Source organism: Oryctolagus cuniculus, chromosome 8, assembly GCF_964237555.1.
Source record: "Oryctolagus cuniculus chromosome 8, mOryCun1.1, whole genome shotgun sequence".
NCBI lineage: Eukaryota > Metazoa > Chordata > Mammalia > Lagomorpha > Leporidae > Oryctolagus > Oryctolagus cuniculus.
This window is the reverse complement of record NC_091439.1, coordinates 28,981,265-29,053,353: the sequence shown is the minus strand read 5'-3', so window position 1 is coordinate 29,053,353 and position 72,089 is coordinate 28,981,265.

The following is a 72,089-nucleotide window of genomic DNA, read 5'->3' as shown; positions in this document are numbered from 1 at the left end:
CACCAGGAACTGCCTCGACCATCTCTCAGGACAGACACAGGTGGTGAGGCCTGATAAGAACTGGGGGACATTGCATCATAAGAAGCCAACCAGCTGGCTACTGCATTACTTCACCCTCATTACTGCACCCCGATTGGTCACACCCAGAAGACCCTTAAAACACCATTGGTCACACCCAGACACCAACATCTGGTTGGTGACACCCCAAAAGATGAGTTTGTGATTGATGACACCCCAGGGCACCTTGACCGCCCACCTTACCCAAGAGGGGATGAAAAGGCAAGCTTCATAACTGCTCTTCATCCCCGGGGACCATGGCTCAGTGCATGTGGAACTCTGCCCGAGTCTCCACTGACTGAAGCTCTGCTCGCCACCCTGCTAGAGTCCACCTTATCTGGACATTCCAGCTGCTGCCAGAGCTGACATTGGAGCCAGACTGGACCTCTCATCAGGTGACCTCTCCAACCCTTCATCTTGATGTCCATCTGGGAACTTCAAGCCTACTGCCCAGAGTGCCAGTCATCCCACGACTCCTGCCTTTCAATGACTGTTCTAAGATCCATAGCTCTGAGTGGTAATGGAGAATTTGGACTCTGGACTTTGGACTTCGGCTTTTTCATGACCATGATATGAACCTTGAAAACGCAGCATTCATATTACATCCTTAGCCGTGAGTGTTTAGATTGGTTATGCTTTTATGCTTTATATCTGTTATACTATTGCTGGATATTTCTGGAAGTTGCCATATTCCTAGATGTGTGTTATGAGCTGCGGACTAATGACATATTGAGTGATACTGACCTTTAGATGTGTGCCTTGTATATATATATATATATAGAGAGAGAGAGAGAGAGAGAGAGAGATCTATATCTATATCTTTCTCTCTCTCTATATATATATATATCTATATAGGTCTATATAGATCTCTCTCTATATATATATATATCTATATATATAGATCTCTCTCTCTCTCTCTCTCTCTCTATATATATATATATAGAGAGAGAGAGAGAGAGAGTGGTATTGATCACTGAATAATAAATTATATTGAAAAGACTATCACAACTTTGTGTGATTCTTCCCCGTGCTCTGACATGTTGCATTAGCCTTGTCGAGCTGCATGACAAGTGGCGCTCGCGACACCAACTCTGAAGGCTTTTGTACAGTACATCTGATCAGTTAAAGTCTGCTGAGCTAGGAAAGTTTATAATATGGGATAAAATGGTGAAGCAAATTATAAAAACTATCAGCACACTTCATGTCACAACGTGTGCTGTAATATTTCACTGTGGTGAAATATTTATATACCTGTTAAATACTGTAAGGGAGTCAACTAAACAAAGGCACAACATAATGCAAAATACAATTCAATTTGCCACAGTTCGATAACATTCATTGAGTATTAAACTTTTTACTTGTCTAAAAATATTTGGAGTATCTTTTAAGAACATTATTATGTGTGATCTTTGTTTTCTTTTTTTTTTTTTTGTAACTTTCAGTTTTTTAGGGGCCAGTGATATAGAAAAATAATTCTTATCTATTAACAAATAAGGTTTGGAGAATTACTTGGAGTACCAGAAGCATAAAAACATTGACTCGCCTAGGGTTTTGGACAGGTGTCCATACAGAGCATATAAGCACTAAGCGAGGTAAATATAGTGACAGAGAGGATGCTGAGAAGATTGCATTTTCCCCTTGCTCTAAGCTTAAGGCCAATATCACACACCACCAAACAATAGATCCTTTATCCTTCATAGACTGTTTTACGGGAACTTTCTTGACTTGTGATTTTTCAGAGCCAATTATGTTCAGAACCATGAGAGAGAAAGTGAACTACTAATTTAATAAAACGTACAACAAAACAAAATTTTGTAATAATAATCAAGCCATCTATTTAACTATCAGAACAGTGCAAAACATGCTGTGTATTTGCATAAATGTGTATTAACACATGCAACATGTTGAGACTCAAGATTAACATAAACCGACAATTGAGATACTGAAATATTATTTTTTGTCTCCCAGGCTATCTGTCTGAACATGTGGAAATATCTCATTTATTTCATATCTTGCTTTTAAAAAGTCAAGGAACATTAACTTAGGACTGAAAGATTTGTTAAGAATATTCTGCAAAATAGTTTATTAAGTTTATGATTCCACAAAATTTATTTACAAGTGTTAAAAATGAAGTAGATTTTGATTAAATATAAAAAATTCAAATAATTACTGGTTTACACTAATGAAACACATCTAGGATCATAGAATTACCCTTTTTCCCTATCCAAAATGAAATTTCAATATTTAAAGATAAATAGCTTTAGTTACACAGTGGCAGTTGTTTGGAGAGTTTGCATGTTATTCAAGAATATTTTAATGCTAAGCATATACTTTTGGTCAAATTCTGAGAAGAAATGTTTGACTTAAGACAAATGATAGTGTCAAAAGTAGACATACTTAAAATTGATGTGTGCTGTATCTAACCGCATGGTAAAAATCTGGAACTTGAAATCTGTAAGTCAAATTCTGTTCTTTGATACACAAAGTCAACAGTTTGCAAAATTAAATTGGGATCATTATTTACATTCATAAGAGAAGACAAATCTTTATTTGAAAATCATATTCTTTTGGGAGATGGCTGATTTATCAATATGTGACATCATCATTATATAAAAGTATGTTTACCTTTTGCTTATATTAAATGAGTCTAGCACAGTACTTAAATGAAATACAAAAATACTTACCTTAAATTATACATATGCACAAAAAGAATTCTGTAAAAATCAGTAACACTTACATGTCAACATATGTGGCACAGGACAGGGAAAGGAGCTGTTGCTGTTGAATTTAGAAAATAATATGACTGAATAGATTGGTTGAGAAAACAACAGTATTATTAAAAATTGAATCTCTATATAAAAAGGATAATAGTGTAATTATGATGTGCATTTCAGCATTATTAAAAATTGAATCTATATACAAAGAGGATAATAGTGTAATTATGATGGCATTTCAGATAAGAAATTGTTTTGATAGCTTTTTAATAAATAGTAACTTTAAAAATATAGTGAGATTGAGTTTGTCATGTGTGCAAGTTTCCTCATGCTGCCATAGCAAATTACCAATGTAGGGGGCTTAAAATGGCAGAAGTCTAGTCTCTCTCTTAGCTTTGCAGATTGAGAGTCTGTAATCATGCATGCAAGAGTGATTCCTACCAGAGAGCTGTGAAGGATAGTCTGCTACTTGCTTTCCTCTCAGAGTCACGCCACACCTTTGGACTTTCCTTGACTTTGGATGTATAATGGTCCTTTCTGTCTCATCACATGACAGCATTCTCTCAGTGAGTCTCTTTATCCCATATTCTCTTTTTATAATGACACCAGATAGATTGGGTTAGGCTTACTCTACTGCTATTTATTCTCATCTTCACTAATTACACTTGCAAATACTCCATGTCCAAATAAAGTCATGGAGTGATACTGAGGGTTAACATTTCATCTTTTGGGGAAAAACTCTTATATCTAAAATAGAAAATAAATATTTTAAATAGTTGTGCTGAATAATATGAACATGAGGTTGAAACAGGAACCCATATAACAAACATATTAAAGGAAGACAATTTTGAAGGAGGTGCTTTGAAATGATTTTGTTGGCTGAGAAAATTCTTTGGAAATACTAATATGATAAAATTAAAACATCATCAACTTCAAATACAGTGATAATGGAAAGAAATGTTGAGCTAGAGATTGTTAAAGAATGAAACTGCTACAAAATAATTTAGAATGCCATGAAACTACAGACAAGTAAAAGCAAATGTTTACAGGTATCAATTGAAGTCAGAGAAGACCCCCTAAAATATACACTGAAATGTGGCCCTTTGAAGTTCCCTAGAAATGCTATCCGGGATGCCACATGTGCTACCGGAATTTGGGGTGCCTTACAATTTCACCACGGGCTTATTACTAAATCCCCGATATTAATAAGCCCAAGAGGGTTCTTGCCTAATATTTAGAGAAGAATTCTAAATACTGACACAGTTAAATGAGGCAGCATGGTATGTTTTAAGCTTTTATTTAGTGAGAAAGATGCATAGGAGAATGAGAGCTTTATTTAAGAGAGGTAAATAGGGGTTCATACCAAACACCAGGAACTAGCCACGTGTAAGAGCATCTAGGACTGTATCTGGGCCAGGAAGCCTAGAGCACATGGCCCGAAGGCCATGCGCCCTGGAGGCATGGGGCTACAGCAAGCCCTTTCCTAGCAAGAGGCCAGGGAAAAAGAACATGCAGGGCCACACCGTGGCCCAGCTTTTAACTCACTTCCAAAGGGGAGTGGTTAATTAACCTGAGTGGCTGGTGGCCACCCAGGTTTGGCCAGGTAGGGGAATGAGGCCACACAGGGGCGTGACAAAGGCATCAGGTAGAGGCATGAGGTCACAAGGGGCATGGCAAAGGCATGGTCTTCCAGTCACAAATCTGATCAATTTTAACCTGTATGCCTGCCTACTTCATCAATGATATGAAGAATAATTTAAAAATTCTCAGAGGACAACATCAAGTAAAAGAAAGCTAGTAAGTTGACATGGATCATCTGTCAAATCTTATTGGTTTTAACCTTTATTATCTGTTTCCATGTAGCAGAAGAAATGTCTAGGTCCTTTTTTTGTGGGAAATCTTATAGAACAGTCAACAAATGAAGCTGAGATCTCTTATGACTTTTCTGGTGATTATAAAAGAGATATGAAGAATGCATGGAAGAACACGGAAGTTTTACCACTTGGTCAATAAGAAGACAAGAAGCAAAGCAGAGAGAAAATGATGCAGTCAACATTCAAAGTGACAATGATGGATGATGCATCAAACTTTGTGAATGACCCTTGTAGTCAAATCTTGGAATTTCAATGAATATCACACATGATAAACCAAGAATAATCTAAGCCTGGATACTGATCCAAGAAAAAAACAAACAAACAACAAAATTGCAAAAAAAGATCTCAACAGCAAATGAAGAAAAAAGATGCATTTATACAAAATGAGTAACTTTAGACAAACAGCTATATTTTCTGCAGTATAGTGGAAACTAAAAATTCCACAACAATATTTTAGTTAATCTTTGATAAACCGATATTCACAAAGGGAAAGATTTATGGATATGCTTCAAGAAGAAGACAAGATCCCAGGTGGATGTTTTGTCTAATAAAGAACAGAAGTTGAGACAAGGAATAAATAAAAATGTAGGAAAAATTATAATAATAATAATAAATGATATTAATGATATATTTTGTGGGATCGAAGAAAGCCAATAATTGTGATAGCAGGCATCCTTGCTTGGTTCTGGATCTTACGGGGAAAAATTCCAGCTCTTCCTAATTCAATAGGATGCTGGCCGTGGGTTTGCAATAAATTGCCTGGATTGTGTTGAAGAATGTTCCTTCTATACCCAATTTGCTTAATATTTTCATCATGAAAGAATGTTGTATTTTATCAAATGCTTTCTCTGCATCCATTGAGATATCCATATGATTTTTGTTTTCAGTTTGTTAATGTGATGTATCATATTTACTTGATTTATGAATGTTGAACCATCAAGAATCTATAAAGAGATCAAGAAACTCAGCAACAACACAACAAACAGTCCAGTAAAGAGATGGGTGAAGGACTTGAATAGGCGTTTTTTTTTTTTTTTTTTTTTTTTTTTTATCTTTTATTTAATGAATATAAATTTCCAAAGTACAACTCATGGGTTACAATGGCTTTCCCCCCCATACCGTCCCTCCCACCCACAACCCTCCCTTTTCCCACTCCCTCTCCCCTTCCATTCACATCAAGATTCATTTTCGATTATCTTAATATACAGAAGATCAGCTTAGTATACCTTAAGTAAGGATTTCAACAGTTTGTTCCCACACAGAAACATAAAGTGAAAAGTAATAGATGATTTTTTTTTAAATCATGATGAAATCAGATCAGACCTATTGTCATGTTTAATCCCAGTGAGAGTCAAGTTGGGAATTGATAATTTCTTCTTTTTTTTTTTTTTTTTTTTTTTACAGAAGATCAGTTTAGTGTACATTAAGTAAAGATTTCAATCGTTTGCACCCCCATAGAAACACAAAGTGAAATATACTGTTTGAGTACTCGTTATAGCATTAAGCCTCAGTGTACAGCACATTAAGGACAGAGATCCTACATGAGGAGTAAGTGCACAGTGACTCCTGTTGTTGACTTTACAAATTGACGCTCCTGTTTATGGCATCAATAATCTCCCTATGCACCAGTCATGAGTTTCCAAGGCTATGGAAGCCCCTTGAGTTCTCCGACTCTTATCTTGTTTAGACAAGGTCATAGTCAAAGTGGAGGTTCTCTCCTCCCTTCAGAGAAAGGCACCTCCCTCTTTGAAGACCTCTTCTTTCCACTGGGATCTCACTCACAGAGATCTTTTGCCAGAGTGCCTTGGCTTTCCATGCCTGAAATACTCTCATGGGATTTTCAGCCAGATCCGAGTGCCTTTAGGGCTGATTCTGAGGCCAGAGTGCTATTTAGGACATCCGCCATTCTATGAGTCTGCTGAGTATCTCACTTCCCATGTTGGATCACTCTCCCCTTTATTTATTCTCTTGGTTAGTGTTAGCAGGTACTAGACTTGCTTATGTGCTCCCTTTGACTCTTAGTCCTTTCATTATGATCAATTGTGCACTGAAATTGATCACTTGGAATAGTGAGATGGCATTGGCACATGCCACCTTGATGGGATTGAATTGGAATCCCCTGGTATATTTCTAATTCTACTGTTTGAGGTAAGTCAGCCCGAGCATGTCCCAAATTATACATCTCTTCCCTCTCTTATTCCCACTTTTATGTTTAACAGGGATCACATTTCAGTTAATTTTCAACACTTAAGAATAACTGTGTGATAATTACAGAATTAAACCAGTCATATTAAGTAGAACAGACAAAAAAAAATACTATGAGGGATAATATATTAAGTTGTCCATTAGCAGTCAGGGCTATGCTGATCAAGTCACCATTTCCCATAGTGTCCATTTCACTTCAGGAGGTTTCCTTTTTGGTGTTCAGTCAGTTGTCACCGATCAGGGAGAACATATGGTATTTGTCCCTTTGGGACTGGCTTACTTCACTCAGCATGATGTGTTCCAGATTCCTCCATTTTGTTGCAAATGACTGGATTTCGTTGTTTCTTACTGCGGTATAGTATTCTAAAGAATACATATCCCATAATTTCTTTATCCAGTCTACCATTGATGGGCATTTAGGTTGGTTCCAGGTCTTGGCTATTGTGAATTGTGCTGCAATAAACATTAATGTGCAGACCGCTTTTTTCTTTATCAATTTAGACTCCTTTGGGTAAATTCCAAGGAGTGGGATGGCTGGGTCGAATGGTAGGGTTATATTCAGGTTTCTGAGGAATCTCCAGACTGATTTCCATAGTGGCTTGACCAGTTTGCATTCCCACCAACAGTGGGTTAGTGTCCCTTTTTCACCACATCCTCGCCAGCATCTGTTGTTGGTACATTTCTGTATGTGAGCCATTCTAACCGGGGTGAGGTGAAACCTCATTGTGCTTTTGATTTGCATTTCCCTGATTGCTAGTGACCTTGAACATTTTTTCATGTGCCTGTTGGCCATTTGGATTTCCTCTTTTGAAAAATGTCTATTGAAGTCCTTGGCCCATCTCTTAAGTGGGTTGTTGGTTTTGTTTTTGTGGAGTTTCTTGATCTCTTTGTAGATTCTGGTTATTAACCCTTTATCTGTTGCATAGTTTGCAAATATTTTTTCCCATTCTGTCGGTTGTCTCTTCACTCTCCTGACTGTTTCTTTTGCAGTACAGAAACTTCTCAATTTGATGCAATCCCAATAGTTGATTTTGGCTTTGACTGCCTGTGCCTCCCGGGTCTTTTCCAGAAATTCTTTGCCTGTGCCAATATCTTGAAGGGTTTCTCCAATGTTCTCTAATAACTTAATGGTGTCAGGACGTAGATTTAGGTCTTTAATCCACGTTGAGTGGATTTTTGTGTAAGGTGTAAGGTAGGGGTCTTGCTTCATGATTCTGCACGTGGAAATCCAGTTTTCCCAGCACCATTTATTGAATAGACTGTCCTTGCTCCAGGAATTAGTTTTAGATCCTTGATCAAATATAAGTTGGCTGTAGATGTTTGGGTTGATTTCTGGTGTTTCAATTCTGTTCCATTGGTCTATCCATCTGTTTCTGTACCAGTACCATGCTGTTTTCATTACAACTGCCCTGTAGTATGTCCTGAAGTCTGGTATTGTGATGCCCCCGGCTTTGTTTTTGTTGTACAAGATTGCTTTAGCTATTCGAGGTCTCTTGTGCCTCCATATGAATTTCAGCATCATTTTTTCTAGATCTGCGAAGAATGTCTTTGGTATCTTGATTGGGATTGCATTGAATCTATAAATTGCTTTTGGGAGAATGGACATTTTGATGATGTTGATTCTTCCAATCCATGAGCATGGAAGATTTTTCCATTTTTTGGTATCCTCTTCTATTTCTTTCTTTAAGGTTTTGTAGTTTTCATCGTAGAGATCTTTAACGTCCTTGGTTAAGTTTATTCCAAGGTATTTGATTGTTTTTGTAGCTATTGTGAATGGGATTGATCTTAGCAGTTCTTTCTCAGTCATGGCATTGCTTGTGTATACAAAGGCTGTTGATTTTTGTGCATTGATTTTATATCCTGCCACTTTGCCAAACTCCTCTATGAGTTCCAACAGTCTCTTAGTAGAGTTCTTTGGGTCCTCTAAGTACAGAATCATATCGTCTGCAAAGAGGGATAGTTTGACTTCTTCCTTCTTGATTTGTATTCCTTTGATTTCTTTTTCTTGTCTGATGGCTCTGGCTAAAACTTCCAGAACTATGTTAAATAGCAGTGGTGAGAGTGGGCATCCCTGTCTGGTGCCAGATTTCAGTGGAAATGATTCCAACTTTTCCCCATTCAATAGGATGCTGGCTGTGGGTTTTTTATAAATTGCTTTGATTATATTGAGGAATGTTCCTTCTATACCCAATTTGCTTAGAGTTTTCATCATGAAAGGGTGTTGAATTTTATCAAATGCTTTCTCTGCATCAATTGAGATAACCATATGGTTTTTCTTCTGCAGTCTGTTAATGTGGTGAATCACATTGATTGATTTGCGAATGTTGAACCATCCCTGCATACCAGGGATGAATCCCACTTGGTCTGGGTGGATGATTTTCCTGATGTGTTGTTGTATTCTATTGGCCAGAATTTTATTGAGGATTTTTGCATCTATGTTCATCAGGGATATTGGTCTGTAATTTTCTTTCAGTGCTGCATCTTTCTCTGGCTTAGGGATTAAGGTGATGCTGGCTTCATTGAAAGAATTTGGGAGGATTCCCTCTTCTTCGATTGTTCTGAATAGTTTGAGAAGAAATGGGATTAGTTCTTCTTTAAATGTCTGGTAGAATTCAGCAGTGAATCCATCTGGTCCTGGGCTTTTCTTTGTTGGGAGGGCCTTTATTACTGTTTCAATTTCTGTTTCAGTTATGGGTCTATTTAGGTTTTCGATGTCTTCCTGGTTCAATATAGGTAGGTTGCATGTGTCCAGGAATCTATCCATTTCTGATAGGTTTTCCTGTCTGCTGGCATACAGGTCCTTGTAGTAATTTCTGATGATTCTTTTTATTTCTGTGGTGTCTGTTGTTACGTTTCCTTTTTCATCTCTGATTTTATTGATTTGGGTCTTTTCTCTTCTTTTTTTAGTTAGTTGGGCCAATGGGGTGTCAATTTTGTTTATTTTTTCAAAAAACCAGCTTCTCGCTTGGCTGATTTTTTGTAATGTTTTTTTGGATTCAATCCTGCTAATTTCTTCTCTGGTTTTAATTATTTCTCTTCTCCTACTAGATTTGGGTTTGGTTTGCTGCAGTTTTTCTAGGTCCTTGAGGTGCGCTGAAAGCTCATTTATTTGGTACCTTTCCAATTTCTTGGTATAGGCACCTATTGCTATAAATTTGCCTCTCAATACTGCTTTTGCTGTATCCTATAAGTTTTGATATGTTGTGTTGTTGTCTTCATTTACTTCCAGAAAGTTTTTGATTTCTCTTTTGATTTCTTGAATGACCCAGTGTTCGTTCAGGAGCATGTTGTTCAATCTCCATGTGTTTGCATACTTTCTGGGGTTTCCTGAGTTGCTAATTTCCAGCTTCATCCCGCTGTGGTCTGAGAAGCTGCATGGTATGATTCTAATTCTTTTAAATTTGCTGAGACTTGCTTTATGGCCTAGTATGTGATCAATCCTAGAGAAGGTTCCATGCGCTGCTGAGAAGAATGTGAAGTCTGTAGATGTAGGGTTGAAAGTTCTGTAGATATCTGTTAGATCCATTTGGGCAATAGTGTCAATTAAATCTGCTGTTTCCTTGTTGATCTTCTGTCCGGATGATCTGTCTATTTCTTTTCTTTTTTTTTTTTTTTTGACAGGCAGAGTGGACAGTGAGAGAGAGAGACAGAGAGAAAGGTCTTCCTTTTGCCGTTGGTTCACCCTCCAATGGCCGCCGCGGCCGGCGCGCTGCGGCCGGCGCACCGCGCTGATCCGATGGCAGGAGCCAGGAGCCAGGTGCTTTTCCTGGTCTCCCATGGGGTGCAGGGCCCAAGCACCCGGGCCATCCTCCACTGCACTCCCTGGCCACAGCAGAGGGCTGGCCTGGAAGAGGGGCAACCAGGACAGAATCCGGCGCCCCGACCGGGACTAGAACCCTGTGTGCCGGCGCCGCTAGGTGGAGGATTAGCCTAGTGAGCCGCGGCGCCGGCTGATCTGTCTATTTCTGAGAGTGGAGTATTGAAGTCCCCCAGTACTATTGTATTGGAATCTAAATCTCCCTTTAAGTCCCTTAACATATCTTTTAAATAGACCGGTGCCCTGTAATTAGGTGCATATACATTTATAATAGTTACATCTTCCTGTTGAATTGAACCCTTAATCATTATATAGTGTCCCTCTTTGTCTCTCTTAACAGTTTTTGCATTAAAGTTTATTTTGTCTGATATTAATATGGCTACACCTGCTTTTTTTTGGTTTCTGTTGGCATGGAATATCTTTTTCCAACCTTTCACTTTCAGTCTGCATGCCTCTTTGTTAGAGAGATGTGTTTCTTGTAGGCAACAAATAGTTGGGTTGTGTTCTGTGAGCCAGTCAGCCAAACGGTGTCTTTTAACTGAAGAATTCAGACCATTAATGTTCAATGTGACAATTGATACGTAGTGACTTTGCCCTGCCATTTTCCCGGAAATATTTGCTAGTATATGCTTTGAGCTTCCCATGCTCTTTTACTGGTAGGTGTTCTTCCTTTCCCTTCTTTCATATTGATGGCCGTGTTTCTGTGTTTCTGAGTGTAGCACATCTTTAAGTATCTTTTGCAGGGCCGGACGAGTGGCCACAAAGTCCTTCAATTTCTGTTTGCTATGAAAGGTCTTTATTTCACCTTCATTCACAAATGAGAGCTTGGCAGGATATAATATTCTGGGCTGGCAATTTTTCTCTCTTAGCACCTGTGCTATGTCTCGCCATTCCCTCCTAGCTTGTAGGGTTTCTGATGAGAAGTCAGCTGTGAGTCTGATTGGAGATCCTCTGAGAGTAATCTGACGTTTCTCTCTTGCACATTTTAGGATCTTTTCTTTATGTTTCACTGTGGTAAGTTTAATTACCACGTGTCGTGGTGAGGATCTCTTTTGGTCATGTTTATTGGGGGTTCTATGAGCTTCCTGTACTAGGATATCTCTGTCCTTCTCCAAACCTGGAAAGTTCTCTGCTAGTATCTCACTAAAAAGGCCTTCCAATCCTTTCTCTCTCTCTCCATGCCTTCAGGAACTCCTAGAACTCAAATGTTGGTTTTTTTAATAGTATCCTGTAGATTCCCAACAATTTTTTTTAGGTTTCTAATTTCCTCTTCTTTTCTTTGGTTTGACTGTATGTTTTCCTGTGCTCTATCTTCTAAGTCCGATATTCTCTCTTCTGCTTCACCCATTCTGTTTTTAAGGCTTTCTAATGTGTTTGTCATTTGATCTATTGAGCTCTTCATTTCATTTTGATTTCTCTTGACTATTACACTTTCCTGTTCTACTAGTTTCTGAGTTTCATTTTGACTCTTCCTTAAAATTTCATTTTCACGAGAGAAATTTTCAATCTTGTCCATTAAGGATTTCTGTAGTTCAAGGATTTGCTTTTGAAAACTTCTAAATGTTCTTATCATAAATTTTTTGAAATCCGTATCTTGCATTTCTTCTATCTCATCATCTTCATACTCTTTGCTTGGGGTGTTTTGCTTATTTGGAGGCATCATAGTGTCATCGTTGATCTTGCTCCCTCTATTTCTGTGTTTGTTACTCGGCATAGTTAATTCTTCTTGCTTCACTGTGCGTTTTTTTTTTTTTTTTCTTTCTTTTTTTTTTTTTTTTATACTGTGTCCCTGTTAAGTGGACTGCCTGCTGTTGGAGGAGCCTTGGAGGCTTGAGATAGGTGCGGCCTGAGAGCTCTGCCTGGTTCTTCCTGGTTAAGGGTGTGCAAAGGTGACACCCTCAGGTTAAGCGTGGTAAATCTCTCTCTTTTTATTTATTTATTTATTTTATTTATTCAGGGGGTAAGTAACACCGCAGGGCAGGGCTGTGCAGCATTGATGGTATTTAGCTTCCAGTCTTTGGCTCCTCTGGACTCCCACTGGGTTGCCTAGGCTACTGAATTGTAGTGACTCAGTTCCTTAACTCTCCCCCATTGATATGTAAATCCAAAGAGGAGGCCTGCTCTTTGTCTCTTGGGAACTCTTCAAGCTTGCAGCCTTGTAACCTTTGCAAGGTTAGGGGGAAGAGAAACCCCGAAGCGTTTTTTTTTCCTTCTTTCCAGTAGTGAGTTTGCTGCACTTTCCGGCCCCCCTCTAGATTCTGACCCCCATTTCCCCACCAATGTCTCGGGTTATTGAGCTCACCTCCCCTTCCAGCGCCAATGTGTGGACTCGGAGCCCTGAGCGTCCCAAGTCTCCCCGCTGTTGTCTGTGTGGCATGCACTCCCCTTGGAGCACTGTCGCGTAGACCCTGGGGCTTCTGCGGCTGGGTCCTGCAACTTGGCTTCCGCGCAGTGGGCGACCTTGTTCTCCCAGTAGGTCCTCCAATTCACGCCTGCTCCATCCAGAAAGGTTTCCCCTGCAATTTTTTGGTTCTATTTTCTGCGGCTACCGTAACTCCCCTTTTATTAAACTAAATTTTCCCGGACTATCGGTGCGCGCCCTCACTATTCCGCCATCTTGGCTCCGCCCCCTGAATAGGCGTTTTTCAAGAGAGGAAATTCAAATGGCCAAAAGGCACTTCTCAGGATAACTAGCCATCAAGGAAATGCAAATCAAAACCACAAGGAGGTTTCACCTCACTCCAGTTTGAATGGTTCACATACAGAAATCAGCAAACAACAAACGTCAGTGAGGATGGGGGGAAAAGGGTACCCTAATCCACAGTTGATGGGAATTTACACAGGTGCAGGCACTGTGAGAAACATCAGAAATCTGAATATAGACCTACCATATGATCCAGCCAGCCCACTCCTTGGAATTTACCCAACCAAAAGAAATCAGCATCTGAAAGAATTATCTGTATCCCATGTTCATTGCAGCACAATTCACAATAGCTGAGATATGGAATCAACCTACATGCCCATCAACTGTTGACTGGATAAAGAAATTATGGCTACACTATGGAGTACTGCTTAGCTGTAAAAAATGAAATCCTGTCTTTTGCAACAAATTGGACACAATTGGAAACCATTATATTAGTGAAATAAGCCAGTGCCAAAAACACAGATATCATATGTTTTCTCTGATCAGAGGTAACTATCAGAGTACCTAAAATGTAATGTTTTAGGATATGGACATTTTGAGATTCAACGATTGTTTGCAGCCTTTGTTTCTTCTGTTGAGGAACAGTGTTTTTTTTTTTTTTTTCTTCTTCATACTATTTGTTGAACTCTTTTACTGAGTGTATGGTTAACTATATGATCATTAAGTAAACTGAAAATAGATCTTTGAAAAATTAAGAATGGGAATATGAGAAAGAAGAGAAAGAAGGATTGGAGCTTGGGTGTGAGGGATGGTAGGGAGGAAGTGTCAGTATGTTCCTAAATCTGTATATATGAAATACATGAGGGTTGTATAATGTAAATAAAATTAAAACAAAAAAGAAATAAAAAATCTAGATATCTCTTATCTGTGACAAAAGAATAATTTATTGTACAAATTATCTATTATACACATTTAGTAGTGATTTAGAAGAGAATGTAAATATGGAAAAATATATGAAAATTATTATATTTATCAATGGTTGCTAAAATATGTAAGTTTCTTCTCTTGTTAGAAGAATACTAAGGGGGTTCCTATGAATGAAAAGCCTTTCTGAGTTTGTATGGGTGTGGGTGTGAGGTGGGCTATTTGCTACAATTGCTTTTGTTTCTTTTTCTCTTCCTTTTAATTCATATTCTATTGCTATTTCTTTTTTCTTCATTTTATCAGAAATTTCATACTATAATCACATCAATGTTCATATATTCATATAATGATGTTATTTCTAATGATAATGCTTTGGAACTTTTTTATTATGTGACTCAAAACTTTTTATAATGAAAAGCATGTGCATTTTTTAGTATATTTAAGCCAATATTCTAAAACAAATTCAGCATCTAAAAATATTCAGTGACATAACAAACTAATAATTATTAAAACTATTCATTAACAAAATATCATTATTTAAGGAGTCATGGTGTTATATTTAGTTTATAATTACTCACTATAATATACCTACATTCTGTTTATCTGTTATTGCCTCTATATGACTAATGGTTTATCCTGCATGACTTAAACATACCTTCACTGTTAATTTTCTTCCAAATCCTGCTGGCCACCTGTGTCTTCTTTGTCATCCCTTAGAGTACATTTTCTAAAATTCTTGTCCTTGGCAGTCTTCTCTAGCCACTCGTAGAATTTTTAGCTATCTGAAAATGATGTCTTCAAATATCACCAAATACTTCCTGCATGCAGATGCCTAGTCAAGATGCTATTTCTAGCCAGCAGCATCTTTGCAAAGTCACCAATGATCACCAAACAGCTTCATCAAATTACAAAAATAATCCCATAGGAATAAAATCATCATTGTACCACAACCATCTCTACTTGTCTAGATGCCAACCAACCCTTAAAATATTGTTTCTTCTCAGGATTCTTTTCCTAAATCATCCAACTCATATATCTTAAAGGATTCTTACCTTCCTTTTTGTCTTTGCTCTAGCATCCATCCTTACTAAATCCTATAGATTTCATCTGCTTTATCAATCATATACCTGATCTTTTCCCTCCATTAGTTTAGGCAAATATTTTTTCCTCATGTATCATTTTAATCTTCCATATATTCTACATGCCTGGATCCCCACATCACTCACAAACTTTTTATACCTGTGTCAGAGTGATTTTGTGCATTTATATATATATATATATTTATATATATATTTACAAAATTATATCACACCATTACTTCAATATTTTCACATCATTACTTCAATATTTTCTTCAACACAGATTGGCAAACTATGATCTGAAGACAAAAACCAGCTTCATCTTTCTTTTTGCGTCTTTATTGGAATCAAACATACTCTCCTTTTTAATTATGTATGATTGCTTTCAGTCTTATAATTGTGAAGTTGACTAGCTTGATGGAGAAGATGTGGACAGCAAACCTTAAATAATTACACCTTTAGAGAAAGTATTGAGGCCCTGATTGAAATCCTAAATTCTTAACTGCTAATGTTACCCCTAATTTTTAATGTATTTCGAATTTTTTCATATATTATGATATAGTTATCAGTATATATCATTGTATCAGTTTCATTTTATGAAGTTTCATAAAGTTCTTGGAAAATGTGTGCAATGAAAAATATATGAATGAAGACTGGCATTACAGTGTTGCAAGTAAAGCTGCTGCCTTCAGTGCCAGCATCCCATATAGGAAATGGATAGTGTCTGACAGCTCCATGACAGATGCAGCTACCTGATAATGACATGGGAAAAGCAGTGGAAGATGGGTGAAATGTTTGGGTCCCTGCTACCCAACTGGGCTACCTGGAAGACCCTCCTGTCTCCTGACTTCAGCCCAGCCCAGTCCAGGCAATTACAGCCAAGAGGGGAGTGAACCAGTGGATGGAAGATCTCTCTCACCTCCCACTCCAATATATCTCTGAGTTTCAAACAAATAAATCTTAAAAAAAAAGGAAAAGAAATAGATATACATGAATTTCACAGCAAAATAGGACTATCTTTTAATTCCATTCTTCCATAATCTACCTGTATATCTTCTTACACTGAAAGTTTTTAACAAATGAGACACATATTTTCCCAAATTTCTCATGAGCCTACTTTTCATGGAAATGCATGCAACATCTTTCATGTATTTCCTGATTACTGTGCAAAATTTTTTAAAAGCTTTATTTACTTGACAGTCAGAGTTACACAGAGAGAGAAGGAGAGGCAAAGAGACAAAGAGAGGTCTTCCATCTGCAGGTTCACTCTCCAATTGGCTGCAACGGTCCTGGTGCTCAAGGACCTGGGCCATCCTCCACTGTTTTACCAGACCATAGCACAGAGCTAGATTGCAAGTGGAGCAGCTGGGTCTCGAACCCGGCACCCATATGGGATGGCGGCACTGCAGGCAGCAGCTTTACCCGCTAGGCCACAGAGCTGGCCCCCACTGTGCAATATTTTCAGATTCAAATCAAGGTCTTACCTTGTCTATGAAGCCTAATCCCATGGTAAACTAAGGTCTCTTTGCCCTCTTCCATTCTGGCCTCACTATTCCCTGCACAGAGTATTTATCATGCAGGGATTGTTTTCCCAGTGCTCATTCAAATGGTTCTCTTTGGAGCCAGCCATAATGGTACAGTGGGTTAAGCCACCATATGCAATGCTGCAATCAAATATGCATGCCAGTTTGTGTCCCAGCTGCTCCACTTATGAATCAACTTCCTGCTAATGCAACTGGAAAAGTTACGGGAGGTGGCACACGTCCTTAATCCTCTGCACTCCTGCAGGAGACCTGGACAGAGTTCCATGTTTCTGATTTCGTCCTGGTCCAGCCCCAGCCATTGTGGCCATCTGAAGAGTAAACCAGTGGACAGAAGATCTCTCTCTCTCTCTCTCTCTCTCTGTAATTGTTTCAAATAAATAAATAACCCAGTGTCTCTGCCTGTCATATAGTTAATGCTCCACAAACACTGCACTGCATATGCATATACAAGTGAAAAAAGTGTTGCATATATTTGAGAAAAATCTTTATTTGGATGAAAAAGTCATTTGCATCCATGTTATATGGAAATAATTTTTCTTTTATTTTCCCTGTACAAGTTTATCTTCTGAAAGTAAAAAAAAAAACAACATTCCTTGGCCAGCGCCATGGCTCAATAGGCTAATCCTCCGCCTTGCGGCACTGGCCAGCACACTGGGTTCTAGTCTCGATTGGGGCGCCGGATTCTGTCCCGGTTGCCCCTCTTCCAGGCCAGCTCTCTGCTATGGCCCAGGAGTGCAGTGGAGGATGGCCCAAGTACTTGGGCCCTGCACCCCATGGGAGACCAGGAGAAGCACCTGGCTTCTGGCTTCGGATCAGTGTGGCAGCGCGCTGGCTGCAGCGGCCATTGGAGGGTGAACCAACGGCAAAAGGAAGACCTTTCTCTCTGTCTCTCTCTCTCTCACTGTCCACACTGCCTGTCAAAAATAAAAAATTCCTAAATCAATTTCTTTTCCAGATTCCATTTGGTCCTATGCTGTATTGTTTTCTTTTTCTTACTAGCAGGTTACATTAACTTGTTGAAATAAAACTCTAGTCCTCCAATTTCTCTTAAATATATATATATATATATATATATTTTTGCAATTGCTTTTTTATCAGTTTTTCTTTGAACAACTCTCATTCCAAGAACCTAACGTTATTCAAGTCTAATTATAGCCCTGGTAATCTGGGTTCTCAGAGAACACATTACTGAATTTGCTACTGAAAACAAATAAACAACAAATCTGCAGAAATTATGGAGTTGTAGAACAATGCTTTAGTAGCTCACAATTGATTTTGATTTCATTGTGCATGTCTCTGTAGGAAATATAGAAAAATGCTCTATTGCATTCTCAGTTAATAACTTTTTCTTTCCAGTATTGTTAGTGAGATATTTTTCCTCCATGATAAAATGAGAAAAAATAGCTTGAGGATGGAAGTAAAGATATTGTTTGAAACAATAAAATTTTAATGGAATATTGTACAGGCAAAGGGATTCCATCATATAACTGCTCTGGTTCTTGCCAGTTCAGTTATATATCTGAATTGAACAATAGGATGGTCTCTATTTCCTAGTAGAAATAATCTTAGATGAAAGTAAATTTGATCATATTTTTAATATTATTTAATTCACAGTATCCAATTTCAGAAAGGAAAAATTTACTGAATAGATTCTATTCATGAACTATTTTGTATTAATCAAGGGCAGGCATACAGACACATGTGCACATTTTATTTCCCAAATTATATCCCAGAATATATCTAAGGGATCAGTCTTAGGAGACTTAGTTCAAATTCACATGTGGTGAAATACAAATTTAAGGAACCAGTATAAATGCTAGTTCATCCTGGATTCCACATGCACATGCACACATGCACACACAACACACACTCACAGTGATTTTGAGCAAATTATTTAAGATACACAGATATATATTTGATAGCAATCTTTAGATTAAAAATTTTAAAAATACAAGGCTACCAAGAGATTGATTTGGTTTTTAGTTTGTTATTCAGAATATCATGTAGTTACATTCTGTCCATTATGTAATGAAAAATAAAAAAGTACATATGATGACACTGGTTTAAAAGTGTGATCCTGCTAGACTGAAAACACTTCTTTTTAAAGAGGGTATGAATTATTAATAAATATTTGTAGGAATATCGTTGAGAGTTGGTTTGGAATATCTAGCAGGGGAGTGCATCTACTTGTAAACCTTTGACCAAAAACTGATCCTCCTCTAGCACGGAAAGATTTTCCTCTTCGAACAAGCACCCAAGATCTGGAAGGACACATGCGGAGCAGTGAGGGATGAAGGGGACACCTGCCTAGCCCGTCGCACCAGTGGAATCAAACCTGGTGATCAATGGAGTGACAGATGTCATGGCCTGATCATCCTCAGATCCAACAGGTATATTTTTGCTACAAAATGTTCATGTCTTCTGTGTATATACCCAGTATCAAACCAATGGTTAAGAATGTTATACTAGTATAGTTTTAATGATCTGTGATTATCTTAAAATTTACTATATATGAGTGAGTTGGTCATCTTTCCATTTGATTATTATGTATAGCCCTTGCTTATATTACCACTGAACTGGGATCTTTTTATTTTGTACTCATTGGTATCTTATTTAGAGGAGGATTAAGCCCTTGATGCTAATGTTAACTAAAAATATACCATCTCAAAAACTAAAAAAAGAATGAAGGAAGGAAGAAGGAGAGAGGGAAGGAAGGCAGAGGAGGGGTAGGAGTTAGAGAGAGAATATACTCTTTTTTTTTTTTTCTTTTTGAGAGGCAGAGTTTAGACAGTGAGAGAGAGAGACAGAGAGAAAGGTCTTCCTTCTGTTGGTTCACCCCCAAAATGGCCGCTACGGCTGGAGCGCTGAGGCCAGCGCACTGCACCAATCCGAAGCCAGGAGCCAGGTGCCTCCTCCTGGTCTCCCATGCGAGTGCAAGCCCCAAGGACTTGAGCCATTCTCCACTGCCCTCCCGGGCCACAGCAGAGAGCTGGACTGGAAGAGGAGCAACCGGGACAGAATCTGGTGCCCCAACCGGGACTAGAACCCGGGTGCTGGTGCCGCAGACTGAGGATTAGCCTACTGAGCCGCAGCGCCGGCTGAAAATATACTCTTATATTTGTATCTATGAACTACATTGAATCTATTCTCTTTGTATTAATATGATATTAGCATGAAAATATAAAGTATCAGAAAAATAAATGCTTACATGCTATGTAAAAAAATAAGCAGATAGCAGTTAAATACGAAAATTAAACAATTTGCAAATATCTATGAATATACAATAGTCAGTATTCAGTAACAAATATAAAATATTGCTAAAAACAATTTTAATTCTTTAGGACATTGAGTTTCACTCCACACTACTATGCATTAATTTATAGCTCCAGGTATATAAGGAAATCTGGTTATACTTTATTTCTGCTACTTTATTCATACCACTAAAGCAAAGTGGCTAAGGAAATGTAATCACAATTCCTGTTTACATAGAAAAAGAAATATTTATGGAAGTAATTTTTGAGGTATTCTTGTTATTTTTTAATTAAATTTTGTAGACTGTAAAGTCATAAATCCTTCAACAAAAAGAAATGTTACCTAATATGTCCTAGTCCCACTCATAGAGGTTAGAGTAAGAATTAAAAAAAACAAAATCATTCTTTTCATAATTTAATGAGTATAGAAAGATACAAGCCACTAGAAAAGATAAGTTAGTAGGGGTCGGCGCTGTGGCACAGTGGGTTAAAGCCCTGGCCTGTGTAAGATGGACCCTTGCTAAAAGGACCCAAATGAGATGTACGTATCAGTCACAAGGCTTAAGACAGTGCTTGGGATACTGACAACCTAATATGGCAGTGCCTGGATTTGAGTTCTGTCTCCACTTTCAAATCCACTAACCTGTTAATGTGTACCTAAAGAGGTAGCAAACAATGGCTATAGTAGGAGGGTCGCTGCCTCTCACAAGATACCTAGATTGAGTTCCAGGCTCCGACCTTCAGTCTTGCCCAGCCACAGTTGTGTGAATTATGGGATGAGATGATAGAGGATCTCTATGTATCTATCTTTCAGACAGAAAGGAAAATAATCCCATTTTGTTTTGTTTTGTTTTTTAAACACCAAAGGAAATGAAGCAAGAACTTGTAGGCATCTAATATAAGAGTGTTCCCACTGAAAGAAAATGTTCAGTGCGAGAGTGACAGACAGGAACAGCAAAGGGATCAGTCTAAATAAAGTGAGATTAAATGAGTGGGGAAATAGAGTGGAGGTTCATGAAGTGGTTAGGATGGAGAAAGTGATAACGTCTAAAATTTTGCTATGGGTCATTCTTTTGTAGAATAAAACACAGTTTGTGTTTTAATGAAATATGATTGATTTCCTTGTGAATGAATTCTTTTCATAGGGACTCTGTATTTGTTACATGCCTTCCTCCCTTACAAAGTTTATTATTTCACCTTCACTAGAGTAGATGTGTGTGATGCACTGCTTTCCTTTCATCCAATGAAGAAATATTCTGCATGTCATTTCCTATTGTGAGGCACAAGAAGTATCCTTTTGTGATATTTCAAGGCTGAGAGTGAACCTGCAGCTTTTTTGAAGTCCACATGCCTTGTTGTCTACTTGCTCTCTGCTTAGTGGTTTCTTTCTTTTTTTCCAAAGATTTTATTTATTTATTTGACATGTAGAGTTACAGACAGTGAGAGAAAGTGAGAGACAGAGAGAAAGGTCTTCCATCCGATGGTTCACCCACAAAATGCCTGCAGCAGCCACAGTTATGCCAATCCAAAGCCAGAAGCCAGGTGCCTCCTCCTGGTCTCCCATGCAGGTGCAGGTGCCCAAGCACTTGGGCCATCCTCCACTGCTTTCCAGTGCCACAGCAGAGAGCTGGACTGGAACAGGAGCAACTGGGACTAGAACCTGGTGCCCATATGAGATGCTGGCTCCACAGGTGGAGGATTAACCTAGTGTGCCACGGTGCCGGCCCCTGCTTATTGGTTTCTGACACAGGCCAGCCCAGCTTCTGCTCCACCAGCCCCTAGATCCACCTGTCACTTCTTTGAAACCTGTGCAGAGTGTTTTTGGATATAGCTCTGAGATGAAGACCACTGCCTTCCTTAGGAAAACCATATCATAAATAGATGACATGAGCTGCTACGGAGTTCAGTGTGTCTTTCTGAAAAAAAAAAAAAAAAAAAAAAAAAAAAACAACAACAACAACAAAAAACTTAATGTCAATGTATTTCAGCTTGTTTGTGCTCCCCACCTTTTATCTACTGAGCCCTCTTAACTACCAGCCCCGTGGGCTCCTGGCTCCATCATCACTCATTCAAAAATATAGCTTTATCCACTACCATGATCGCTTATGGCCCAAAGCTAGATCGACACACTAAATAAAGTCATAGAATGATACATATTGATAGATTGAAATATAATGTTTACCTTATAAAGTAGAGGGATAATTGATGGATTACTTTTTTTAATATGTAATGGGTAAAACTCTCAAAAACAAAAAAGTTTTTTGTATAAATTCTTTTAGAGTGGAGAAAAACATAAATATTGTTAATCCATTAGTAAATATAATTTATTTCTTAACTCTAATCCCTAATTTTTAAGGTAGTATATAAAGGAATACAAGAAGGTAGAAAGGCAGGAAAGATAAAGAAAGTCACATGATTATACATATTGATATATAAAACTTATAAATTAAATGTTTAAAGAAATTAAGTTACAAATTAAATGTTTAAAAAAATCAAATACAATACTGAAGCTATATAGGTTTTATTCCATGAATACAAGCATATGCCATCTATTAGTATAACACTCACATGTTAACATTAAAAAAATAGATGTTAACCAATATATGTTTAAAAGACGTATGTTAAATTGCAATATGAGGGGCACAGCTGGTTAAACCAGTATTTAGAACGCAAGCATCCCATATCAGAGTGCCAGTTTGAGTTCTAGCTGCTGAGCTTCCAATGTAGCTTCCTGTTGATGTACTTGGAAGGACAGAGAATAATGGCCCAAATGCTTGGAGCGCTGCCACTCATGTAGGAGTCCTTGATGAAGTTTTGCGTTTTGTGTCTGGCGCTAGCGTAGCAGGTAAAGCCGCCGCCTGCAGTGCCGGCACCCTATATGGGCACCGGTTCGAATCCCGGCTGCTCCACTCCCCATCCAGCTCTCTGCTATGGCCTGAAAAATCAGTAGAAGATGGCTCAAGTCCTTGGGCCTCTGCACCCACATGGAAGACCCGGAAGAAGCTCCTGGCTCCTGGCTTTGGATAGGCACAGCTCTGGCTGTTACGGCTAATTGGGTAGTGAACTAGCAGATGAAAGACCTCTCTCTCTCTCTCTCTCCCTCTCTTTCTCTCTCCTTTCTTTGACTTCAAATAAATAAATAAATCTTTTCAAAAAAAAAAAAAAAAAAGTTTTGGGCTCTTCCTTTGGCCTGGCCCAGCCTCGTGCTGTTGTGGTCAATTGGGGTGTGAGCCAAAAGATGGAAGATATTTTTCTCTCTTTGACTCTCTTTCTCTATGTCATGTTAAATTTCAAATAAATAAATCTTTCAAAAATATTACAGTATGTGAAATACAGTCAAAAGTTTTAATAAAATCGGACAGCTTCATAGGTGAGGATGATGGTCTGCTACTACAGACAGGAATGTTCAGGTAAAATATCTGACAAATGTTAGAATGCTTCCTTGTCCATTTATAAAGACAATCACATCTTTACTCTTAATCCAACTATATGGTTTCAGAAATCAGAAAAGCATCACAATGTCAAATAATTTTACTTTCTGGCTTTGATCCTGAATCTAGAGATTCTGCTGTGACTGTTTTACTTATTTCAACAGTCTGGTGTTTTCTCCAGATTCAACATCTTTGTGAGGGAAGGGAAACTGCCATGTCAAGTTGAAAGAAAAATATTCTGTAAATCCTTGAAAGGATGCCCAAGGGGAAAATTTGACTTGGTTTACATTGTCTCTGGAGAATGTGTGGGAGTTTATGTTGGCAGAGAAATGCCTGCATCACAACTTACTCCTAATGATTTGTGATTTTGAAAAAGAAAAAAAAAAAAAAAACACCTCCATTCAATATCAAGGTGTTAGAGAGAAGATCCAACCTTTGACCTCATTGTTTTGTCTTTAAAATGTGAATCCTATGGGCGGATCCAAGGTTATCTAATAGTGAAAAGCCACAATGATTTCAGCAACAAAAGGTTTCCAGAAAAACAAAAGAAAGACCATGATCCCAGGAGATTACTGAGGGAAACTTTCCATTGATAAGTGACATGGGGCAGTGAGAAGGGAGGACCCACACACAACCACTGCTGGCCATGTTGCTTTTATCTGTGCAACCAGTGAAGGTTGAAACACCCTCTTGTAGAAAGAAAGAACGGAGAAAGTGCCACTTCTCCCACTACCGGCAACTTTAACTTAGAGGGAATTCCATACTCCCTGTTGGCGTTCAGTCCAGCCCAGGGAGCTGACAGGGTTCTTAGTGATTACTCTGCTCCAAAATGGAAAGCCACATTACCTCCAACACTTCCCCTCACTACAGCATCAGACTCAACTTGCTGTGGTCAAGTTGCTGCTGGACTCTTGTAATCTGGAGGAAACATACAGCGCTGCCACTGCTGCAGCTTAACAGGCTCCCAGAGTAGAGACAGGGTATGTTATGGATCAGAGAGCAGACCCCCTACACTTTGAGGCTATGGGAGTACTAGTAATAAAAGATGAGAAATTTGCAGATTTCAGAGGACTCCTGTGCACCTCCTGGTCTGACTGGAGACTCAGAGCTTCTTGCATACTATGGATGAATATCTAATTGGGGTCAGAGGATACACCACAGAGTGAATCAGTGCTCTGGATGGTGCACAGGCCTCAGAGGGCAGGCTGAGCTGGCAGCTCACTCTGAGCTGTGAATCAGTTGCTTTCTTCACCCAGGCAAGAGAAAGGTGAGGAATTAGCCAACACCAGCTGGCAGATAAATCCCCTGCCCCCTCTGACTATAGTCAGAGGTGTTCCACCATCTTGGGTATCAATGTAGATTCTCACATCACCCTCAAACAGTGGCCAGAACTCCCTGTTCCTACCTAGCTCATACTGCTGGAGCACAAGTATAAGATTTAGGTGCACCAGAAAGCCACAGAGACCCAACACCAAGAATAAAGACTTCAATGAAAATAAAATCTCCAGAAGAGATAGAAAAAGAGATACCCTAAATGCACAAAAATCAATGCAGAAACACAAGAAACGTGAACATGGAAGGAAATATGACTTACTCAAAGGAACACAATAATAAATTGATATCGTGCTGTGAAGAAAGAGAAATTGACAAAATTCCTGAAAAATATTTTAAAATAATTGTAAGGTTACTTGAAAATACAAAAATACTTAAGCGAAATTAGAAAATCAGTACAAAATGTGGTTGGGAACTTCAGCAAAGAGCTAGAGATATTGCAAAGAACCAAACAGAAATATTAGAATTGAAGTATTCAATAGCTCAAATAAAAAGTACAGTGGTATTTTAGTGAGAAGAAAGATTCTTGAAATATCTCAGGCAAAAGAAAAAGAGAAAAAAAATGAAGCTGAAAAAAAGTGTTCAGGTTCTATGGGATATCATCAAATGACCAAATACATACGTCTTAGAAGTTCCTGAAGGAATAGAAAATAGAGTGGCTTAGAAAACCTATTCAATGAAATAATTAGCAGGAAAATATCCCCAATATGGAGAAAGGTATACACCTCCAAATACAGGAAGTGCATAGAATCCCAAGTAGGCATGAACAAAACAGATCCTCAAATCAAACTTTCAGAAGTGAAACATAAAGACAATAGCTAAAATTTGCAAGAGAGAAATTCTAGATCACTATCAGATTGACAACAGATTCATTAACAAAAACACTACTAATCAATGGACAATTGAGAAATATAGTCCAAGTTGTGAAAGAAATTTGTAAAAGAAAAAAATCTGCCAACTCAGAAAGTTTTCCTCAGTGAAGGTCTCAGTCATACATGAAGGTGAAATAATTACTTTACAAATCAGCAAAAATTGAAAGAATTTGTCACCACTAGGCCAGTCATACAAATGACACATAAGAATGTACTACATACAGATACAGAAAAAGACAATCAGAATCATGAAAGAATGTGAAGAAAGAAAACTTCCTAATAAGAGAATAAAGGAGATTCAAAACAAACAATGGGAATATTTATGGGAAAATTGCAGCATTAAGTCATTACTTAACAATAACCTTAAATAGAAATGAATTAAATTCTCTCAGTAAAAGATAAAGACTTCATGTATATACAAACACACACACACACAAAAGACTCATATACATGCTGCCTATAAGAAACATACTTCATATATATCTATGTATATATATGCATATATGTATTTGTGTATACATACATATACACATATATACTGACTAAAAATTAAAGGATGAAAAATATATTTCATGGAAATGGAAACCAAAATCAAGCAGGGATTGTTACACTCATATCAGAAAAAATAGACATTTTTGCAAAAACTGTCAAAAGAGACAAAGAAAGTGATTATGTTATGATTAAAGAATCTATTCAACAAGGATATGTGAGTATAGTAAATTATGTCCACCCAATGATCTTGGATACCCAGCTTTATAAAAAAAAAATGTTATTGTGAAAGGAAGACATAAATTCTTTAACCGTAATGCTAGGGGACTTCAACATCACAAGTTTATCAATGCCAGATCAGCCACACAAAAAATCTAGAAAGAAACAAAAGAGCTAATCTATACCATGGACCAAATGGATCTAATAGATATCTACAGAACAGTCCATCCTAAAGCTACAAAATACAAATTCTTTCCTTTAGTCCATGACACATTCTAGGATAGGCCACATACTTACCACAAAACATATCACATCACATTTAAGAAATAATATTATATCATATACTTTTCTGACCACAGTAGAATGAATCTGGAAATTAACAACAAAAGAACTGCTAGAAAATATACAAGAACTTAACTGAACAACATGCTCTTGAATGAATAGTTGATCATAGAAGAAATCAAAAGAGAAATTGAAAAATTATTTTAAATTGTTGAAAACACTTTAACAACATATTAGAAATTAAGCACATATATCAAAATTTATGGAGCACATTAAGAGCAGTGTTAAGAGGAAAGTTTATAGCAATAAGTGCTTACATCAGTAATTGCAAAGGGATCAAATACATAATCTAGCAGTGGGCCTCCAGGGCTTAGGAAAACAAGAAAAAACTAGACACAAAATTAGTAGAAGAAAAGAAATAATAAAAATTAGAGAAGAAATAAACAGACTAGAAATTACAAATAAAAATATTCAATGATCATTGAAATGAAAACCTCTTTTTTTTGAAAAAGCAAAACTAATAGACTGTAGGCCAAACTAACCAATAAAATGGGAAGAAGATACAATTTAATAAAATCAGAGAAGCGAAAGATGTTATAACTGATATCACCAAAATACCAAGGTAATTAAAAATGATTGTGAATAGCTATGCTTTAACAAATTGGAAAATCTAGAATACACGAATAAATTTTATACATGCTAATTTACCTAAATTGTGGTGCAAAGACAAACAAAACCTTAATAAACCAATAACCATGACTCAGATTGAATCACTAACAAAGAGCCTTCAAAGAAAGGAAGGTATGGGACCAGATGGTTTTACTGCTGAATTCTATGAAAGTTTAAGGAAGAACTAACTTCAATTCTTAAACTATTCAGAAAAATGAAAGGAAAGAACTCTTCTAAAGTCTCCCTATGAGGTCAGCATTACCTTAATTCCAAACTAGATAAAGACCCAATTTAAAAAAACAAAAACAAAAACAAAAAACTATAAACCAATATCCCTGATGCATGTATATATAAAATTCCTCAACAAAATACTAGGATATCAAAGCCAACAACACCTCAAAAATATTACCTACTATGATGAAGTGGGAATTTCCCCACTGTTTCAGGGATGGTTCAACATACACAAATCAATAAAAGTGACATATAATATCAGCAAGATAAAGGATAAAACCCATGTGATTATCTCACTAGATGTAGAGAATGCATTTGGTGAAATACTCATCCTTTTCTGATGAAAACCTTAAAAAACTGGATGTACAAAAAATATATATCTACACAATTAAAGCTTTATATGACAAACCCATAGCCAGATTCATATTGAAGGGAAAAAGTTAAAAGCAATTCCACTAACATTTGGAACCAGAGAAGGATGCCAGCTTTCAGTACTATCATTTTATATGGTTCTGTGAGATTTAGCCAGAGACATTAGGCAAGAAAAAGAAATCGAAGGGATGTGAATTGGAAGAGAAGAAGTCAAATTACCCCTCTTTGCGGATGATATAATCCTTTATGGGGGAGTCGAAAGACTCCACTGAGAGACTATTTGAAATCAAAGGAGAATTCGGCAAAGTTTCAGGATATATAATCAGTACAAAAAAGTTTATATCAATCTTATACAACAATTTACTGGCTGAGAAGGAACTTATGAGTCCCATTAACAAAAGCTACAACAAATTTAAAACTTTGTGGTAAATTTATCCAAACCTGTGAAAGATATCCACAGTGACTATTACAAAGCATTAATGAAAGAAAAAAATTTAAAAATGGATTCATGTTCATGTATTAGAAGAATTAATGTAACAAAAATGCCCAAACTACCTACAGTAATTTACAGATTCAATGCAATTCCAAGGGAATTCTTTATAGAACTACAAAATCCAAAACTATATATAGAAATACAAAAGACCCTATATATCCAAAGCAATCTTAAACAATAATAACTAAGCCAGAGGAATCTTAATGCCAGATTTCAAGACCTATTATAGACTTCTTAAAATCAAAGCCATCTGGTACTCTCACAAAAACATACATGTTACCCAGTAGAGCACAACAGAAACCCCAGAAATTAATGCTTACATCTACAACTAGCTCATCTTTGAGAAACAAGTTAAAATTGTTCCCTGGAAAATGGACAGTTTCTTCAACAAATTGTTGTTTGGAAATCGGATTTCCATGTGCAGAGGTTTGAAACAATTCCTCTACCTTACCCTACACAAAAATCAACTCACAATGAGTCAAGGCTCTAAACCTAAGACCTGAAACCTTCAAATTTCTAGAGAAAAACAGGGAAATTGCTGCCAAGCATTGGCATAGGCAAAGATTTTTTTGAATGAAAACATAGGACAGGCAATAAAATAAAAACAGCCAAATATAAGTATATCAAGCTAAGTAACTTCCATATAGCAAAGGAAACAGTTAACAAAGTGAAATGACAACCAGCAGAATATCAGAAAATATTTGCTAACTATACTTCTGGTAAACTATGGATATGCAGAATATATCAGAATCTCAAGAAACTCAATACAAACAACAAAAATTAATCCAGTTAATAAATGGCCGAAGGATATGAGCAGACCTTTTTCAAAGGATGAAATACAAATGACTAACTGACACATGAAAAAAATACTCAGAATCACTAGTCATCAGGGATATGCAAATATAAACCACAATGATGTATCACATCACTCTAATTAGAGTGGCTATTATCCAAAAATCTAAAAATAACAAATGCTGGAATTTTTCTGGAGAAAAAGATACCCTAATATACTGTTAGTTGGAGTGTAAATTGGTGATACTATTATGGAAAATGGTAAAGATATTCCTTAGGAAACTAAAAATATATCTCACCCTGTGACCCAGCTATACAAATCCTGGGATTGTCTCTAAAGGATATGAAGTCAATAAATGAAAGATATTCTTATATACCAATATTTATAGCAACTCAATTCACAATAGTAAAGTTATGGAATCAGCCTAGATTACTATCAACTGATAATTAGATAAAGCAAATGTCTACACGATGGAATATTAGCCATAAAAAAGAATGAAATCCTAACAATTGCATGAATGAATGGAACTAAAGATCATTACAAGTTAAGCAAACTAAGTAAAATCCACATACATCATGTTTCCATATAATCATGTTACCATATAATCACATTACACTCTTCTTTCTTTGGATTATTATCGTTGTCATGAATCACTCAATTTGTGATAGTAATCTCTCTATTTTCAAGGGTAAATAGTACATGTTTAAGTATATGAAGTCTGCATTTTAAGTGAATGCCGCAACATTCTAAAAAGTGAGAAATAAAAAATAGTAAGAAAATTGAGAACTAAAAAAGAAAATGTGAAGTCTAGGGGCTGGCTTTTTGGCACAGCAGGTTAACGCCCTGCCCTGAAGTGCTGGTATCCCATATGGGCGCTGGTACAACACCCAGCTGCTCCACTTCCAATCCAGCTCTCTGCTATGGCCTGGGAAAGCAGTAAAGGATGCCCCAAGTCCTTGGGCCCCTGTATCCACTTGGGAGACCTAGAAGAAGCGCCTGGCTCCCGGCTTCAGATTGGCGCAGCTCCAGCCATCACAGCCAATTGGGGAGTGAACCATCGGATGGAAGACCTCTCTCTCTCTCTTTCTCTATCTCTCTCTGCCTCTTCTCTCTCTGTGTAACTCTGACTTTCAAATAAATAAATAAATCTTAAAAAAAGAAAATATGAAGTCTATTAAGTAACAAATATATCCATGTCATCCTCTTTCCTTGTACTTTCACTCCCTAGCATCTGTGTGGGGGCCTTCTTTGGACCAGCCAACTTTCTCTTTTCACATCCATCTCTTCTCTATTGTGAATAAATGGAACCACATTTGATGAATTTTCTTAACAGTTGATGGCACTACCCCATAAGTCACATAAACACTCTGTCAGACACTGAGAGTCCTTAATACCAATTTCATAAGGAAAATTGTGGAAAAGTCTGTTTTTTTTTCTGCGTTGTATTGTGGTTTTCAGCAAGTCACATATTGCATCAAACAAAAGGTTATAATAAATTTCTAATAACCAACTTAGAATTTAAAAATACTGAGATGTTTTGCAAAATGAATCATAATAAAATAAGTTGATAAGATTTTAAAAATAAATATGACTTGCTACCTTTATACAACAAATGACTATATTTCTAAAATTTTATAAATATAACATTTTATTTACTTAATTAAATTAGTTTCAGTTAAATATATTTAAATCACGTGTTAGAATTATATAAAACTTATACAACCACCAAACACTCTCATCTGAGAAAAAGATTAGGAATATTTTAATTAAAAATCAAGGAAATATAAGTGATTTCTAATTCTACTATATTTATGTCATTATGAGTTAATTTTTAGAATTTGAACAAATTTAAAAATTGAAAAATCAAAAATAGGATTGATTGAAATGTGTGAATGAAATATATGACAATCTACTAAAATTTATCAGGAGTTAGTCTACATTTTGCTGGTAGACCTATTAGCATCCATATTTGTTAATAAATGTCATAATTATTTAAAAATTATTAAAATAATCCACCTACAAATTACTCCATCTCTCACGTAATAATACAATTATTTCAAAGGTAAAGTGCTAAAATGCAAAAGACTATAATTTTCCTGTGATATGAAGAATAGATTTAAAAAAATCATGAGTAAAGATCTAAATGGAAAGGCTCAATAGCTTAAAAGTGTCAACATTTCACAAGGTGGTTCTTAGATTTTATATTAGTCAAATCGTTAAAGGACTGTGAAATATTAGCAAGAAAAGCCTGCACTGATAATCAATAAGAAGTTATAAGAGACAAGAATAATTAATTTAAATAAAAATTTTTGCAACCCAAACAATCTAACACCAGGACTCCTTTACTACCTTCAGTTGAAATGATCCTATTGAGTATACAAGTAAATGGAGAAAAGACAAAACCAAACACAAATGTTCCTGGGCAACTGGTTAACAACATGGGTTAATTCAAACCACAATGTATAAATTAAATACCAGAAGATAATTTTAGAAATATTGGCAAATGAGTAAATGTGTTTTGCACAGATTTAAAATGATTTTGAAAAACTTTTAGTGGGTAATTATTACTTAACTTGCCTAAGTGTATGTTCAGTAAGTATGTAGATGTAAAAATTATAATGAATTGTGAATAATGTACAGATAAATAGAAATGTTTATAAATGCATATGATTTATTTTATTAAAACACATATGTCATATTATATATGTACATAGGTCAACAAATGGATTTCTCAAAGAAATCAATAGACATTACAATGAATAAGCAAACAAGATGTGCAAGAACATACCATTTTCCCATACAATATTAAGTATTAGTACTCCCATAAATATTTGGGAATGAGGCCTTCTAAAAACTGTTAGTTTTAATGTATCTTTATATCCTTCCTCCTTCCTTTCTCCTATCTCCCCAGCTAGCTAGCTATATTTCCATTATATTAACTTATCACTCTAACTGTATTTCTGCATTATAATTGCTTTCATGGAGGACATTCATTATCTCACTATCATTTACTATTTATTTAAATATTTGTTCTTTGAGTAGCCATGCATTGTGGAAGAGAAGTTTAAAAATTAGGAGTATCAGTGGAAAATATATTTTAGTTGTTTTTAGGTAAATATTATCATAAATAATACATTTAAGAGTTATCATTAATTGACTTCAAAATTTTATGTGAAATGGTACACACATTTCTTATATTTAAGGCTATCTTCAGCAGAATGTTTTCCTTCTGAATTATCTAAGCAATCCTATGGAAAGAGTCTACTTAGTGTAATCCATATCCCAAGCCCTAAAGAATAATATAATTTTTAGTACCACAAAAGCAACAATACTTAAAATTTGCATGAAATACCTCCTTGAGCCAGGTATGATAGAAGTAAAATTCCTTGGTTTTTTTTTTTTTCTACTTTGTAATTTACATGCGTACTTCAGAAAGTTCATAGAACATGTATACTTTGTTAAAACCTTATTTGGGGCCGGCGCCGCGGCTCACTAGGCTAATCCTCCACCTTGCGGCGCCGTCACACCGGGTTCTATCCAGGTTGGGGCGTTGGATTCTGTCCCTGTTGCCCCTCTTCCAGGCCAGTTCTCTGCTGTGGCCAGGGAGTGCAGTGGAGGATGGCCCAAGTACTTGGGCCCTGCACCCCATGGGAGACCAGGAAAAGCACCTGGCTCCTGCCTTTGGATCAGTGCGGTGTGCAGGCCGCAGCGCATGTCCGCAGCAGCCATTGGAGGGTGAACCAACAGCAAAGGAAGACCTTTCTCTCTGTCTTTCTCTCTCTCTCACTGTCCACACTCTGCCTCTCAAAAAAAAAAAAAAAAAAAAAAAACTATTTGGATTTAATTTTTTTGCACCAAAATAAGTTTATCTTTTAATTTTATTTTCCATGGATTTTTGATGTTCTCTAGTATATAAATTATGTTGCAGATTGTCTACCATCATTATAGACTTATCTATAATGAAGCACATTTTGTAACGCCACACTAGCCATTGATATCTGTGTTTCATAATTTATATATGTAATACTATTACAGTTAAACATATTGTCTGTAACAAAGACCTGTAGCCTAATCAGCCACAAGCCTGCAAATGGATATGACATTGTAACCAGCTATTAGTTATTTATGAGACTTTGTAGAATATAAATAATGAAAGAAAAATGTTTAGCAAATAAAAAAATCTGTTTTGGATCAAGTGAACATTGCTTATTCTAAGATTATAACTTAATCCAATGGTTAATATGAATTACAATTTGTATTTTATTTAAGTACATTTACATAAATTATACATTCTCATAAGAACAGAGACTTAAGAAAATAAAATTTGTATTTTTTCTTTCTAGGATTTAATTATTTGAAAGGCAGAGTTATATCCAGATGGATGGAGAAGGAAGGAGGAAGAGAGAGACAGAGAGAGAAAGAGAATTTTTCATTTGCTGTTTTACTCCCCAAAAGGCCCTAACAGTAAGCTCTGAGCCAAGCCAAAGCCCAAAGCCAGAAACTCAACCCTGATTTACCACTTAAGTGATAGTAGCCATCATTTACTGCCTTGCCATTCACATCAGAAAGAACCTGCATCTGAGACAGAGCAGCCAGGACTCAGTCTAACACTCAGATAAGGGATGCTGGCACTGCGGCAGCTTAACCTGCTTTGCCACAATGCCATCCCAAGACTGGCACTCAAATCTACCATGAAAAACAACTATACCTTTAAAAAATATTGTTGGAATTCTACAGGATACTCTTAAAAACCCAACATTTGGGTTCTAGGAGTTCCTGAAGGCATGGAGAGAGACAAAGGATTAGAAGGCCTTTTTACTGAGATACTTGCAGAAAATTTCCCAGGTTTGGAGAAGGACAGACACATCCTAGTACAGGAAGCTCATAGAACCCCTAGTAAACATGACCAAAAGAGATCCTCACCACAACATGTTGTAATCAAACCCAACACAGTGAAACATAAAGAAAAGATTCTAAAATGTGCAAGAGAGAAATGTCAGATTACTCTCAGAGGATCTCCAATTAGACTCACAGCAGACTTCTCATCAGAAACCCTACAAGCTAGAAGAGAATGGTGAGACATAGCACAGGTGCTAAGAGAGAAAAAATGCTGGCCCAGAATATTATATCCAGCAAATCTCTCATTTGTGAATGAAAGTGAAATAAAGACCTTTCATAGCAAACAGAAATTGAAAGAGTTTGTTGCCACTCGTCCGGCCCTGCAAAAGATGCTTAAAGATGTGTTACACACAGAAACACAGAAACACGGTCATCAATATGAAAGAAGGTAAAGGAAGGAAACCTCACAGCAAAAGATCACAGGAAGTTCAGAGCATATATTAGAAAATATCTTTGGCAAATGGCAGGGCAAAGTTACTACTTATCAATAGTCACATTGAACGCTATTAGCCTGAACTGTCCAGTTAAAAGACACCGATTGGGTGATTGGGTTAAGGAACAAAACCCATCTATTTGCTGCTTACAAGAAACACATCTTTCCAACAAAGATGCATACAGACTGAAAGTGAAAGGCTGGAAAAAGATATACCATGCCAACAGAAATGAAAAAAGAGTGGGCGTAGCCATCTTAATATCGGACAACATAAACTTCAACACAAAAACTGTTAAGAGAGACAAAGAGGGACACGATATAATGATTAAGGGATCAATTCAACAGGAAGATATAACGATTATCAATGTATATGCACCTAATTACAGGGCACCAGTTTATTTAAAGGATTTGTTAAGGGACTTAAAGGGAGACTTAGACCCCAATACAATAGTACTGGGTGACTTCAATACTCCACACACAGAAATAGACAGATCAACAGGACAGAAGATCAAAAAGGAGACAGTAGATTTAAACGACACTATAGTCCAAATGGATCTAACAGATATCTACAGAACTTTTCATCCTACACATAAAGAATTTACATTCGAGCCGGCGCCGTGGCTCACTAGGCTAATCCTCTGCCTTGCTGCGATTAGCACACCGGGTTCTAGTCCCGATCGGGGTTCAAGATTCTATCCCAGTTGCTCCTCTTCCAGGCCAGCTCTCTGCTGTGGCCAGGGAGTGCAGTGGAGGATGGCCCAAGAGCTTGGGCCCTGCACCCCATGGGAGACCAGGATAAGTACCGGGCTCCTGCCATCAGATCAGTGCGGTGCATTGGCCGCAGCGCGCCAGCCGCAGCGGCCATTGGAGGGTGAACCATTGGCAAAAGGAAGACCTTTCTCTCTGTCTTTCTCTCTCTCTCACTGTCCACTCTGCCTGCCAAAAAAAAAAAAAAAAAAAAAAGAATTTACATTCTTCTCAGCAGAACATGAAACCTTTTCTAGGATTGACCACATACTAGGCCATAAAGCAAGTCTCAGCAAATTCAAAAGAATTAGAATCATATTATGCAGCTTCTCAGACCATAAAGGAATGAAGTTCGAAATTAGCAACTCAGGAATCCCTAGAGCATATGCAAACACATGGAGATTGAACAACATGCTCCTGAATGAACAATGGGTCATAGAAGAAATCAAAAGAGAAATCAAAAAATTTCTGGAAGTAAAGCCGGCGCCGTGGCTCAATAGGCTAATCCTCCACCTTGCGGCGCCGGCACACCGGGTTCTAGTCCCGGTTGGGGCGCCGGATTCTGTCCCGGTTGCCCCTCTTCCAGGCCAGCTCTCTGCTATGGCCAGGGAGTGCAGTGGAGGATGGCCCAGGTGCTTGGGCCCTGCACCCCATGGGAGACCAGGAAAAGCACCTGGCTCCTGGCTCCTGCCAGGATCAGCGCGGTGCGCCGGCTGCAGCGGCGGCCATTGGAGGGTGAACCAGCGGCAAAGGAAGACCTTTCTCTCTCTGTCTCTCTCTCTCACTGTCCACTCTGCCTGTCAAAAAAAAAAAAAAAAAAAAAAAAAAAAAAAAAAAAAAAAAAAAAAAAAAAAAATTTCTGGAAGTAAATGAGGATAACAGCACAACATACCAAGACTTATGGGATACAGCAAAAGCAGTGTTAAAAGGAAAGTTTATATCAATAGGGGCCTACATCAAGAAATTGGAAAGGCACCAAGTAGATGAGCTTTCAGTGCATCTCAAGGATCTCTAAAATCTGCAGCAAACCAGACCCAAACCTAGTAGAAGAGAAATAATTAAAATCAGAGAAGAAATCAACAGGATTGAATCCAAAACAAAATTACAAAAAATCAGCCAAACGAGGAGCTGGTTTTTTGAAAAAATAAACAAAATTGACACCCCATTGGCCCAACTAACTAAAAAAAGAAGAGAAAAGACCCAAATCAATAAAATCAGAGATGAAAAAGGAAGCATAACAACAGACACCACAGAAATAAAAAGAATCATCAGAAATTACTGCAAAGGCTTGTATGCAAGCAAACAGGGAAACCTATCAGAAATGGATAGATTCCTGGACACATGCAGCCTACCTAAATTGAACCAGAAGACATAGAAAACCCATAACTGAGACAGAAATTGGAACCGTAATAAAGGCCCTACCAACAAGAAAAGCCCAGGACCTGATGGATTCACTGCTGAATTCTACCAGACATTTAAAGAAGAACTAACTCCAATTCTTCTCAAACTATTCAGAACAATCGAAGAAGAGGGAATCCTCCCAAATTCTTTCTATGAAGCCAGCATCACTTTAATCCCTAAGCCAGAGAAAGATGCAACACTGAAAGAAAATTACAGACCAATATCCCTGATGAACATAGATGCAAAAATCCTCAATAAAATTCTGGCCAATAGAATGCAACAACGCATCAGAAAGATCATCCACCCAGACCAAGTGGGATTTATCCCTGGTATGCAGGGATGGTTCAATGTGCGTAAAACAATCAATGTGATACACCACATTAACAGGCTGCAGAAGAAAAACCATATGATTATCTCAATAGATGCCGAGAAAGCATTTGATAAAATACAACACCCTTTCATGATGAAAATTCTAAGCAAACTGGGTATAGAAGGAACATTCCTCAATACAATCAAAGCAATTTATGAAAAACCCGCTGCCAACATCCTATTGAATGGGGAAAAGTTGGAAGCATTTCCACTGAGATCTGGTACCAGACAGGGATGCCCACTCTCACCACTGCTATTCAATATAGTTCTGGAAGTTTTACCCAGAGCTATTAGGCAAGAAAAAGAAATTAAAGGGATACAAATAGGGAAGGAAGAACTCAAACTATCCCTCTTGGCAGACGATATGATTCTTTATTTAGGGGACCCAAAGAACTCCACTGAGAGACTATTGGAGCTGGTGCCAAGGCTCATAGAAGAATTTGGCAAAGTTACAGGATACAAAATCAATGCACAAAAATCAACAGCCTTCGTATACACATCAATGCCAAAGCTGAGGAAGAACTTCTAAGATCAATCCCATTCACAATAGCTACAAAAACAATCAAATACCTTGGAATAAACTTAACCAAGGACATTAAAGAACTCTATGATGAAAATTACAAAACCTTAAAGAAAGAAATAGAAGAAGATATGAAGAAACGGAAAAATCTTCCAAGCTCATGGATTGGAAGAATCAATATCATCAAAATGTCCATTCTCCCAAAAGCAATTTATAGATTGAATGCAATACCAATCAAAATACCGAAGACCTTCTTCTCAGATCTGGAAAAAATGATGCTGAAATTCATATGGAGACACAGGAGACCTCGAAAAGCTAAAGCAATCTTGTACAACAAAAACGAAGCTGGAGGCATCACAATACCAGATTTCAGGACATACTACAGGGCAGTTGTAAACAAAACAGCACGGTACTGGTACAGAAACAGATGGATAGACCAATGGAACAGAATTGAAACACCAGAAATCAATCCAAACATCTACAGCCAACTCATATTTGATCAAGGATCCAAAACCAGTCCCTAGAGTAAGGACAGTCTATTCAATAACTGGTGCTGGGAAAATTGGATTTCCACGTGCAGAATCATGAAGCAAGACCCCTACCCTTCACCTTACACAAAAATTCACTCAACATGGATTAAAGACTTAGATCTACAACCTGATACCATCAAATAATTAGAGAGCATTGGAGAAACTCTGCAAGATATAGGTACTGGAAAAGACTTCTTGGAAAAGACCCCGGAAGCACAGGCAGTCAAAGCCAAAATTAACATTTGGGATTGAAAAAATTGAGAAGTTTCTGTACTTCAAAAGAAATAGTCAGGAAACTAAGAGGCAACTGACAGAATGGGAAAAAATATTTACAAACTATGCAACAGATAAAGGGTTGATAACCAGAATCTACAAAGAAATCAAGAAACTCCACAACATCAAAACAAATAACCCACTTAAGAAATGGGTCAAGGTCCTCAATAGATATTTTTCAAAAGAGGAAATCCAAATGGCCAACAGACACATGAAAAAATGTTCAAGATCACTAGCAATCAGGGAAATGCAAATCAAAACCACAATGAGGTTTCATCTCACCCCGGTTAGAATGGCTCACATTCAGAAATGTACCAACAACAGATGCTGGCGAGGATGTGGTGAAAAAGGGACACTAACCCACTGTTGGTGGGAATGTAAGCTGGTTAAGCCACTATGGAACCTCAGAAACCTGAATATAACACTACCATACAACCCAGCCATACCACTCCTTGGAATTTACCCAAAGGAAATTAAATTGGCAAACAAAAAAGCTGTCTGCACATTAATGTTTATTGCAGCTCAATTCACAATAGCTAAGACCTGGAACCAACCCAAATGCCTATCAACAGTAGACTGGATAAAGAAATTATGGGACATGTACTCTACAGAATATTATACAGCAGTCAAAAAATGAAATCTGGTCATTAGCAACAAGACGGAGGAATCTGTAAAACATTATGCTGAGTGAATTAAGCCAGTCCCAAAGGGACAAATATCATATGTTCTCCCTGATCTGCGACAACTAACTGAGCACCAAAGGGGAAACCTGTTGAAGTGAAATGGACACTATGAGAAACAGTGACTTGATCAGCTCTTGTCCTGACTGTTGATGTACAATGTAATTCTTTATCCCTTTTTGTATTTTTTTTTGTTCTAGTAGTATTGTTGAACTCTGTAATTAACACACAATTATTCTTAGGTGTTTAAATTTTAACTGAAAAGTGACCCCTATTAAATATAAGAGTGTGAATAAGAGAGGGAGGAGATGTACAATTTGGGACGTGCTCAATCGGACTTGCCCCAACTGGTGGAGTTAGAAACGTGCGAGGGGATTCCAATACAATCCCATCAAGGTGGCATGTACCAATGCAATCTCACTAGTCCAAGTGATCAATTCCAGTTCACAACTGATTACACTGATAGGTCTAAGAGTCAAAGGGATCACACAAACAAGACTAGTGTCTGCTGATACTAATTGATAGAATCAAAAAGGGAGAGAATGATCCATCATGGGAAGCGGGATACACAGCAGACTCATAGAATGGCAGAGGTCTTAAACAGCACTCTGGCCTCAGAATCAGCCCTTAAGGCATTTAGATCTGGCTGAAGAGCCCATGAGAGTATTTTAGGCATGGAAAGCCAAGACACTCTGGAAAAAGAATAAAAGAAGCAGACCTAAATGAAAGATCTCTGCGAGTGAGATCCCAGTGGAAAGAACAGGGCCATCAAAGAAGGAGGTACCTTTCTCTGAAGGGAGGAGAGAACTTCCACTTTGACTATGACCCTGTCGGAATAAGATAGAAGTCAGCAAACTCAAAAGGCTTCCATAGCCTTGGCAACTCATGACTAGAGCCTAGGGAGATTACTGACACCATAAACAAGAGTATCAACTGTTAAGTCAACAACAGGAATCACTGTGTACTTACTACTCATGTGGGATCTGTCCTTAATGTGTTGTCCAATGTGAATTAATGCTATAACTAGTACTGAAATAGTATTTTACACTTTGTGTTTCTGTGAGGGTGCAAACTGATGAAATCTTTACTTAATATATACCAAATCGATCTTCTGTATATAAAGATAATTGAAAATGAATCTCAATATGAATGGAATGGGAGAGGGAATGGGAGATGGAGGGGTGCGAGTGGGAGGGAAATTATGGGGGGGGGAGCCATTGTAATCCATAAACTGTACTTTGGAAATTTATATTTACTAAATAAAAAAAGAAAAACAATTATACCAAAGGTTTTTTTTTTTTTTTTTTTTTTTTTTTTTTTTTTTTTTTTTTGACAGGCAGAGTGGACAGTGAGAGAGAAGAGAATCTTCCTTTGCCATTGGTTCACCCTCCAATGGCCGCTGTGGTGATCTGAAGCCAGGAGCCAGGTGCTTCTCCTTGTCTCCCATGCGGGTGCAGGGCCCAAGCACTTGGGCCATCCTCCACTGCACTCCCCGGCACAGCAGAGAGCTGGACTGTAAGAGGTGCAACCGGGACAGAATCCGTTGCCCCGACTGGGAATAGAACCCAGTGTGTCGGCACCACAGGCCTAGTATTAACCTATTGAGCCGTGGCACCAGCCCCAAAGCTTCTTTTATAAATATAAAAATATATGTGCCTATTATAGAAGAATCCTGAAAAAATAGTGCAAGGTTTTTACCATTTATCATAAAAAAATTTCTAATGAATTCTATAAGGAAAATAATAAGAAAGCTTCTCTACTGTAAGAAAAAAGACTACATGAAAGAATATTGTTTAAACTGAGAACCTACTATGTTACACACGTGATCTGAAAGTATACAGTTGATGACCGGTCATCATGACATATACAAAATTTGTTAAAATCTTGTTTACACTGTTAGTATATTTGGATTTCCATACTGAAACCTTAGAGTAATATTTCATTTTCAGCAGTAAAATGACAGCCAGCTGACAATGAATTACACATTTGCTGTTTCTAGCATATTTTTGGTCAGGGCTCTGGTCTTTGGTGATATGTAATTGAGGACCATGTGTAGGGTCCCTGTGGCATTTCCTTGTGTATGGTTTGTCAGCCCAGGTAATTCACTGAAACAGTTTACATCTTCTTTGCTTAACAACAGCGGAAAAGGCTGTTTTAAAGATTAATTTTAAAATGTCATGGAAAATATGTTATTTTAAATATCAATATAGTTGCTATAAGATTAATGTTATTGTCATTGCAATGGCCTACAATTTTTGATTAATTTTTAGTGCTCTAAAAAGAAATTATGGAACTTTTTGTAGCATGTCTACTGTTTAAAACTGCCCTAGGATTACTTTAGAATACTGTTTGTTAATGCTAAGAAAAAGAAGCATTTTGATTAGATATGTGGAAGCTTATTTTGAAGCACAAGTGATAAGGCAATGATTTCATTTTGTTTCTACTCTTATTTCTTTGGTATTAAACATATACTGACTGTGGCTATTAGATGTTTTGTACCAAGGGAAAATATATCTTTTTCATGCACATATTTGAATGATCTGATATATAGTTGTGCTAAATAAAAATTTGTTTATAATTATATCAACCTAAAACTAAACATTTTGCAGAAACAATGTTTTAGATGTATAATTTATATCTATGTATTTTTCTAATAATGTGACAACTCTACAAATATGAAAAGGAATCTCTCTTTGAGGTAGACATGATATTAATTGTTCAATATTTATAAAATCTTGCATTGCCAATGGCAATGCCGTTGTTGATACTGAACACTGATGTTATTGGCAGTTGTCTATTTATTATGATGCTAGTGTTTGTGTCTTCTTACAAAGGTATGACCAGGAAATTAATTACTGAAGAAACATTATTTTTTATTTAAATTTGCTTTTCCATGACCCTTTTTAATACAATCAGGATGTGTTTTAAAAGTTCTGTACCTAACTGTGAATTTGGTGTCCCTGGTTATCACTACTAGTTGATTACAATATATGCAGGTTGCTGTGATAGAATAGAGAAAAAAAAAATGTCCTAACGTTTTACTTGATACAATTCTTACTTGTATTTGTACCCCATCAGATACATATAATCTGCCTATCACTTTTTAAGGGAAAATATGGTAACGACTAACTTTTGTCTGTTCTGAACATCTTTCACCTTCCATTTTCGGTTCGCTAGTCCATTAGTCTTCTCAGTGTCTCTACAAGTCACAGGATGCACCACCAAAGTTCAAAGAGAAGATGTTTCATCCAAAGAGCCCAAGGTTCATGGCACAGGACTGGATCTCCATCTGAATCTTTTCTTTCCGATATAGGCACCACTTCATACTTGTATTTCAACATCCTACACTCATTAATTGTTACTCTACTTTTCTCTTCATTTTGGTGAATATATATATTTTTTGTTTCAGAATCATTCTAACTAATGGGTTCATATTACTAGGTATCTAGGTATGAAGATGACTACATTTACTACATTTTTATATGTAGCCTGTGAAAAGCAATTATTTTGTATTAATTCTTAGTTTTTTGGAAATCAGTAGTGATATGAGTGAAGTATTTCTGATCTGGTTGAAGCTAGGTAAAGGTAGCTTGTTTTGGTGTTGGTTACATTTATTTAGCTTTAGCAATTAAAAAAGGGCACATTTTGTCTAAGATTTTCACTAGGTAAGAGACTACATTTCTACTATAAAATGTTTTTACATTAAGATTAACTTCTACTTCAGTGTCTCAGAATTCTTCTGATATATCTTTCTTTTAGGATTTATTTATTTATTTGAAAGTCAGAGTTACACAGAGAGGGGAGAGGCAAAGAGAGAGAGAGAGAGAAAGAGAGAGAGAGGTCTTCAATTTGATGGTTTACTCCCCAGATAGCCGCAACAGCCAGAGCTACACTGATCCAAAGCCAGGAGACAGGAGATTCTTCCAGGTCTCCCACGCGGGTGCAGGGTTCCAAGGACTTGGGCCATCTCCTACTGCTTTCCCAGGCCATAGCAGAAAGCCATATCAAAAGTGGAGCAGCCAGGCCTTGAACCGGTGCCCATATGGGATGCTGGCGCTTCAGGCCAGAGCATTAACCCGCTGCACTACTGCACCGGCCCCACCTCTGGTATATCTTAGCTCAGAGACTACTATTTATCTTGAAATGCTGAAACAATGATTCAGAAAAAAAGTTGTTTATGTTAAGTTCATTTATTTTTGGTTGAAATTATTCACACTGATTCTCCTAATTGGATGATGCGAGTAAGGTGGAGGGAACAGAAGCAGGATGAAGGATTCTGTTCTTGTCCTCAGGAGAGCTGGCTGTTGGTGATCTTTTGTTCTTTTACTGAAATCTCATTGTTCCACAAGAGCTTGTGCAGATTACAACAAGAATTCTTTAGTAAATCTCCCTATCTCTTATGACATTGATCTACAAATAATTGGTAGTTAGTAAATAAATAAGGCAAAATGAAAAGAGATAAAAGAAAACAAAACACTAGGTATGCGAATTATGGAATGTGAAATCTAAACTTCAGGACCTAAAAGGGAAGCCTTCACATCATGCTATCTACAGCTTAACCAAGAGAATGTGCTGCCTATGGGTTGATCCTAATCCATTTTCAAATGTTAAAATAATGTTTTAGAGTCTCCACTTTTGTCAGTTTAAGATCTTGCAGTAAATAAAACAACAAAAAAACCTATAATTTTAAACTACATAGAGAAAATGCATTTCACTTTTAAAAATCCACAAAAGCAAGATATTGTGGAAATAATAGATAGCTATACAACATTAACAAAAAGAAACCAAGAAAAATAGAAGTTAAAAATAAACAGGAGCAGTAAAGATACTTAGCCTTCAGAGCTGATGTAAACAGCTGCATTAACAAAGAAACTTCCCCTCAGACTATAGATGAATAAGAAAATAAAGAACTGAAAATTTAGGCAAATCACTAACTTCTAAAGGAGATTTACCAGCTCATGAAATTTCCACAAGTTAGCCATCCAAAGCCATTTAATAAAGTCTATTAAGATTTGTTTCAGGCAGATGATTTTAACGATTTTACAAACTCATGATACATATGTAATGGTTTCTCACTCCTTAAATATGGAACAACTTCTAATGCTGTGATCCTTACATTCAGACATCATTTATGCTTGTATGTACTTATATTTATAAATTTTTATTTTAGAAGTTTGTTAGGCATGAATCCTCATACATGTATTACCTTCTCTTTAAAAACAACTTTAAAAAACTAAAATTACATTAAAGTATGCCATGATAAACCTGAGCCAATAAGAAATTGTAATTTGCTTGAATTATGTTTATTACGAATTTATTTATTGTTTCATTTATTTAAAGCAGAATAGTGAAATATCTCATATATATTTTTATAAATTAGAAAATAATCTTAAAAACTCCTTAAGAAATTTCTAGATAGAGAGAATAACTGATATTATAAATCAGTAATGCAATTATCAAAGAGAAATATTTCTGTCTCCTGAATAAATGCAGCCTCAATATTCATCTGAAAGTTTATATAAATTTTTGCATCTTGTACACAACTTATCTTAACATATAATTCTAAGAATATCTCATATACAGCCTTTTTTTCCTTTGGTGGTTTGATAGGAGCACACATAATGTAGGTTACAATTGGAATTCATCAATAGATGATAATTGTTATATAAATAATTTAAAAATAGATAAATCAATTTTGTTTCTGTTATATCCAATTCTTTATATGAATTAAACATTTTTAGTAATTGTAACACTACTCTAGACAATCAAATTCTTTTTTTTAACTTTTATTTAATGAATATAAATTTCCAAAGCACAGCTTATGGATTACAATATCTTCCCCCCGACATAACTTCCCTCCCACCGCAACCCTCCCATTTCCTGCTCCCTCTCCCCTTCCATTCACATCAAGATTCATTTTCAATTTTCTTTATAAACAGAGGATCAGTTTAGCATATATTAAGTAAAGATTTCAACAGTTTGCACCCACATAGAAACACAAAGTGAAAAATACTGTTTGAGTACTAGTTATAGCATGAAATCACAATGTACAGCACACATTAAGGTCAGAGATCCTACATGAGGAGTAAGTGCACAGTGACTCCTGTTGTTGACTTAACAAATTGACACTCTTTTTTCTGGCATCAGTAATCACCCTAGGCTCTTGTCATGAGTTGCCAAGGCTATGGAAGCCTTTTGAGTTCACCAACTCTGATCATATTTAGACAAGGTCATAGAGTGGAACAATCAAATTCTAAAAATAAATGTTTTAAATCAGAACTAGGATCAATATTAGAATAATGTATTTAATAGTTTTATGTAAAATTAAATGTATAAAATAATAAGTGCATTTTTAAATATTCAACATATCCTTATTTCTTGTGTCAGCATTCTCCACTATGCCTTGCAGTATTCTATATGCATAATCTATAAAACATAAGCTAAATTCCTTAACAAAGAGGTTTTGTGAGACTCATACATTGTTGATATATGCTATCAACATCAGCTTTCTCACATTAAATACTACTAACACTTTGTTATCTATTGTAGATGAATCATTTCATAGTGGGGTCATTTTGGTTTCCATAATTGCATTATATTGGCATGTTATAATTATTTAATCATTAACAGGAGGCAAACACAAAATTTGATATCTTTCTCCAAATTATTGGTCTAAAGCTGTTTGACATCAAAGAACTATATTAGTGAAACTACTACAAGACCTTTAAAGTAGTCATTTGAATTGTCAGTAAGTCAATATTTTAGAAATATGATTAGAAGAAGAAGTTGAACATCTGTGTTGACTTTATTTGATAATAATTTAATGAGTAGGCTTTAGTTGACAATTCAAAATTTAGTTAAAATTTGTTGAAATAAATTTTCTGAAAAGTTTTGATGTTTATAAATTTTAGAGATTTAAATGCATTATTTTGGTCACAATATAAATTAAAGTAATTCAAACTAACAAATGATCAAAATGATGCCACAATCTTATTTTATCTTTTCGTTAATATTTATTTATTTATTTGAAAGGTAGAGGCCGGCGTCGCGGCTCACTAGGCTAATCCTCCACCCTGCAGCGCCAGCACTCCGGGTTCTAGTCCTGGTCCGGGCGCCGGATTCTGTCCCGGTTGCCCCTCTTCCAGGCCAGCTCTCTGCTGTGGCCAGGGAGTGCAGCGGAGGATGGCCCAAGTGCTTGGGCCCTGCACCCCATGGGAGACCAGGAGAAGCACCTGGCTCCTGCCATCAGATCAGCGAGGTGCGCTGGCCACAGCACGCCGGCCTCGGCGGCCATTGGAGGGTGAACCAACGGCAAAGGAAGACCTTTCTCTCTGTCTCTCTCTCTCACTGTCCACTCTGCCTGTCAAAAAATAAAAAAATAAAAGAAAGAGAAAGAAAGAAAGAAAGAAAGAAAGAAAGAAAGAGAGAGAGAGAGAGAAAGAAAGAAAGAAAAAGAAAGAAAGAAAGAAAGAAAGAAAGAAAGAAAGAAAGAAAGAAAGAAAGAAAGAAAGAAAGAAAGAAAGAAAGAAAGAAAGAAAGAAAGAAAGAAAGAGACGGAAAGAGATCTTCCATCCACTTGCTTCACTGCCCACATTGAACAACATTGTGGCTGGGCCAGGCTGCAGCCAGGAGCCCAGATATCTATTCCAGTCTCACACATGGGTGTCAGGAACTCATGTACTGCAGCCATCATCCGCTGTTTCCAAGGCTCATTAGCGGGGATCTAGATTGGAGCTGGAGCAGCCTGGACTCAAACTGTCCATCCAATATGGAATGAAAATCTTCCAAGCAGCAGCTTAACTTTCTCTACTACAACATCCAGCCCAGTGATCTGTTTTTGAAATTATACTTCCTTTTTCCTTATTTCAGTTGTTGGTAGTAATTTTTCCTCTGTCAGATCAGAAACATGTAATGATGGAGACCTACAATGATACAGTAAAAGAAAGCACAACACAAATTAACATTGTCACCATAAAGGAAATTATACAAAATCTAAATTAATCAGTATATTCTTCCTCAAAAATGTTAACAAGATCACTGGTCAGTTGTCATCTGTATTTTAGTGTCATTTCATACATTCATCTATTTTTAAGTAACTATTTTATTTGAGGCAGAGAGAGAGGGGGATGGACCCTTGATCAACTGGTTTATTTTCTTTTTGTTGTTGGTGTTGTTGTTGTTGTTTGACAGGCAGAGTGGACAGTGAGAGAGAGAGACAGAGAGAGAAAGGTCTTCCTTTTTGCCGTTGGTTCACCCAACAAATGGCCGCCGTGGCCAGCGCATTGCACTGTTCCTAAGCCAGGAACCAGGTGCTTCTCCTGGTCTCCCATGCGGGTGCAGGGCCCAAGGACTTGGACCATCCTCCACTGCACTCCCGGGCCACAGCAGAGAGCTGGCCTGGAAGAGGGGCAACAGGCAACAGAATCCGATGCCCAGACCGGGACTAGAACCCGGTGTGCCAGTGCTGCAGTCAGAGGATTAGCCTATTTAGCCGCGGCGCTGGCCACAACTGGTTTACTTTCAAATGAGTCTGAAACTTAATCCAGATCTCTCATATGAGTGGCAGGGACACAAGTACTTGAGCCATCACCTGCTGGTTCCTATTGTGTGAGGGTCACTGGAATCCTCTGGGATGCAGGTGGCATTTTTTTTTTTTTAATATCTATTTATTTGAAAGACAGAGTTACAGACAGATGGGGGAGGGGGGAGTAAGAAAGAGAGAGAGAGAGAGAGAGAGAGAGAGAGAGGTCTTCCATCCACAGGTTTATTCCCCAGGTGGCCACAATGGCAGGAGTTGAGCTTATCCAAAACCAGGATCTTGGAGTTTCTTCAGGGTCTTGCATGTGGATGCAGGGGTCCAAGCACTTGGGCCATCTTCTACTGCTTTCCCAGGCCAGAGCAGAGAGCTGGATTGGAAGTGGAGCAGCCGGGACTACCTCCTCCTTCTCCCCCATCTCTTCCCCCTCTGCCCAAATGGGATGTTGGCACTTCAGGTGGCGGCTTTATGTGCTATGCCACAGGGCAGGCCTCAGGTGGCATCTTAATTTCTGTTCCAAACATCCACTCTGAGCTTTACATTTCCTAAATTACTTGGGATTATTATTATTCTATATAGACTAATTAGTTTCTCAGTTTTCATAATCAAAATTTTAGTGTTAATCATTATGGAATTTGAAGATACCATCTTATGAAAAATTTATGCTTTTAAAAACTTGGTTCTTATAAAAGTGAAAGTAAAAGTCTAATGTTCATAATCTTTTTCTTTCTTGGTAGTCTAAACTAAGGCTTTTGTAACTAATATAATATCAATCATGGCAAATTATGCAATGTGAATATTTTCTTAAGCTTTAGCTTATGTTTTTGTGAATTTTAGAATTTACAGGCAAGGGTGACTGTCTCTGTCGTAAATCAAACTGCTAATATCTATAGCTACAGCCACAGGATAACAAATTCAACTATCACTAACTGGAACACTTGCAATAACAGCCTTATCTAAGAGGATTTATTACTACAGTTTTCTGAAAGGCACTGTTTAGAAGTACTGTCTCTGAATATTGTGTGTCATACAGAAGATATAAATAATTTATAAATCTACTGTCTATTCCTACCCACACATACCCTGTGTATGTAAATACACACTCTAAGTACTAAGGAAAATATAAGAAACATGATATGGAATAATCCACTCAGATCCCTGTACCCTAGGCCAGATATATTGAGAAGTATCTATTTTCTCTTTTTGGTTCATTTGCTATTTAGCTATGTTGATAATTAAGATTTACATATAAACAAGTAGATGATGCTTCCTAATGACCCTGTTTCTTGTTAGCACTTTTTCTGAATTTTAACTCAGCTCCAAAGCAAACAAATATGCTTACTGAATTGTTAGTGCATACTGCAAACCAATTCAGAGTCTTACAAATGTAATTTTTGCTTGCTCCTTCTCCATCTCCCCTTTCCCTCCTTGATGACACAATGCATGGGCACTGTGTGCAGCATTCTCAGACTCTGGCTTCTGATTGAGTTCCACCCATGATTAGCCTGAGAAGAAATCTCAGTGGTGAAGGAGAGCTAGGTCAGTAAATTTTTTCAGGCTCCCTCCCAAAAAGTTCATTACACATTGACTATGTTTTTCATTAATGGTGACTAATTTTCAAGGCTATTTCTTGTTCCCATAACCCCATTTGCCTTCATTTTTTCATTTTCTAGTGCAGGAGTCTATACTAGTACTTTAATCCCCATGTACCTTATGCAAAATTATATACTTAATTCCTAAATAAATAAAATATCTTTAAAATATCTAACTTAAATATGTCATCTGACTCCAGTTAAGATATTAACTAACAAATTTTAACTCATAAAATACATGTGTCATATAGTATTTCAATAAGGATAATCAGTATACTTGAAATCTAAGATAATATTAATAGTCATCTAATAACTTTAGCAAAGCAACCAGTTTTAGCAACCACTGGGATATAATTATTCAATTTAAGGATAAAAAAGAATATTATGGCAGATAATTCAAAATTAATACCACAATTCAGGTAATGTTAAAATGTTAATGTTAAAATATAACTACTCTGAGTTAAGCAGCCACTTGGAGTATCCACAACCAACATTGGAGTGTTGGTTACTGTCCCAGAACCTCCTCTTCAGATCCAGTTTCCAGCTAATGCATCCTGAAAGGCTACATGTGATGGCTCAAGGCTTCGGTCTCTATTCACACATGGGAGACCTGGATGCAATTCCTGGTTCTTGGCTTCATCCTGTCCATTGCAGTTATTTGTGGGAGCCTCTCTCTCTCTCATTCTCTCTCTGTGTGTGTGTGTGTGTCACTATATCTATATCTCTGTCTTTCAAGTAAAATGCACATAACTAAGTAAACAGTTCAAAGTATGTTTAACCATCTCTGGCCAAGTGTTCTAACCATCCCAACATAAATGCATCTAAAATTAAAGAGTTTAATTACATTTTCAGTAATTATTGTGGTCCCTATGTTTAGAAAAATAATGAAGTTGCACTGTTTACAAATTTCTTTTTCAATATGCTTTATGATTAGATTTATATTATCTAAAAGATAGACAATACAATATGAAAGGAAGTAGAGTAAATAAAAAGGATAAGATACATTTCCCTTTTTCTTCATGAAATATATCAAAGTAATGGAATTATAAAACTTGGATGGAAAACTGTTAAATAAAAAGAATATTACCCATTTCACTTAAAATTTGAGTATATTATTTATTTTTCATTTGGTTATATTTTCCAAACGTGAGCCTAAGCACTAATTTGTCAATTTCCCTTCAGCAGTTCCACATTGTTAATCACTCTGTATGTGAAATGTAGACCTACTGAGCTTGGGCGTTTGGCTCGATTTGTTGCTATATTTCTCTAATGAAGCCAAGAATCCATTCCCAGTCCCAGTAGGAGCCATTTAGATTCACATTGGAACAAAAATATGTAATGTATATTTGATTTCAATATAGACTAGAAAAAATCAATTCATTCATCAATAAAGGAACTTAAAAAACTTTGTGGAAATGGAATCAAAAGATAAGTTTATTTTGATGCAAACATTTTATGAAACACATGCATAGTTTTTTCATAATACATGTTTCCATGAACTTTGTGCAGTCTTTTATATGAATGTACTTAAAAATTTTCCCCAGCTTATCTTTTAATTTCATTTTGAAGTACCTTCATATATGGAAAAATGGATTTTGGGTTTTGATTCCTTATTTTTATATTATTTGCTTTTTAATTTTTCCTTATGCTGTGTTTTGAATGTTTTAGCAATATACCTAGAGGGCTCTCCTTCATAGTCTCAATGGAACACAAAGAATACCTGAAGGATGAAGTTATTTTCAAAAGCTTGTTTCAAAATGAAGTTAAATTATACATTTAGGATGGGCATTTGGTCCAAGTTCCACCTGAATACCAGTTTTCTGCTAATGCATACCCTGGGAGATAAAAGTTAAAGGATCAAATATAAACTCAAGGCAAGCAAATGTCCTGCTAATGTACGTATTATCTGGTCTAGAATATAACCCAGGGATCCATAATGTCATTATTTGTCATTTTTCTTAGAATTCTTTAAGACAATATAGATTTTTGATCTTTTTCCACATGGTATGAATGTATTGTCTGACATCTACTTCATTCTTTCTCATTCAGTAGTACTGGTCTTATATCTACCTTTGCATAGCCACATCAGCTAAGAAACACAAAATAACTCGAATCGTCTCTCATGATAGTCACTTTCTCATCATTTCAGTTCCAGTTAGTATGGCTACATCATGGCCAGAGACAGAACTCAAAAGTATTTCCACTTCTAATATATTAGTGCCGTTATTGCACTGTGGTACAGCAACATTTCTGTTATCATATTCATTGCCAATTACTTCTGCACCCTCAACCAAACAAATCCCTCTTATATTTCTCTTTATCAAATTTCTGATGTCTTCAACTTCTTCCATGTTTCCATAACATTTCATAATAAACCACTATACATAAATCTTGTCATTATTTTTGAGTTCTTTTGATCCATTTAATCCACTGTCATTATAAAACAAATATGCATTTTAAATACTTCAAATAGCTTGTAATATCTTACCTCTTTCAGTCAAACAGGGAGAACTATTACTCTAGAAATTTACAATTTTTAAGAGCAATTAGGGGCCCAATGTTGTGGCATAGCAGGTAAAGCCACCACCTGCAGTTCTAGCATCCCATATGGGCATTGGTTCGAGTCCCACCTGTTCCACTTCCAATCCAGCTCTCTGCTCTGGCTTGGGAAAGCAGTAGGAGATGGCCCAAGTCCTTGGGCTCCTGCACCATGTGTGAGAACCAGGAAGAAACTCCCGGCTCCTAGGTTCTGGTTGGCACAACTCCAGCCTGTTGTGGCCATCTAGGGTGTGAGCAAGCAGATGGAAAGTCCTCTCTCTCTGCCTCTGCCTCTCTGTAACTCTGAATTTCAAGTAAACAAATAAAATCTTTGAAAACAGAGCAATTAATATATTAATGCTTCAGAATCATTTGTCTTTTTCTTTCATAGAAAATTGAAACTGTTGTTCTTATGAGTAATTGAACATGAAACACAACTACTAGAAAACTATTTCGTTTCCTAAGCAAATTACCAGTGTTCTAGAGTGATTCCTGCTTCTTTATTCATACTGTGCTGATTGATTTAACGCAGTAGAGAGTCTTCTTGAGGCTGAAAATGGTTCTGCTATGCACAAAACTGGCAAGGTCTGCTGAAGAGTTTTTTCCAAAGTATTGAAAAAGAGACATAGAGATTTTGCAGAAACAGAAAGTGAAAACAAAGTGGTTTTATCTGATTTGCAGTATATTGAATTCAGCTCACTGTATTATTTATGCATGCTATTTTATTTTCCCCACCTTTTGTTTTTTACATTTTGGATTGTATTTACTGCCTTTTCACTGTGTAAATCCACGCTGGGGCAATGGTGAGACATCCTTTCAAAACAATCCATCCTTCTCTACCTACCTAGACCACAGAAATATTCACACATATGAAAATCCTTTTTTTATGTGTTCCTGACTTTCCCTGGAAAAAAATCTGTCAAAATGATAATTGATAATCATTTATTCCTCTGGAATGAATAGGGGTTTGCTTCTCTCAAGCAAATGACTATTAGTCCATGACCCTTTTTATTAAATCTAAGGATCTGTCTCTTTTTCAAATTTTGAAAAGTTTGTTTTAATTTTATTTGAAATGCAAAAAGACTGAGAAAGAGAGAGATCTTTCATCTCCTTATTCACTCCCTAAATGCCCACCACATCCAAGGCTGGCCCAGGCCAAAGTCAGGAGCCCAGAACTCAATCCTGCTTTCTCACATAGGTGGCAGAAATCCAAATACTTGAGCTAGTACTGACTAGAACTGGAAATAGAGCAGGGGCTCAAATGTGGCATTCTGACAGAGAAGGCGACTGGCCCAAGAAGCATCAATCCACTGTGGTTGATAACATGACTTTCCACTGGAAATCCACATGATATTGTGCTCATGATGACAACCTCATCTAATTCTCGATGTGGTACCTCATCCTAATTCTCCATGTGGTACCTCATCCTCATCAAAGTATTCTAAGGTTGTGAGGTAGCACTTGTTGGTTCCAGAGGGAATAAAATTGTGAGATCTCAGCTACAAAGGATTTACTTCCTATTAAGCTTTCCCTTTAGTTTGAGTTTCAAATTCTGTTCACGGCAGCACCCCCCATCATGCAAAAATCAAATTAGGTTATATAAATTACACCAGAACAAACATGGCTCTGTTGTTCTGTTCATTTCATGGGTCACTATCTTCTCTGGGATTTTAACTAAGTAAATGCAGTTATATAAATTGTCTTTGTCTTTAATATGAAATATATGTGTATATATTAATATATAAATATCTTCTTAAAGTGATTTAAGTGTGTGGGTTATTTTGTTTTATAATACAGATAAGTATGTCTCTTCAAAATATCAGTATTGCATATCTGCATACCGAGACAGTCATCATATTAGAAAGAACAATCTCAATAGTAAGTTGATATTGTTAGATGATAAATGAGATTTGATCTACTACAAACACTTTTTAAACTAGATTTCAAGAAGGAACAATCCACAGTCTTCATAAAAAAATCGGGAGGCTGGCATTTTGGCACAGTGAGATAAGCTGCTTTTTGTGTGATAATGCATCCTCTCTCTATGTTGGTTAGAGTCCTGATTGCTCCTTTTCTAATCCAGCTTCTTGCTAATGCATCAAGGAAGGCAGTGGATGATGGTCCAAATATCTGGGTCCCTGCCACCCACATGTGAGAGCTGGATGGAGTTCCTGGTTCCTGGCTTCCGTTTGCCTTGAATAGGATATTGCAGTCATTTTGGGACTGAACCAGCAGATGGATGATCTCTCTCTTTCTCTTTCTCTCTCTCTCTCTCTCTCTTTGCCCCTCCTTCTCTCTTTCTAATAAAAATTAATAATCACTATAGTATTTATATATTTGTGCATATGTATGTGTGTATATATGCATGCATTTGTGTAGACACTTGAAAGAATATACAGACATAAGGCAGTGGTAACTTCAGTTTATAAATACTAATAATAGAGTCACATTTGTTATTCATGTTTATCCAATAATAGAGACATAAATAAAAGTGTTCCTCCTAAATGATTAGCAAATATTTTCAGACATAGTTATTTATAGTGCAGTATCTTTTAAATTGAATGTTTCTTGATGTGGAATTTAGGAAGTTTATTTTGTAAAAATCTCAATTTTTTTCTGCCAATGTTGAAAAATAATATATTTTTCATTTTTCACATCTGCTTAAGAATATATCATGACACATTTCTAGAAGTGGCATTCAGAAATGTCCTATAGAACTTTGGCTTAAGGATTTCTTTTATTATAAAGTGGCATTCTTTCTTTAGAATGTAATGGCCCACTCACTCAATCCACTATATTTATTCAAGGAAATATAATAGAGTTGTTTCTCCAGACGACTGGAAAACTGAGAATTATAGATGTCTTCAGCAAATATTCAGGATCATTCATACCAGGCTGGATTCAAAGGAACAGTACAAACACTGAATACAGTCAATCTGTTTTAGTGTTAGCCACAAAACAACTTGTTTATTTGTTCAGTTTATTTCATAGTGCACATTTCTTTCTTTTATAGCTGTCCTCATATTTCAAACACTTTCCTCACTGAAACTTATCCATCAACAAGTAAAATGTACTTTCTGTGTTCCTGAGCTTTAAAGTATAATATAAGAACTATGGAGAAATTGTATTCTTTAAGGTATTTATCTGTCAGTGCTGAATTTAATCCTAAAGACTAGATTTTTCCTAGATGGGATAGTATGCATTTTATTTATTCAAGTTGTACAATTTAGAATATAATAAATAGATTTCAATGTTTATTTTATATGAATAATTTTAAAAATCTACTAACAGTAAAATCAATGTTTTAGCAATACATGTTGGGTTCATATCTTTTCTTTGAAAATAACAAAGCAAAAGAAATATGGAAGGTAAAAAGACTCGAAGGGGAAAAGGAAAAGGCAAGTTCTAAGCTGGAGTGATGATTACATGTATGGACAACAAGTTGTTGGTAGTGCATGACCAACACAGAGAGTATTTTTATTTTACAGTTTTAAGAAGTGAGAAATGTGTTTAGAGATTAAAATGTGGCACAGTTATCCAAATATTCTAGTTAATTTCTCATGTACTATTATACTCACAGATTCTGTACTAACAGATGAAGACCATGAGAATGAGGTAAATTTAAAATTCTTTCCCACCTCAAAAATATATTTCTATATGTATCCAGCAATAAATAAAAATGAAGTAACATGTTCAGTGTCTCAAAAATATCTTTCCAGGTCCTACTCCTGGCAGCCTGATGTCTGATAAATACCAACTACAGTCTATTTTCCTGCAATTATTTCTCCTTTCCTTCTTTGAAATTAGCTTTCATCGTGTCTTTTTGCATTATTTGGAAGCACTTTTCTTTGCAGTTTGGGCATAAGCACTCAGGGACATTTTATGTAATAGCGAAAATATTCTCTATATATTACAAGTGACAAGATTTCCAGACAATAATTTTCCCATCTTGAATACTGAGTCATTTTTAGTCATGAGTCCTGTTTTATTTGAGGACACCAGACACTGTCCTGCTTTAAAATTTGGAACTTACTGAACCTGCTAAATGAAATGGCAGAGAACTGGATTCCCATTAAGCTAATCTCAAATCTTTAATCAAATATTATTTAGTAAGGCCATCCTTTCTAAAACTGTAACCTTCTATCACAACACTCCTTATTTGGCTTCTTTTCTTTAATTTTTCTTGAGTTTTATCACCACTAATATATTATATAATTCCTTCACTTTTAATTTTGCTTGGTATTTGTCTTTGATCTCTAGAAGATAATACGCTCCTTTCTCAGCCTCCAATTACCCTAGTTAAGAGAACCACAGCATTCTATTAAAATTCAGTAAATGAATGAGTGTGTTTGGTTTGGTAAAAGCATAAAATATAGAACACTCGAAGTTCATTTCATTTGTTGAGATTGTTATTGCATATATATCACTGAGGAAAACTTGGGTTTGCTGGATTAGCAAATTCAAAATCTTACAAAATGAACATTAAAAAGTTTACAGTTTTCTCACACCGCATAACCAACGTTGGTCTGTGGGAAATCAGCCATCCTCTTCACAAAGAGACTTAGACTCAGCATGATCTTGAGCATTTCAATGTGTTCTATAAATTAAAGGGCAAATTGTTAGCTTTCTGTTCTGTGATATATTGAAAAAGGCACAATTCCTGATTTATTCATTTTGATAGTACAGGTGACAAACCACTTTTGTCTGTCATATCTCCCCTTCTGGAATATTCTTCACACAGATTTAATCCATCACCAAGTAATTTGTTAGACTTTCCCTTTTGAATGGGGTAGAGAAGGAGAAAGGTCTTAATCAGGTGCAACTTGCAGTGCAGGTTACTGAGCTTCATTAGCCAATGAGCCTGTGTATCTCCTATTAATTCCAGCTTCTCTAGCAGTAGATGAGAGGGCTTTATGGAACCTTTGCCAGTCACTGATTAGAATATCAAAGCCCAGACCCTTAGTACTCTGAGGAGGCTTTCAAGAACATTCATGTGCTCTTCTACAGTAAACCATTCTCCTTCTGAAAACAGAAATCATCATATTGCTCAGCCCTTATTGATATTGTGAGATATCAAGCAGTCATGAATCTGAGTTACTTATCACAATATGAGTGAAACCATCACATTACAACAAATTTATGATAAGTAATTGGAATCTCTTTGATAGCATATTGGATTCCTGATGCAACACATTGTTGCTTAAGCAAATGGTTATAAATCTTTAGAATCTATTCCTGCTAGAATGTTAGCTTTCTTTCAGTTATCTCCCTATGATCTCAAAGAGCAATATCTAGTAACAAACTATTTGAATAAAAAAATCTAGACAAGTATATGTGTGTACTTCCATATATTTGCTGATCTACCCTCGTTCCCTCCATTATATCAGCTGGCTCCAGGAATGGGGTAGCTCTCTCCACTTGCAGGGCACTGAGATGATCACCTGCACCTGAGATTGTGGAAGTCCTGCTCCCCATGACTGGGAATCCTGTGACTGTGCATAGATCAGGAGACTGAAAAGGGCATGGGTTGTGTCTGGTCTTTGGGCATTCACTGGGTCTAACTTCTGAAGCTCAGAGCTACCTCAGGGATGCTGGAGGGAGTCACTGTGGAGGGTTCTGTGCTCATATTACAATATGCATGGATTCTTTGTGTGGCTTATGCTCCTGAGTATGGGGGGTATGCAGACTCTGTGGGCTCACACTGGACATTTGGTTCACCTTGACAACAATGGGCTGGAGTTGTAAACATGACAGTCAGTGTGATATACTCTCCTATCAGCTGACAATAGAGATCTTTCACTCCCAACATGGTTGTCGCTTTGGACATTTGCCCTCACTAGAACTCTGGCCAGAGTTCCCTGGCCCTACCCAACACAGGATATCTGTTGAAGAAGCAATCATTCTACTCTATCAAAAGACACCTTTCAAAGGACGAAGCCTTCATTGGTGATATTATCAAGTGTTTATCCAGATGTATAACCAAAAACATAGAAATACAAGAAACATAAACCAGTAAGACTATATGATGCACCAAAAGAACACAATAGTTTAATACTGAACTATTAAGTTGAGGAGACTGATGAATTGCTTGACAAGAAATTGAAAAGAATCATTATAGGATTACTCAAAAAAACACAGCGAAATACAAAGTTAAAATGTCCCTAAATGACATGGATGAGAAATTATTTCAAGAGATATAGATACTAAAAAAAAAAACCTGAAAATATACAAATAAAGAATTCAATATGTCAAATAAAAATACAGAAGAAAGCCTTAAAAACTGACTTGGTGAAGTGTAATAAAGAATATCTGATCCAGAAGACAAATCTTTGGAAATTTCTCAGACAACAAAACAAAACAAAACAAAAAAAAAAAATAGGGGGAAAAACAGTATTTGAGATCTATGGAATGTCATCAAAGTACCAATACACTTGTCCTAGGATACTGAAACTAGGAGATAACAGGATGGTTTAGGGGCACTCACCAAAATAACAGCAGGAAATATCCCCAATTTGGAGAAACACATGGACATCCAAATAAAGGAAACACATGGAATCATTAATAGACATGGTCAGTAAAGACCTTTACCATGAAACATTATCCCCAAATTTTCAAAAATAAAACATAAAAAATCCTAAAATATGCAAGAGAGAAACAACAAGTCACAGTGAAAGGAACTCCAAATAAACTGACAGCAGGTTACTCATCAGAAACCCAATAACATAGGAGAAAATGAAAAATATAGTGAAAGTCCTAAAAGAAAAAAAAAAAAAAAGACTGTCAACCCAAAATATTGCACTAAGTGAAGCTCTAGTAAATCTATATGCATGCAATGCTAAGACACTCATTAATTTAAAAAAAAGATGTTAATGGATCTATAGGAAGACATATGCTCTAATACAATAGTAATGATGGACTTCAACAAGGCATTTTCATCAATGGACAGATCAACCTGACAAAAAGTCAACAAGGAAAGAATATTGACCAAATGGATCTAATTGATTTCTACTGATCACTTTATCCCACACCTGGAGAATATATACTGTCTGCATCAATGCAGAGAACAATCTCCAAGATAAAACATATATGAGGTTGTAATGCAGAATTCAGCAAATTAAAACAAAATTAAAACCATACTGTGGGTTTTTCTTGTTTAAAACGTATATATTAGCATATTTTGAAATTCAAAGAGAAAGAGAGAGGGAGGGAGGGAGAGAGAGAGAGAGGGAGAGAGATCTTCAATCTGTTGGTTAGCTCCCCAGATAGCCAAAAGGACCAGCACTGGGCCAAATGCCAGGAGCCAAGAGCTTTACCCGTGCCTTCGATGTGTTGGCTGGAGCCCAAACACTTGACTGTCTTCTAATGCATTTCTCATGCCATTAAAGAGGAGCTTAATTGGAACTGGTGCCCAAATGTGATTCTGGGGTTACATGCAGCAGCTTTACCCACCATGCCAACACCAGTCCTCATACCATATATCTTTACTGACCACCATGGAATGAAGCTTGAAATAAATAACTTAAGAGAGCCAGTGTTGTAGCACAGAAGGTTAAGGTGCTGGCCTGAAGCGCCGGCATCCCATATGGGCCAGTTCTAGTCTCGGCTGCTCCTCTTCTGATTCAGCTTTCTGCTATGGCCTGGGAAAGCAGTAGAAGACAGCCCAGGTACATGGGCCCCTACACCCACGTGGGAGACCTGGAAGAAGCTCCTGGCTCCTGGTTTTGGATCAGAATAGCTCCAGCTGTTTTGGCTATCTGGGAATGAACTAGTGGATGGAAGACCCCTCACACTCTATCTCTACCACTCTCTGTAACTCTGTCTTTCAAGTGGATAAAATAAATCTTTAATAAAAGAAATGAATAACTTAAGAAACTCTTGAGCCGGCGCCGGGGCTCACTAGGCTAATCTTCCACCTTGCAGCTCCAGCACACCGGGTTCTAGTCCCAGTCGGGGCGCCGGATTCTGTCCCGGTTGCCCCTCTTCCAGGCCAGCTCTCTGCTGTGGCCCGGAAGTCAGTGGAGGATGGCCCAAGTGCTTGGGCCCTGCACCCCGTGGGAGACCAGGAGAAGTACCTGGCTCCTGCCATCGGATCAGCGCGGTGCGCCGGCTGCAGCGCGCCGGCCGCGACAGCCTTTGGAGGGTGAACCGACGGCAAAGGAAGAGCTTTCTCTCTGTCTCTCTCCCTCTCATTGTTCATTCTGCCTGTCAAAAAAAAAAAAAAAAAAAAAAAAAGAAACTCTTGAAAATATCCAAACACAAGCAGAATGAACAACATGCTCCTGAATGGACAGTGGGAGATAGGAGAAATCGAAACAAAATTAAAATAAAATTCTTACACATGAAAGATGACAATATAACATATCAAAACTTATGAGATACTGCTGGAGGCTAGTGTTGTGGCACAGGGGGTAAAATCATGACGAGCAATGGGGGCATCCAATATGGGCTCTGGTTCATACCCCGGCTAGTCCACTTCCAAACAATCTGCCAGCTAATGGCTTGGGAAAAGCAGTAGAAAGTGGCTGAGGTACTGGCCACTGCCACTCAGGAAGAAGCTCCTGGCTTAAAATAAAAATTTGTAAAAAATAGTTCAGTGGAGAAAAGTTTTTGGAAAACATAAACAAAATTGATAAACCATTGGTCCAACTAACCAAAAAAAAAAAAAAAAAAGAGTTGGGAAGAAGACCCTAGTTAATCAAATCGGTGATGAAAAACAAGACATTACAACAACAACAGGGATGAAAAGAATCATCAGGGATTACTACAAACTGCTATATGCAAAAAAGTGCAACATCTAGAAAAAATGGATAAATATCTGGACACACACAATCTCCAAAAATTGAGTTATGAAGATATGCAAAACCTAAATAGACCAATAACCATGATGGAGTTGCAATCAGTAATAATGACCCTTGCAATAGAGGAAATCCCAGGTCTGAATGCAATGTTGAATTCTAACAAACTTTAATTTGTTTAAAGGACTTATTTACTTATTTGAAATTCAGAATTACAGAGAAAGAGGGAGAGATCTTTCATCGTCTGTTTCATTCCATAAATGGCTGCAACAATCAGGGTTGGGAAAAACCGATGCCAGGAGCCTCAGTTTATCCAGGTCTCCCACATGGGTGCAGGGGCCAAAACACTATGCCATCTTCTGCTGGTTTCTGAGGCATATCAGCAGCGCTCTGGATCAGAAGTGGAGGAGCCAGCACTCAAAACCCTACCCGCTGCACCACAGTTCCTGCCCCTCTACCAAATGTTTAAAGCACTAACTCCAATTCTTCTTAAACTATTCACAATTGAAAAAAAAAGAAACCTCTCAAATTCTTTCTATGAAGCCAGCATCAAATTTATTCCAAAACAAGAAAAAAGATACAACAATGAAAGAGAATTATAATTTGGGACATACTCAATCGGACTTGCCCCAAATGGTAGAGTTAGAAACATGCCAGGGGATTCCAATTCAATCCCATCAAGGTGGCATGTATGAATGCCATCTCACTAGTCCAAGTGATCGGTTTCAGTTCACAATTGATCATAATGATAGGATTAAGAGTCAAAGGGATCACATAAACAAGATGAGTGTCTGCTAATACTAACTGATAGAATTAAGAAGAGAACGATACAACAAGCGGGATACACAGCAGACTCATAGAATGGCAGATGTCCTAAACAGCACTCTGGCCTCAGAATCAGCCCTTATGGCATTTGGATCTGGCTAAAAATCCCATGAAAGTATTTTAGGCATGGAAAGCCAAGATGCTCTGGCAAAGAAAAACAAAAGACCTAAATGAAAGATCTCTGCGAGTGAGATCCCAGTGGAAAGAACAGGTCATCAAAGAAGGAGGTACTTTTCTCTGAAGGGAGGAGAGAACTTCCACTTTGACTATGACCTTGTCTAATAAGATTGGAGTTGGCGAACTCAAAAGGCTTCCATAGTCTTGGCAACTCATGACAAGAGTATAGGGTGGTTACCGACACATAAACAAGAGTATCAATTGTTAAGTCAACAACAGGAGTCACTTTGCACTTACTCCCCATGTAGGATCTCTGTCCTTAATGTGTTGTCCAATGTGAATTAATTCCATAACTAGTATTCAAACAGTATTTTACACTTTGTGTTTCTGTGTGGGTGCAAACTGTTGAAATCTTTACTTAATATATACTAAATTGATCTGTGTATATAAAAATAATTGAAAATGAATCTTGATGTGAATGAAATGGGAGAGGGAACAGGAGATGGAAGGATTGCGGGTGTGAGGGAAGTTATGTGCGAGAAAAAGCCACTGTAATCCAAAAGCTGTACTTTGGAAATTTATATTTATTAAATAAAAGGTTAAAAAAAGAAAGAGAATTATAGATCAATATCCCTCAGGAACATAGACATAAAAATCCTCAAAAAATTAATAGCTAATGAAATCCAATAACACTTCAAAAATTCCACCAAGACCAAGTGAAATTTATCTCTGGAATGCAGGAATGTTTCAACAGATGAAAGTCAATACATACAATACACTACTTTAAGGAATTGAAGAATAAACCCATATGAATATCTTAATAATGCAGAGAAACCATTTGATAAAATACAACATCCTTTCATGATAAAATCATTAAGGAGATTGAGTATAGAAGGAAGATACCAAATCACAATTAATGCAATATATGACAAAGCCATAGCCAGCATCACATTGAGTGGGGGAAGGCTGGAAATTTTTTCAGTAAGATCCAGAACCAGATAAAGATGATCAGTCTCACCATTATTATTCAATATGTTTCTAGAAGCTCTAGAAGAGCCATTCGGAGAGAAAAAGAAATCAAGGGATAAAAATGGGAAAGGAAGAAGTCTCATTATCTTTGTTGCAGTTGACATGATTCTATACGTAAGGGACCAAAAGACTCCACTAAGAATTACTGTTGGAAATGACAAGAGAGTTTGGCAAAATTGCAGGATATAAATTCAACACTCAAAATTCAATCGTGTTTGTATACAGAGTTAATGGTTGAGAAAGAATTTGTAAGATCAGTCCCATTCACAATATTTATAATAATTTTAAGTACCTTGGGATAAATTTAACCAAGAATGTGAAAAACCTCTTCAATTAAAATTAAGAAAATATTTTTAAAAATAGAATAGACACACAAAAAAGAAAAATCTTCAATTTTCAGATAGGAAGAATCGTTATGAACAAAATGTCCATACCACCCAAAGCACTTCACATATTTTGTGGTACCCCAGTCAAAATACTAAGGACATTCTTTTCAGATTTGGAAAAAAAATTACCTGGGGCCGGCACAGAGGTTTAGTGGATTTAAACACTTTCTGCAGTGCCAGCATCCCTTATGGGCACTGGTTCAAGTCCTGGCTGCTCCACTCCTGATCCAGCTCCATGTGAATGTGTCTTGGAAAGCAGAGAAAAATAGTAATTTCCTGGGCCCCTGCACCCACATCAGAGACCCAGATGCTGTTCCAGGCTCCTGGCTTTGACTTGACCCAGCCCCAGCAGTTGAGGCCATTTGGGGCGTGAACCAGTAGATGGAAGAAATCTCTCTCTCTCTTTCTCTGTCTCTCCTCTCTCTCTAACTTTGCCTTTCAAATGAATAAACATGTCTTTAAAAAAAAGACTTACTGGGCTAGTCCTTTGCCTGTGGCGCTGGTACTCCGGGTTCTAGTCCCAGTTGTGGCGCCGGTTCTGTCTTGGTTGCCCCTTTCCCAGTCCAGCTCTCTGCTGTGGCCCAGGAGGGCAGCAGAGGATGGCCCAGCTGCTTGGGCCCTTCACTCGCATGGGAGACCAGAAGGGAGCACCTGAATCCTGGCTTCGGATCGGCGCAGCACGCCAGCCATGGCGGCCATTTAGGGGGTGAACCAAAAGAAGGAAGACCTTTCTCTCTGTCTTTCTCACTGTTTACACTACTAAAAAAATGAAAAGAAAAAAAAAAACTATCTTAAAATTCATATGAAATTTCAAGAGAGCCCAAAGGGTTAAAGCAAAAGAAGAGGCATCACAATACCAGATATCAAGACACATTACATGGCAGTTTTAATAATAATAATAAAAAACAGCCTGGAAATTACACAAAAATAGACATGTGGGCCAATGGAAGAGATCAGAATCACAAAAATTAATCTATGCATCTACAACCAACTAATCTTTGATAAGATAAAATCATTTCCTGGGGGAAAAGACACTCTCATTAACAAAAGATGCTTGGAAAATTGGATCTCTGCATGAAATATGAAACAAGACCCCCCCTTTTTTTACCATCTATAGAAAGATCAACTCACAGTGGAAAATGATCTATATTTAATACCCAAAATTCCTAGAGCAAAACACAATTGAAACACTGGAAGACATTGGCTTAAGAAAATACTTCTTGGATAAGACCCTAGAAATACATGCACTAAAAGAAAAAGCAGACAAATGGGATTATATCAAGCTAAGAAGCTTCTGCCCAGCAGAGGACACTCAATAAATTAAAGAGGCAGCTGACAGAGTGGAAGAAAATATTTGCAAATTATACATATGATAGAGGATTAATACCCTGGTTATAAAAGGAGCTCAAGAAACTCAACAAAAACACAGCAAACAATCTAGTTAATAAATGTCTAAGGACATTAGCAGTCACTTTTCAGATAATGAAATATGAATAGCCAATAGATACCTGAAAATATGCTCAGGATCACTAGCCAACAAGTAAATACCAATAACAACCATATTGAGGTCTTGCCTAATGACAGAATAGCTATCATTGCAAAATCAAAAAATAATAAATGTTGGCAAGGATATGGAGAAAATGTACTGTAATATAGTGCTGGTGGGAAGGTAAACTAGTTCACCCATTATGAAGGCAATAATGTTTTCCTCAGAAATCTGAGTGTAGATCTATCATATAACCTCACCATCCTACTCCTGGGAATTTACCCAAAGGAAAAGAAATCAGCATATAGATGAGTTATTTGTAACCTCATGTTTATAGTACCTCAATTTAAATAACTGAGGCATGAAATCTACCCAGATGAATGGATAAAGAAAATGTTTATATATTCAGTCATAATTATGAAATACTACTGAACCATTAAAAATCATGGTTTCTTGTTTTTGCAATGGAAACAATAAATTGGAATTGGAGATTGTTATGCAGAGTGAAATAAGCCAGTCCCTAAAAGATACATATCATAAGTTTTCATTCATTTATGGTAACTAATATATAGAGTACAAAAAAGTAATGAATATGAGTGAAATTGAGATTTGATTATTGTTTATTGTCTTTGTCCACAATCCTGAAAAACAGTGGTCTTTCTACTTACTACTTGCTGAATTGTTCATTTAATGGAAGATTAATCTTGTGATTATAAAGTAAATTGAAAGTATGTCATTACAAAAATTAAAAGAAAAATAAAACAGGAAGAAGATTTAGGGTGGGAGCAAAGGAGGCAGGTTAGAGGGGTGGGAAGTATGTTTATTTTAACAAAAACTTTTAATTATTTAATTAATCACTAATATAGTTATTTGTTTAATACACAAGACTATTAAATATAGCAATATACATCATTGAAAATTCAGAAATAATGTGTCACAAGTATGAATGGGGTTAAGCAGAACTTTATTTCATTATTCATTTTATTAAACAGGTTTTCACTAAGGTTAACTTAAGCATGTCACTGAAAGGGCTCATCAGTATACAAATATGTCACTTTCACTGTTCATTGTAGTTCAAATCTTCTCATAATTCAAATGAGTACTAATTATTTGGGAATGCAAGGAGATATTCTAAAATTTTTCATAATAGGTATATAGTGAAGGGACTCACCTTATTAAACATAATACTATATTATAAGACTACAAAAATAAAAATTATTTAATATTAGTACAAAAATACAAAATGTGCACTGGAGCCAGACAGACTTCAGGAGGATATTCAATATTGTTTGATAAATTAATATGTTAAAGTATATTTTTGTGTACATGGTTATATTAGCAATGTTATGTAGTTATTTGTTAAAGAAAATACAAAGCAAAAGTAAGACGATAAGATGGGAATTTTAATTCTTTTTAAGTGCCATGAGTATCAAATGTTTAACAATCCTTGTGAATTGATTTCTAACAAGTTATAGTAATCATATCCACAATAAAAACACAATTTTTCCCCTGAAGTTTAATTTCACATTACGAGGCTTTATTTATCTTCACGGTAGAGGTAGGAAATGAAATGAACCAAGTCAGAATTACAAGAAGCTAAAGAAAGACAACATCTATTTTTGTATTTTTGCATTCAATGTAATAATTTGTCAGTTAGTGTTCTGTTAACATTGTTAGTTTTTAAGCACGGTGCAAATTAGTCCATTTCCTCATTTCCATCTTCCCCTCCTACTTCTGCGAGGTAGTCATAAATTGATTCTGAGTCTGTCTGGTTTTGGTCATGTCTTGATGGCAGCCACCTCTGTCCCTAGAAATACAAGCTCATTTTCCTTTACCAACTCTGCTTTCAGAGCTTCAAGTTTTCCCACATGACCTCCATTTTAGAGTAGGGTTATTGTAATTCAAGTACGCACCCAGGCGTTCTCACTCTCAAATCCACTTTGAATTCTCTCAGGGTTCACAGGACTATAGGAAACTCAAATAGTTACTCATCCTTACACCCAGAGAGGGCATTGCACCATCTCTCCTGAACAGCCAAAGCTGGAAACTGAGGATACAATATAAGTATACTCATGAGTGCGTGGATCCAATTATTTGAGCCATCACCAGTTTTTACCAGGTTCTGCATCAGCAGAAATCTAAAGTAAGGAAATGGAGACAGGAATCCAACTGAGTACTCTGTTGTGGGATGCAGGCATCCTAAATGTGAGGTTAAATATCTGCTGCAGTATAGTCATTTCACCAAGAGTATACTCACCATATTAAAAATATTTATAGGCACATTGGGTGCATTCATTAAGATGCCACTTGGGAATCCAGCATCTCATATTGGATGTCTGAGTGTAAGTCCAGGCTCCCATTCCAGTTCCAGGTTCCTGGTCATGTGCATCTTGGAGGCAACAGGGGATGAGTCAAATACTTTGGTCCTGTCACCTATGTGGGAGACCTGGATTGAGTTTGGGACTCCTGGCTTTGGCTTCACCTAGCCCTGGCTTTTGTAGGCATATGGGGAGTGGATCAGTAGATGGAAGATACGTGTGTGTGTGTGTGTGTGTGTATGTTCAATTGTAATCTTGAAAATTGGAATGGGATAGTTTGTGCAGAAACATACCAATATATAAAAGGTCAATTGAGCTTTGACAAGTTGCATGGTGATTTCAGTGGACAAAGAGTAGTTTGTTTGTTTGTTTGTTTGTTTTTTTAAAAAAACAGTTCAGGAATATTTGGGAAAACATAAGCAAATACATAAATTTCAGTCTAAAACTTTATAGTGTATAAAAATCCAAGCAAACTGATCATAAACCTAACTGAAAAAAGTCTTACCATATCAAACTTCTTGTTAATAACAAAAAGGAAAATACCTGTGAATTTAGGATAGGCAAAAATTTATAAGACAAACACCAGAAAAATAATTTATCTAAGAAAAATATAACAAATTTCACTTCACCAAAATAAGAATTTCTTTTGTCTGAAAATTCTTATAAAAGTGTAATACCAAGTATAGTTTGAATGGTATTTGACATCAAATATCTGATAAACAAAAATAAAAATACAGGGCTCTCATTATCACATAGTGGATTAAGTCACCACCTGTGACCTGGAAACATAGCCATTCCACATTTGATCCACCTCACTGCTAATGTGCTTGGCAAAGTGGTGGCTTGACATACACATGGGAGATACTGACGGTTGTCCAGACTCCTGGCTTCAGCCTGGCCAAGTTCCAGCTGTTGTAGGCATTTTGAGAATGAACCACCTGAAGGGAAGTTCTCATTGCTTCTTTGTCTCTCCCTTCCTCTCTGTTACTTTCCTTTTGAAACAGGTAAAATAAATCTTTAAAAAAGTAGGCTTTGGGCCAGTGTTTGTGGTGTAGCATGTAAAGTCACCGCCTGTAACACAAGCATCCAATGTGCCTGTTGGAGTCCTGGCTGCTCCACTTCTGATTCAGTTGCCTGATAATGGCCTCAAAAGGCACTATAAGACGGCTCAAGTGTTTTGGGTCCCTGCGAACCACTTTGGAGACACAGATGACGCTGAGTTATACATGGCTTAACCCTGTTCATTGAGGCTATCTGGGGAGTGAACCAAAGGATGGAAAATCTCCCTCTGTGTCTCTGGCTCTATTTCTCCTTCTTTCTCTGTAACTATGACTTGACTTTCAACTGAACAAATAAATCTTTAAACTGGTAGGATACACATGTATCAAATGCATATAAAAAGCTCTCAATAGTAAAGATACAACAGTTCAGTTAAAAAGGTTTGCAAGGGGCCGGCACAGTGGCGCACCAGCATCCCATATGGGTGCCAGTTCAAGTCCCAGCTGCTCTTCTTCCAATCCAGCTCTCTGCTATGGCCTGGGATAGCAGTAGAAGATGGCCCAACTCCATGGGCCTGTGAACCCATGTGGGAGACCCAGAAGAAGCTCCTGGCTCCTGGCTTCATAATGGCAAAGCTCCAGCCATTGCGGCCATTTGGGCAGTGAACCAGCGGATGGAAGATCTTTCTCCCTGTCTTTCAATCCCACTGTCTGTATAAATGAATGAATAAATAAATAGTTTGCTCTTTAAATAAATAGTTTGCAAAAAATGAGGACAAATATCAAATAAGCACATTTATAGATGTTCAGCTTCACTAATAAACATAAAAATACAAGTTATATTCATGTTGAAATTATTAAAACAGGCCAGCACTGCAGCTCAATAGGCTAATCCTCCGCCTGCGGCACTGGACACCAGGTTCTAGTCCCAGTCAGGGTGCTGGATTCTGTCCCGGTTTCCCCTCTTCCAGTCTAGCTCTCTGCTATGGCCCGGGAGTGCAGTGGAGGATGGCCCAACTCCTTGGGCCCTGCACCTGCATGGGAGACCAGGAGAAGCACCTGGCTTCTGGCTTCAGATAAGCGCGGTGCACCGTACACAGCGCGCTGGCCACAGCGGCAGTTGGGGGGTGAACCAATGGAAAAAAGGAAGACTTTTCTCTCTGTCTCTCTCTCTCACTGTCCACTCTGCTTGTCAAGAAAAAAGAAAAGAAAAACAAAACAAGAAAAAGAAATTATTAAAACCCTAGTATATGATTCAAATTGAAAAAAAATGGTAAAACTAGGTGCTGATGAGGATGTTGAGCAATTCCAACTGCCTTCATCTCTGTGGAGCAAGTACTTTAAAAAAACATTTTGGTTTGGTAGTTTCTTAAATAGGGAATTACAAGAACCACCACCAATACACACACATAAGGACCTAGACATTTTTTACTCTTTACTTAGGCTATTTATCCATGTGATCTTAGTAGTTTTATTTGTAATAGCTCCAAACTAGAAAACAGCCCAATTGTCCATTGACACATGCTACAGTATTAAATGAACAGAACTCGCCAATAACAGAGATGCAAAATTAACCATTGCTATAAAGATAAACATTAATAGAGCTTACAGTAATCATGCCAAGTGAAGAAAGAAGAGAACATGTGCATAGTGAATGTTTCACCATTCACTGGCCAGACTGTGTAGCCAAGATTAGAAGATAGAAAAAAAAAAGTCACCCAGGGAGGAAATCAAGGCATGATTTGACATCTTTTAGAACATCTTGGAGTTAGAAATGTGCCAGGGGATTCCAATATAATCCCATCAAGGTTGCATGAACCAATGCCATCTCACTAGTCCAAGTGATCAATTTCAGTTCACAACTATCACACTGATAGGTCTAAGAGTCAAAGGGATCACACAAACAAGATGAGTGTCTGCTAATACTAACTGATAGAATAAAAAAGGGAGAGAACGATCCAACATGGGAAGCAGGATACATAGCAGACTCATAGAATGGCAGATGTCCTAAACAGCACTCTGGCCTCAGAATCAGCCCTTAGGGCATTTGGATCTGGCTGAAGAGCCCATGAGAGTGTTTTAGGCATGGAAAGCCAAGACACTCTGGCAAAAACAACAACAACAACAGCAGCAGCAGCAACAACAAACCTAAATGAAGGATCTCTGTGAGATCCCAGGGGAAAGAATGGGGCCGTCAACGAAGGAGGTACCTTTCTCTGAAGGGAGGAAAGAACTTCCACTTTGACTATGAACTTGTCTGAATAAGATCGAAGTCAGTGAGCTCAAAAGGCTTCCATAGCCTTGGCAACTCATGACAAGAGCCTAGGGTGGTTACTGACACCATAAACAAGAGTGTCAAATTGTTAAATCAACAACAGGAGTCACTGTGTACTTACTCCTCATGTGGGATCTCTGTTCTTAATGTGTTGTTCAATGTGAATTAATGCTATAACTAGTGCTGAAACAGTATTTTACACTTTGTGTTTCTGTGTGGGTGCAAACTGATGAAATCTTTACTTAATATATACCAAATTGATCTTCTGTGTATAAAGAGAACTGAAAATGAATCTTGATGTGAATGGAATGGGAGAGGGAGCGGGAGATGGGAGGGGTGCAAGTGGGAGGGAAGTTATGGGGGGAAAGCCATTGTAATCCATAAACTGTACTTTGGAAATTTATATTTACTAAATAAAAGTTAAAAAAAAGAACATCTTTGAGAACAGACAACAGGCATACAAGAGTTATTTGTACAAATATTTAATTATACCAAGAGAGAAGGAATCATATTGTAGTTATAACACTTTGTGATTAATAGAGCCTCATTGCTCATAGACTAACTCTCCATATAATGCAGCCAATGTATCTACATACACCCTACCTGTGCTGGTGGAAGAGGCCTCCCTTCCTAAGGGTTCTGAAATACAGAAATATAGGGGCTTAATGAGGGGTATTGATGTGTGCACTGGAACAAAACCAAGTCCACATCATGACTGAGCCAGAATGATAGATCCTTACAAAGTGACAGGCTAAGTGCAGTGAGTGAGGGCTCTTTGTCTCACGGTGAAGAGGTATTCTAGGCCCAAGGCCAGTGGAAGCAAAAAGACTACACATACAAGACAGCCTTTTTTATATTATTTGATAATTCTTGTATCAAATTCCTGAAAATAGATGATTTATACTAGGAAAACACAGTTGATGGTTACCAGGTGATGTAGCAGGGTAAGGAGAAGTTGGAGAGGTGATGACCAAAGGCCAAGATGGACTGTGGGAAGTGTTGATTATGTTCTTTAACTACATGATGATGATGATATCAAAGGTCAAACCTCACCAAAATATCGATTTAATATGTATAGTGTATCATCATGCTTCAAAAAAAGTCATTGTAGTAATAAATGCATTATAATTGTTATATAATAATGTTTCCCTTTTAAAAAGCAGAAAATCATAAATCATAAAATATTAATTAAGAAATTTGGCTTTGGGGCCTGTGCTGTGGCTTAGTAGGCTAAGCCTTTGCCTGCAGTGCCAGCATCCCTTACAGGTGCCGGTTATTGTCCTGGCTGCCCCTCTTCTGATCTAGCTCCCTGCTAATGTGCTTGGGAGACCAGTGAAACATGGCTCAAGTGCTTGGGCCTCTGCATCCATTTGGGAGACCCAGAAGAATCTCTTGGCTCTTGGCTACTGATTGGCCCAGCTCTGGCCATCTGTGATGATTTGTAGAGTGAACTAGCAATTGGAAGATCTCTCTCTCTGTAAGTCTAACTATGAAATAAATAAATAGATAGATAGAAAGAAAGAAAGATAGATAGATAGATAGATAGATAGATAGAATCTTAAAAACAAAGAGAAACTTAGCTTCATAAAATCTCAAGCTTGTTGATTTTTTCTGTGTGGTGAAAGCTCTGCAGATGGAACCACTCAGGGTGGTATCCCAGGAGATGGAGCAGGAAGCTCGAGGCTGTAGTGTGTTCACTATGTTGGGGCAGCTGTGAATCACTCTTGTAAGAAAATTCATGGTTAAGTGTGTGCATAAAAACAGGTGACCTCAAGGACATACACAGTGATATTTCAAAACAAAAAGCTGTATTATTTGTGAAGTCCATTATAGCTAATTGACTTGATATGAAAGAGAACATAAATATCAATAATAAATATGAAAAAGAGGAAAATGTTAAAAGGTATGCATTCAAGATACCAGGAAAATTAAATATAAGTAGCAACTTAAAAATAGGAAAATCTAAAAGATTCATAAGTTAAAAACAAATATTATAGGCTGCATTGTGGTGCATTGCAAAGGCTTCTGCCTGCAATGCTGGAATTCCATA